Source organism: Lactuca sativa, chromosome 2 (assembly GCF_002870075.4).
Source record: "Lactuca sativa cultivar Salinas chromosome 2, Lsat_Salinas_v11, whole genome shotgun sequence".
NCBI classification, from domain to species: domain Eukaryota; kingdom Viridiplantae; phylum Streptophyta; class Magnoliopsida; order Asterales; family Asteraceae; genus Lactuca; species Lactuca sativa.
The window spans coordinates 181,809,560-181,871,863 of NC_056624.2; the positions used below are offsets into that span (position 1 = coordinate 181,809,560).

The following is a 62,304-nucleotide window of genomic DNA, read 5'->3' on the forward strand; positions in this document are numbered from 1 at the left end:
TGGTTCTAGAAAGAAAATGATAACATTAATAAATAGGATTTTTATTAAATATTCGTGTTTGTAGAGACATTGAAAGAGATGATTATCAAAAATACAACAATACATTCTGGAAAAAAAAATCATTACAACAGATCTGGTTCTAGAAAGAAAATGATAACACTAATAAATAGGATTTTTATTATATATTCGTGTTTGTAGAGACATTGAAAGAGATGATTATCATATGTTTATAAATTTCAAATGATAACTCTTTTGATATTAAACATGGAAACCCAATAGTTACCTTCAATGCATATCATTATTTTTCATTTTTTTAGTAATATCAAACAGAAGCCAATCACTATCTTCGGAGAATATCATCTTAGTTTATATACACACAAAATCATGCCTAACTATACATATCAACAAATCTAACTATATGTAATCAAATATTAAGGTCAAATGAAACAATAACTAGAAGCAACATGATTTTTTTTTGTAGATTTATTCGTCTATATTTATAAAAGAATTCCTTTTATTGATGAAACTATCAAAATAGATACATTTAGCTTTAAGAAAATTTACTTTTTGTTTAGTATTGTCATCGAAAAATCATGACATAAGAGTTAGGACTTCAAAAAAGATTATATGTATAAAATATATGGTTTATTGAATTAATTGTAGACAAGAATTGATTAAGTTATATATATATATATATATATATATATATATATATATATATATATATATATATATATATATATATATATATATATATATATATCAACAAAAATATCCTCGAATTATAGAGATACTACGTTTTTTCAATGATATAAATTTTTAAAATGATTAAACTTATCATATGATAAAAGTCTAACCATTAAGACAAATTCATACAAAAAGATTGAGATTCAAACCTTGCTCAATAACAAAGTAAACTAAGAAAAAGTAAACTACTTTCAAATGGATTGTAATGATTCTATCATTATCATACACATACATACCAAGGGTCTTTATTGTCATTTTAATGATTTTTTGGGATGACTTTGTAAAAAGTTTTACCAACTACACTGGACTGATACAATGGCCTTATGTGGTAGATCTTTTTTTTGTAATTTATTATTGTGGTTGCTTTCAATCGATTTAAAATTTTCAATTGCCCTTAAAATAATGCCTCTCTCAACATATTACTTTTTTATTGTTTTCAACAGTTTTATCAAACATACTTGCTAAATTATACACTTTTTTATTTTATTTTTTAAGATGTTAACATTCATTGTATGGTTAGAGCTCGATTGTGTGTAGCATGATTAGGGTTTTTTTTAACAACCCTACAGAATTTCATATTTTACAAGAGAGTACAGCATGTATAGAAAGCAATATAGGGTTTTCTTTTCATAATCACCCTACAGAATTTCATATTTTACAAATAAGATTTTGAACTTTTACATGATCAAGTTTATTATCTTATTGAAGCATTTTAAAACAAGACATTTTTTATTTGGTTGTTTATGTAAAAATATATACTGCTTCTAATGTTTCACTAAGTTAACTTCCAATCATGCAAATTTTGTTTGCGACTTATTAATCATTCGGACTTAAAAAAAAATGAAGTTATTGAATAACAACAAAGCAAGTATCCCATATTTATTCATTTAGCCCTTACTCATTTTTACCCAATTTATGTACATTTTACCATTTATCTATTTTCATCTGTACAACATGTAACGATGTTGATTTGCCACCCTTCATGCTATAAACTTATGAAACATCATGATGCGGAATAAATAAACGAATAAAAAATAACTGTTGTTCTTTGATGTGAAAGAATGAATTGTTAATTATTCACGGGGTTTATTTTTTAATCTTGTAAATAATTTAGCATTCAATTTATAATATAAAAAATGAGATTGTATTTTCCCATAAAAAACTCATCTATTATTAATTCACAGTATATATATGAATACATCAGAGGAGGCCAATGGGCCGAACAAATATATCAATGAAAAGCTATTATACACGCACATGACCAGTAGCAACTTTGTCCCGAACAAAATGAAGGTCAATCTCGATATGTTTGGTCCTTTGATGATTAACCGGATTATACGACATATAGATAGCACTCACGTTATCACAATATACTATCGTAGCTCGATGAGGAGAAGAGTGAAGCTCTAATAGAAGATTGCGAAGCCAACATGTCTCAGCTACAGCATTCGCGACACCGCGATATTCTGCTTCTGCACTAGACCGTGACGTCGTGTTCTGTCGTTTAGAGGACCAAGAGAGGAGATTGTGTCCAAGAAAAACACAGTAACCCGAAGTGGATCGTCTAGTAACCGGACAGCCCGCCCAGTCGGCATCAGAATACGCGATGAGATCGTTACCAGGAGAAGAAAATAGTTGAAGCCCGTGACCGGTAGTACCGCGTATGTAACGCAGGATGTGTTTCTGTAACACCCAAAGTTTTGAAGGCCAAGAAAGGAAAGAAAACCCTAAGTTTAGGGGTCGACTCGGTGAGTCCAAGGAGGGACTCGGCGAGTCCGAGCGGGATCCGAGTCGAGGAGTAAGTGACCGACTCGGCGAGTCGGCCAAGGTGACTCGACGAGTCTGGTCTGTGCGAGGAAAACCCTAAATCCGGGGCTTGGAGCCTATTTAATCGCCTCATTCTTCTTCCTAGGGCTCCTTTACTGTCTCCCACACCCAGAACGCCGCACCCTAAGCCTCCATTGTGCTCATTCAAGCTTTTAGCCATTTTTGAGTGATTTAGAAGAAGAAGAAGAAGTGGGAATCTTTGAAGCATCAAGGAGTGGCCTTGGATCCGAAGTTTGGGGAACATTTCAGAGCATTTGAAGGTATTAATTCGTTTCCCTCCTTTAGATCTTCTTTGGTTATGAGTTTTGGGGCTTTTAAGCCACGTCCAAGATCAATTTCGAGCTTGAGGTCCAGATCTGAGGTTGCTACCTCAGATCCATGCTTGTTTTGGTTTAGAATCCCGTAAAGTATCAGCCATTTGGTGGATTTTGGAGCCTCTTGGTCTTAAACCCTAGTTCATGGTGTATTTTGCTTAGATCTCCATCTTTGCACGTAAAGTTTGCAACTTTACGTGGGGAATAGGATTGGGAAGGGTAAGTCTACAGTCTGGAGTCCATGCATGACTCGAAAGTCCTCTGCATGTAAGTAGATCTTAATGGACTCGACGAGTCCTTCGAGTGGACTCGGCGAGTAGCTTGAAGATGAGGAGGAACTCGACGAGTGGGATGAACAGCTCGTCGAGTCGGTTGAAGATGGGCATGAACTCGGCGAGTCGGATGAACAACTCGGCGAGTTGGATGAAGATTGCCTTGGACTCGGCGAGTCTGCTCTTAGACTCGCGTCAGGTCGTGTAGTCCCAAACCCTTTGAGTTAAGACTCGAGTCAGCGAGTCGAGCAAGGACTCAGTGAGTTGGACAGGACAGGATTCGGGAATCAGTAGACTCGGCGAGTCAGGAGCTGACTCGGCGAGTCAGGAGCTGACTCGGCGAGTAGGGTTGACCTGGAAGGTTGACTTTGGCCAGGACTTTGACTTTGGCAAGAGTTGACTTGGTTGACCTTTGAAGGTCAGTTAGTCTAAGTGTTATGTTGATATTGGTAGCTCGGGGAGCTAGTGGAGCAGCAGTTCGGAGTCAGTGGTCAGGTAGCGGTCAAAGGGATTAGCAGCAGCAGTTCAGCAGTATAAAGTGAGTTTCCCTTTGTGTGAATGGGTCTACGGCCACAATGTCGGCCCATGTAGTTATGAGTAGAAGACCCGGGGGTCAGCCCTAGGCATAGTATGCTAGTATGATATTCGGACGAGGTCCAATGATAGAGGGCGGGTGCCCAAGAAATGGTTTATGTGATAGTTTATACTTGTTGTCTGTGTGATACTTGTATGTGCCTGGTAGGGAGGTGAGTGTGGGCGAGGTCCCGTATCTCACCAATAGCAGAGTGTGGATGGTGTTCCACATCTCAGTAGCAGCAGTCCAGGGGCGAGGCCCAAGTTAGGAAAGGAGTGAGGGTGGGCTGGGCCCGTATCTCACTATCAGCAGGAGTATGGACGAGGTTCCATGACTCATCAGTAGCAGGACACGGGCGGGGCCCAGAGACAGGCGAGGCCTTAGAACAAGAGCTGTTAGTATATGTTTACTTTATGTGATGTTATGTGATATATGTATGTGCTATTATATGTTAGTGGGCGGGGCCCTGTGTCAGGCGAGGCCTAAGTGAAACAGATCTGTATCCGAGCGGGGCTCGAAGCCAGGCGGGGCCTGGAGCGGTGGGGCCGTTGTAGCGGGCGAGGCCTGAAGTAGGGGGTGAGGCCCCGGATAGCGAGCGTGGCCCAGTATGTGCAGTATGTGGTTATACATGGTATGTGGTGAGGTGGGGAACTCACTAAGCTTCGTGCTTACGGTTTTCAGTTTTGTTTTCAGGTACTTCCGGTAGCGGAGGGAGGAGCTCGGGGTGATCGCATGGCACACACCATAGATTAGTCAGCTTGGGAATGTTTACTCTGATAATGAACATGTGTTTTGAAAACTTATACTCGAATTATGTTTTGGAATGATGTCTTTGCTTAAAGTAATGTTTTATTAAAAGAAATTTTTGGTCTTGAATTTTGGGACGTTACACGTTGGTATCAGAGCCTTGGTTTGAGGGATTCGGACATGCTCTCGAGCGTGTCTGAACTCAAACTGAGGGATTGGTATAGAAGTTTTCAAAATGAAAAGACAGTTTTGTAAAAAGAGAGTTTTGGGAAAGAAAACAGTTTTAGAAAGGCAAAAATAATTCAGAAAGAAAAGAAATTTGAAAAGAGAAAAAGGGTGTGGTGCATGCAATCGACCAAGCTCAAGTAAGTACCCCAAAATACCCATACAAGTTTATGTTATGATTATCAGTTGAAAGAACAGTATGCTAGATTAGGACTAAGGGTCTAGGAATGATGCCTTATGTGCCTATTATATGTGTTTGAGCTGCATGATAGTGCTGATTAGACAGTAGTAGGATAGCCTGTTTAGGTTATGCCTGAGTTTATGAGTTGTGTTGCATGTTAGTTCAGATTCTTGTCGTTTGGATGTGATTGCTTGAGTATGTTGTGGTTAGATTTTCCCCTTGTTCGAATGCTGCTTGCTTTGTGCATCGTGGGATTTTGAGTGATGGGAGTTAGCCATTAGGTGGATACGTCACATCACATGTGATCAGGGTTAAATAATCTCAGAGTGTTGGATTTGGTCCTATTGCGTAGCTCTTGTTTGAGTCCAACCGTTGTAGGGACGAGTCTTTTACTTGAAGGATTATCTGAGCCTCGTCACATGTGATGGTATCCAGGTGATGGCTAATTGGCATCACAAGGAGACCTTCGGCAGTTGAGGACTGTTTGAGTTGAGTCAGAGGTTTCCCTAGGGTAAGCCTAGGATGAGATAGTGCTGGGAGCAGTAGTAGTGGATAAGGGACCTGGTGGAGTCGAAGCAATTCCTGAGGAAAGTACGGATAGATGTGGAAGGTAGTATGAGCCCGTACTACTGAAAGCAGAGGATCCGTACTTGATTCAGGAAGGGCCAAGACAAGACCGGGAACCTAGTAGGGGGTGTGTTTGGTCTCGCAGCAGTGATGCGTTTTTTTGATAGTGGTTGTGTTATATGTTTCAGCATGGTAACGTTGTGAGAGAGACCAGCGGGCGGATCAGGCGCCGGGGAGGGATCAGGCTCGGGTTCAGGGGCCGAGCAGCTCGAGGAGCGGATGAGAGAGTTGATATCAGCTGAGGTTACGCGCAGTATTCTAGCTCAGACTCCTGTGATCTTTGGCACGGTCAAGGAGGGTATACTGGAGATTTTGGATGAGAGGCTGGGAGCCTTCCGTACCGAGATGATGGCTTTGTTGAGGGCACGTACCTTGACATTTCGAGAGTTCAGAGCCCGCGGGGCACCAGATTATCATGGGGCTAGGGACCCCATTGCTAGTAGAAGATGGTTGGCTGATGTTGCCAACGCTTTTCGTTTGAGCAAGTGTCCCGAGGGGGACAAGGTCAGACTCGCTTTCTGTCTTCTGAAGGCCAGAGCGAGGGATTGGTGGGAGGATATTGGTCATGCTTTGGGGGATGATGCCGCGTAGGACGCGATGACTTGGAGTGATTTCTCGGCCATGTTCCGGGCGGAGTTTTCGCCAATTATTGAGGTGCAGCAGTTGGCACGAGAGTTTCAGGATTTGACGCAGACTACTGAGACTGTGGCGGAGATCACCGCCAAGTTCAGGGAGAGGGCTCTTCTTGTACCGCAGTATGTCGCGGATGAGGAGATGAAGAAGGCTCGGTACCATGAGATGTTGAGGGATGACATCAGGGAGTTCGTGAGCAGGTCCAACTGTAAGACGCTGGAAGATATGATTTCTCGGGCTAGAGAAAGGGAAATTGATTTGGAGCAAATCCGGAAGAGGAAGCCCGGATGAGGTTCAGGTAGCTGCGGGTTCGGGCAAAAGGCCCAAGGGATCGGATTCGAGATCGAGGGATCATCAGGACCGCAGTCGGTGCGGAAAGTGTGGCAGGGCGCACGGGGGCGCGTGCAGGAGTGGTAGCGGTGGTGAGTCTGGCTGTTTCAAGTGCGGTCGGACTGGTCATTTCAGCAGGGATTGTACTGTTACCGCCGCGCAGGGATCAGACTTGATATGTTTTCACTGCAACCAGCAGGGCCACAAGAAGGCCCAGTGTCCGAGTTTGTCTTCTGCAGGACGGGTGATGGCACCCGCCCCTGCAACTTTGAGGATCACGGATGGCCGTCAGGGCCGAGTAGAGGCACCTGCGGCAGGGAGCAGGGCTTTTCAAATGACGACCTTGGAGGCGCGAGCAACGCCGGACGTTGCAGGTATGCAATTTCCCATTTTCAGTTCTTTTAATTGTGCATGATTTTATTGTTATGGTTCTGCATCATTATCGGTAAAAGTATTTTATTTTGATTGGTTGATTGTGATCGAGTTATATGCCATCTGCATACCTTGGTGTCACAACTGAAAATTTTGTGTCATGTAATCTATACATTCAAGCTAATGTGAATCAAAAACTTCAATCAAATACATTATACAAGTGCTACAAATAGTCATCAAACAATTGGAAACTTTAGAAGTTCTTGTTTAAGTCCATTTTGGGCTAGAACTCCCTTATTGGATCCAAATGGACCAATAAGCTTCCAATTAGACTATCATGGGCTTAGAACCCTAATTGGGCTCTAATTGGACCCACATTTATTTATTTCAACATTTTGGGCCATGTTGGGCCTATAATGAAATGAATTAAAAGCCTTGATACATGAATAACCTAAACTAGTCCAATAAAAATATAAAAATCCTACTACATTCTTTTAAGCTTAAAACATACCCAAGATTAACTCTAATAGTGGGCTTAGGGGCAAAGGCCCAAATTTTTCCTTTCTCCCTTCACATTCTCGGCCCAAGGCCCAAATCCAAGGAGATAAGAGATGAAGTTGACTTTGGTTGCCACCTCATCTTTACCCATAGGATATCCATGCAATATAGTTCATGTTTCCATGCAACATCACTTCAAAATCACTTCTTTCTTCTCTCCTCTCTCATTCTCGGCCACAAGCACACACACACACCACAAATCTCTCACAAATCCTCTCTAGATCACTCAAGAACAACTCTCCCTCTCCACTCAAAAATCTCGAGTTCTAGGAAGCATTCAAGAGGAAATCTCCACAAAATTCTTCATCTAAGGTAAGATTATGCATAGATCTATGATTTAAATTCTTTTTGTTATCAAAATCCTTTCCTAAACTATGCAAAAATCATGATCTTGCATCCTAGAACCATCTCAAAACTCGAGATCTTCATCAAAGGGAGCTAAGGCCAAAAACACTTCATTTTCCTTCCATTTTCCTTGCAAAACCGAGCCCCCACACCCAAGGTGAGCTTCATACCCCCTATTTTCTGTTTTTATGAGTTTTGTGGGGGGGGGGAATACAAGTGAAAGTGTAGATCTATATGTGTTTATATGCCTTGTATGATTTCCATGCTTATATGTATGCTTTTATGTGTTTTAATGTTGGATCTAGCCATAAAACTCCTCAAAACCGAGATATAACTTATGTTATATGCTTTTAGCATGAAATGTATTTCTACATACAAAGTGTTTCAAGAAAAATAGCTAAGTGGTTTAGTAACAATTTTCTTTAAGCTAAAAACACAAATTTTGGGCCAAAAATGTGAAAAATACAAAATTAAGGGCCCAAATTGACAATTCACGAATTCTGATGGATGAAGTGTGTCAAAACAGTTTCAATAAATCAATTTCTGGAATTATACTCATTTAGAAGGTTAAAAACATAAATTTCAAGCTTAATGGGCTAAAAATGAAAATTTCGGCCCAATGAGGCCCATTATGCGAATTTTTCTGTTTTGGAGGGCCAAAACTGTGATTTTCTGTAAAACAGTGGACCATAAGTGATCCAAGTCCTTTTCAAAGGTTTAAAATGCTTTTTAAATTTAAAAAGGACCAAAGTTGCAAAAATTGTACAATTTGGGCCAAAATTGTCAAAATTGCGAAAAGAAGGGTATTAACCGAGAAAAACTGAAATTTCAGGGACTTAAGCTGTTTTCTATGAAAAATATGCTGGAAAATATTTATTTCAATAATTTTTGGTGTTAAAATGTCAAGAAAATTGATTTAAGGACCAAACCGGAAAGTAGTTTAAATAAAGGGTTGAAAAAGTAAATTTTACAAACAAGTAGGGGCTGAAAACAGAAAATTTCCAAGACTAATTCAATACATACAATTTGACCAAGTAATGGTACTACGACTACCGACAAAATACAATACATTACAACACCCAAAGTCGTTGTTAAACGAATTGGTTCGGTCTCGAACCAATAAAAATCTGAAACCACTAACACGACGATACTATGATACTACAATACTACGATTCATACAAATAACGATTCGGAATTCATTATACATGCGAATGTGCACAGACGTCTACGCACTATCTTTGGGCCCCACAAGTGTAAAATCTTGTTCGTTGAGCCTAGCTAGCCCGACGACCTGATCTTAAGGCCCAAAGACTTCATCTTACGAAGTGTTGGGTTTTACCAATCCGACACGACGTAACCGGACTTTCAATGGCTTGTAGACTACTGGTCCCCAAGGGTCCTTTAGTGTCGCTAGTAGAGTCTGCCTTTTTGCGAGGCGGGTCTGGGACCCCTCGTACCCTTTTATCCCCAACCGGCTAATGGAGTCGTCGAGGCCTTCGTGTCCTCCTTCTCTTCGGATGTGGGACTACACGTAGTCAGGACGGTTGGATAACGTGATTAGTACGGACGACGCCTTCGGGATCGTTAGTATTGCTATAGACTAGTCGTTTGTGTAACGCGTGTTTGTAGCGGATAATCATGCTCAAAAATAATCCAATGTCGTCTGGAATGATAACTTCATGCGTTGCAATGGTTTCAAAGTAATTTCCTGGAATTCAAAGAATTAGGAAAACATCGGGTTTTCCTAGGGTTTTCAATACATACAATTTCAGAATACATACGATTTCATTAAACAATTTTTACAAGTATAGAAAACAAACAAGCATACCTATAGATCTTCACACCTTTTTTACTATACTATTTTCAGAAAATATCGGATTTTCTGGCGGTTTTCAAACGACACGAAACATTGTTTTTTTTAGGCAACTTATGAACTCACCAACATTTCATATGTTGACGTTTTTCAAAATACTTGTATTCTCAGGGAACCAGTGAATCAAAGGAAATCATATTCAGTGATGGCTTGCAGTTTATTTATGTACGAATTGAACAATTTATTTTGGGAATGTAATGTTTAAACATTGTACTTCATGTAAAATCTACTGGTTGTACAATATTAATGCATGGTGACGAATGCTGTTATGTTTCATATATATTCAATGTTATGGTATTCAATTGAGTCACGACAGCCCCCGGATGTTTCCGCCGTCTGGTTCGGGGGTGTGACACTTGGATATTTGTATGGTAGTTAGGGGATATGCTCTATTGAAGAATGTTTCGAAGGATGCAGTAACTGTAGCATGCTTGGGAGAGATTTGGTACGTCTCGCTAAGTTCGGAGTGGTACAGCGATTGTGATGGGTTGGCTAAATCCCTAGCTATGGCGGGCTTGGGTTCCTCAGTAGATGGGTTATGGAATGGTAGCAAAGATCGGGATCTCTTTTGAGTATTGAGCAACAAGTGGTAAGCAGGATCGAAGTGGGGGAGAATCCTTCGGGTGTGCCCAGAGAGGAGCACGCAGACCTAGAATGAGTACGTGACCTCCGAGAAGGAGGAGAAGTAGTTCAGCGTTTGATGGATTGAGGATTTCAGGGTTGGGAGTTTGAGAAACTCCCCATCAACTAGTGCGTGTGATGGTAATGGTTAGTTATGGTTGAGAATTCAGGTTGAGGATCGCCCGTAGGACTCGAGGGAGTCGGAATGAGGATCTTGAGAGCTAATGGCACATGGGTGCCTTCGTTCTAGCAGTCAGCATTGGATGGTGATGTAAGGCTACGGGTAAGCCGTAGCATTCCTTAGTAGTTTTGTTAGCAGAGTTGGGGCGAGGCCCTTATCTCCTAGTGATCAGATAGGGATCAGGAATGGGTAGTGGACGAGAATGATATGGAGTTGCCTGTATAGCCCTAAAGAGGTGAGACCTTGGGAGAGGCCGCTCCAGGATATAGTTGGGTGAGACCCGTGGGCGAGGCCCGTATGAGATTAGCAGTGTAGATGAGACCTAGGAGCAGGGTTGCTCAGTAGTGTGGTTGGGTGAGACCCGTGGGCGAGGCCCGAGCGAGAGTGATTAGACTAGTGGGAATAGAAGGATAGATGCGGGTGGGACCCGTGGGCGAGGCCCATGAGTTTTAGCAGCACAGGTGGGACCTGGTAGAGACCTTAGTGTCAAGTTAGGGGATCGAGAATCCTAGGTTTGTAGTGCCTGAATGACAGAGTAGATTGAGCAGTTATAGGTGATCGAAGTTCTTTGGAAGTCGTTGGGAGCGACTAGTGGTGGTGTTGGGACTAGCTACCGATGGGAGCCGGTAATTCCAGTCATTGGTAGGTTGGTGGGGACCAGGGTGGTCCCAGTTCATCAGGAAGTCAGACGAGGAATAGCAGAATTGCCAGTCAGTGGCAGTGCGAGTATGCAGCGTATGGTGGAATTCAGTTAGCTGATCATGTGGTGCTCGACACCAAATTGTAGTAGAAAGAAATGCCCAGTGGATACTGGCGATAATGACTCGTACTGGAAGTAGCGGGAGTAATAGGATCGGTGAAGACAGGGTCTTCGCAGTGGCAGAGGGAATAGTTGGTTATGGAGCATTGCCTTGGGAAGGCAAGGAAATCGCACAAGGAAGGAAGTGGAGAACCCCTATGGGTTCAGTGCAGTACTCAGTGAGTACCAGAAGGATTGTCGTCTGAGTAAGTTCTGGTTCTAAGTTGTTCAGGGTCAGGTTAATTTGACCCTAGGTTTAACCGTGAGGTTTATGTTAGTCAGAATGACCAGGTGGAAGACCAGTGCAGGTAGGCGGCTGGTGTTGGGATAATTGGTGGGTATTGGAGGCGGATCGCAGGTGGTGGGCTATGACAAACTTCGAGGACGAAGTTTAATTTAAGTGGGGGAGAGTTGTAACACCCAAAGTTTTGAAGGCCAAGAAAGGAAAGAAAACCCTAAGTTTAGGGGTCGACTCGACGAGTCCAAGGAGGGACTCGGCGAGTCCGAGCGGGATCCGATTCGAGGAGTAAGTGACCGACTCGGCGAGTCGGCCAAGGTGACTCGGCGAGTCTGGTTTGTGCGAGGAAAACCCTAAATCCGGGGCTTGGAGCCTATTTAATCGCCTCATTCTTCTTCCTAGGGCTCCTTTACTGTCTCCCACACCCATAACGCCGCACCCTAAGCCTCCATTGTGCTCATTCAAGCTTTTAGCCATTTTTGAGTGATTTAGAAGAAGAAGAAGAAGTGGGAATCTTTGAAGCTTCAAGGAGTGGCCTTGGATCCGAAGTTTGGGGAACATTTCAGAGCATTTGAAGGTATTAATTCGTTTCCCTCCTTTAGATCTTCTTTGGTTATGAGTTTTGGGGCTTTTAAGCCACGTCCAAGATCAATTTCGAGCTTGAGGTCCAGATCTGAGGTTGCTACCTCAGATCCATGCTTGTTTTGGTTTAGAATCCCGTAAAGTAACAGCCATTGGGTGGATTTTGGAGCCTCTTGGTCTTAAACCCTAGTTCATGGTGTATTTTGCTTAGATCTCCATCTTTGCACGTAAAGTTTGCAACTTTACGTGGAGAATAGGATTGGGAAGGGTAAGTCTACAGTCTGGAGTCCATGCATGACTCGAAAGTCCTCTGCATGTAAGTAGATCTTAATGGACTCGACAAGTCCTTCGAGTGGACTCGGCGAGTAGCTTGAAGATGAGGAGGAACTCGACGAGTGGGATGAATAGCTCGTCGAGTCGGTTGAAGATGGGCATGAACTCGGCGAGTTGGATGAAGATTGCCTTGGACTCGGCAAGTCTGCTCTTAGACTCGGCGAGTCAGGTCGTGTAGTCCCAAACCCTTCGAGTTAAGACTCGAGTCAGCGAGTCGAGCAAGGACTCAGTGAGTTGGACAGGACAGGATTCGGGAATCAGTAGACTCGGCGAGTAGGGTTGACCTGGAAGGTTGACTTTGGCCAGGACTTTGACTTTGGCAAGAGTTGACTTGGTTGACCTTTGAAGGTCAGTTAGTCTAAGTGTTATGTTGATATTGGTAGCTCGGGGAGCTAGTGGAGCAGCAGTTCGGAGTCAGTGGTCAGGTAGCGGTCAAAGGGATTAGCAGCAACAGTTCAGCAGTATCAAGTGAGTTTCCCTTTGTGTGAATGGGTCTACGGCCACAATGCCGACCCATGTAGTTATGAGTAGAAGACCCGGGGGTCAGCCCTAGGCATAGTATGCTAGTATGATATTCGGACGAGGTCCAATGATAGAGGGCGGGTGCCCAAGAAATGGTTTATGTGATAGTTTATACTTGTTGTCTGTGTGATACTTATATGTGCCTGGTAGGGAGGTGAGTGTGGGCGAGGTCCCGTATCTCACCAATAGCAGAGTGTGGATGGTGTTCCACATCTCAGTAGCAGCAGTCCAGGGGCGAGGCCCAAGTTAGGAAAGGAGTGAGGGTGGGATGGGCCCGTATCTCACTATCAGCAGGAATGTGGACGAGGTTCCATGAATCATCAGTAGCAGGACACGGGCGGGGCCCAGAGATAGACGAGGCCTTAGAACAAGAGTTGTTAGTATATGTTTACCTTATGTGATGTTATGTGATATGTGTATGTGCTATTATATGTTAGTGGGCGGGGCCCTGTGTCAGGCGAGGCCTAAGTGAAACAGATATGTATCCGAGCGGGGCTCGAAGCCAGGCGGGGCCTGGAGCGGTGGGGCCGTTGTAGCGGGCGAGGCCTGAAGTAGGGGGTGAGGCCCCGGATAGCAGGCATGGCCCAGTATGTGCAGTATGTGGTTATACATGGTATGTGGTAAGGTGGGGAACTCACTAAGCTTCGTGCTTACGGTTTTCAGTTTTGTTTTCAGGTACTTCCGGTAGCGGAGGGAGGAGCTCGGGGTGATCGCATGGCACACACCATAGATTAGTCAGCCTGGGAATGTTTACTCTGATAATGAACATGTGTTTTGAAAACTTATACTCAGATTATGTTTTGGAATGATGTCTTTGCTTAAAGTAATGTTTTATTAAAAGAAATTTTTGGTCTTGAATTTTGGGACGTTACAGTTTCAGAACTGTAAAGTGAGGTTCTCGCGGGTCATGCATATAAAGACATATCTGTTGTACTGCATATGTGATATCTGGTCTCGTAAATGTGAGATACTGAAGAGCACCAGCAATACTGCGATACAAAGTAGGATCATCAACTGGAGGACCCGAACCATCAAGCTTAGATGACATATCAGCTGGAGTGCGAGCTGATTTACAGTTAAGCATCTTAGCCTGATCAAGGATCTCATTGGCATATTTATGTTGAGACAAAAATAGACCAGTGGTGGAGCGAGTAGCAGAAATACCCAGAAAATAATGTAAGTCACCGAGATCAGACATAGAAAACTCAACACTAAAAAGAGAAATGATGTGATTCAGGAGCTGAGAAGAGGATCCAGTGAGAACTATGTCATCCACATAGAGGAGGATATACGCCATATGAGATCCCTGTCTGTAAATGAATAGTGAAGAATCACACCTGCTATGCACAAAACCAATATGTGTGAGAAACATCGCAAAACGCTGAAACCAAGCTCGCGGTGCTTGTTTAAGACCATATAACGATCTTTTCAACAAGCAAACATGATCCGATCTAGAAGGGTCCCGAAACCCTGGAGGTTGTTGCATGTATACAGTTTCCTGAAGGTGACCGTGAAGAAAAGCATTCTTCACATCAAGTTGGCGAATGGGCCAATGGTGCATGACAACAATGCTTAAAATCGTACGGATGGTAACAGGTTTAACGACCGGACTGAACGTCTCATCACAATCAATACCAGGTCTCTGGCTACTTCCATTTGCAACAAGACGAGCTTTATATCTAGACAATGAACCATCTGCATTTAATTTCTTCTTAAACAGCCAAATACAATTAGTAACATTAGCATCGGGTGGTCGTGGAACTAGAACCCAAGTATTATTTGAGATAAGAGCAGTATATTCTTCTTTCATCGCATTAAGCCAGTTAGGATCATTAAAAGCCTGTAAATAATTTTTAGGAACAGGAGATGTAGAATCTATGTGTAAATTTAGTTTACGGATTGGTTTAGAGATACCCAATTTAGATCGGGTAAGCATGGGATGTTGAGATCGAGTAGGTGTGACACTCGGAGGGGACTCAGACATAGGAGACGAGGTGGCCGATTGAGAAGGATTGTGGAGCGGAGAGAATCCTGACACTGATGAATCAGCAACAGATGGACCAAGCACAGTTGGGCTTGGCGTACTGGTAGAGGAATCAGACTCACTAGGCTGATCGATAGTTGGTTGATCAATGACTCCACTAGGAGATGCTGGAGGAGTTGAGGGAGGTGTATCACCATGAGAGAATGATGGAAACAAGACATGATAAGGAAGATACGAGGTGTTGTTTTCATTGTCGAGAAACGAGTATGAAGGTGCGATATTAGGCGTCATGGAGCCAAAAGGAAATACTGTTTCATCGAATACCACATGGCGAGAGATAATGATTTCATTTGTGTCAAGGTTAAGGTGCCGGTAACCCTTGTGATTAGTCGGGTAACCAAGAAAAATGCACGGAGTGGAGGGTGGTGCTAATTTATGAGGTGTAACAATATGTGGAAAACATAGACACCCGAACACCCGTAGGTGATCATGACTTGGTTGAGTTTTGTAAAGTTTATGAAAGGGGGTGTCATGGTGAAGAGTGGTTGAAGGAAGAATGTTTATAAGATGTGATGACATGTGTAGAGCTTCGACCCAAAATGTGGGAGGAAGTCGAGCATGAAAAAGAAGACCACGTATACCATTGTTAAGAGTGCGAATCATACGCTCAGATTTTCCGTTCTGTTGGGATGTATAAGGACATGAAAAACGCATTAGAATGCCATTTTGATCGAACAATTGATGAAATTTTTTGTTGTTGTATTCACCCCCGTTATCACATTGAAGTGATTTAATATCTGTTTGAAACTGATTTTTAACAAACTCACGGAAAATCACAAATTTATCAAACACATCAGATTTGTTACGCAATGGATAAACCCAAACATAGTGAGAAAAATCATCTAGAAACAAGACATAATATTTAGGACCACTTGTGCTCTCAATAGGAGAGGTCCAAACATCAGAATGTACCAATTCAAAAGGAAAAGACGAAACAGAACTCGAAGAATTAAAAGGCAATCTAATGTGTTTGCCCTTTTGACATGCATGACATAGACTAGAGTCTTTATTAGATGAACTTGAAATAAAACCATTATTAACCAAATTTTGAAAAATGTGATGTCCCGGATGTCCAAGACGTTGATGCCAAAGAGAGGGAGCAATGGAGACACAAGCTTGAGGAGTCAGGATTGTAACAGGATAGAGATCCCCAGTGCTATCACATCGCATGAGAATTTGTTTGGTGCGGAAATCCTTCACAGAAAATCCAAACGGGTCAAACTCAATGGTACACATATTTTCACGAACAAAACGACGGACAGAAATAAGATTTTTAATAATAGATGGAGTAATCAAAACATTTTTAAGTGTAAGAGTGCGATACGGATTTTGATGCGGAAGAGTGGTGTGTCCCATTTTAATTACAGGCATAGATGATCCGTCCCCTACTATAACAGATGAAGGAAAATTACTATTTTTATCAGAAACGGACTTGAGTATACCTGCACTTGAGTGAAGGTGCGATGTGGCCCCGGTATCCATGTACCAATCACTTTGCCCCGGGTCATTTAGAGTCATCGTATTAAACATTTGAGGCAATGTATTAGGCTCGTTATGTGGCTGGTGAACCTGATGTGTCGAGTAGAAGGCCTGCTGAACAGGGGTTGTAGGTGGGCTAAAAAACTGATGCTGGTGGGCTGATGTGTGTTGGGTCAGAGGCTGTTTGGGACCAGTGCTGGACTGAAACGGAGTGCTGGACTGAAATGGAGCAACCAATGGACTAGGTAGAAGACCCGGCTGAGAAGACCCGTGAGTGGGCTGGTGTACTTGAAACCACCCATAAGCCCATGCACTTCCATTGCGATTTTGATTCTGTTGACCACCTGCATTAGAAAAGTTATTAGAGCCACCATTAAATTTACTACCATTATTATGGTAGTTGTTGTAGTTGTTTCGACCACCATTGCGACCACCGCCCCGGCCACCTCGATAATTACGACCCCCTCGTCCACCACGGAAGCCACCACGGTAATTAGAAGTGTGGTTTGAGGTCTCAGTGTTTAGGGCAATTTGAGACGAAGCATGATCCATATGAGTGAGAGAGGCCTCTTTCTTTTCTTCCTGTATCATCTCCTGTTCTTCAAGAACCAAGATAGAACGAGCATCCCAAAAAGACAACGGTGGATCTCGATGTCTTATGTTTATTACCACATGTCGATACTTTGAAGTGAGCCCGTTCAACATATAGGCAACTAGATTAATTTCTGGAACTTTGGAACCCATGTGTTCAAGACGATCAGCAAGTGACTTGATCTTGTTACAATATTCAGTGATTGTCGAGTTTCCGATTGAGACGTTACGAAGCTCCCTGTCAATTTGGATGATCTTTGAAGCCTTGTTGTCATGAAAAACTTTCTCAAGGCTTTCCCAAATCTCAAGGGCTGTTGCTTGTTTCTTAAAAATCATGTTCAACAGAGAGATGGAGAGAGTACCATAGAGCCAAGATTTGATGATTGAATCCATACGAAGCCATGCATCCTTAGCCGATGTTGACTCTAGTGTTTCCTTTTCTGATGATGCTTTGACTGGTTCAACAGGGCGGAGATGATCGTCTACCCCATATCCTATGCAATGAATCTCAAAAAGCTCTCTTCATATGTCATAGTTCATCTGCTCCAGGTCAAGAACAAGGGGTACAACATGTTTAATGTTAATGGTAGATGTAGGTTTATCAGACGAGTTGTTTCCTGACATATTGAGAACACGTATAGCAGAGACAGACTAGAATGAGAATATTAGAATAGAAGATAGAATTGATAAGATGAGAAAATGAGAAGAGGTCGAACGACAGAAGAACGGCCGTCAAGTAGGGTTTACAAGGAAATTGTTATCGCTCTGATACCATGAGATTGTTTGTATTTTCCCATAAAAAACCCATCTATTATTAATTCACAGTATATATATGAATACATTAGAGGAAGCCAATGGGCCGAACAAATATATCAATGAAAAGCTATTATACAAAACACAACAATAATAATAATAATAATAATAACCCGCTAACAAAAAACACATGTCTAAAAACAAATTCCAAAATAACGCATCTTTTTAGACAACCGTAATGGTCAGCCTTCTTTATTGTAGCTCTAAGCTAGTCCGAACACATACATTAAGAAATTAAAGTTTAGTCTTACATAGGTTGAACTCCAAACAATGATTTTGGTTATGTGTTTTACTCATTAGATATGAGTTTTCTACACATGATTCAGATTCTAATGTACTATTAGAATGGAGTTAAATAACTTACTGATAGTGATTTAAAGAATTGAGTTAAATAACTTACTGATAGTGATTTAAAGAATTGAGTATATCAAGAAGAAGACCTTGGAATTTCAAGCCTCTTTCTAAAGTAATATTTAGAGTTTGTCATAGTCATTCAATGCACATGAAGAGAGTGGAGTTCACTTGGTCTCTTAAGTAGGGACAACGACATGTGGTTGATTAAGTAGTCATTTATGTTTGGTTTCTTAAGTAGGGGCCAATGTTCATAGTTTTTTTTTTAAAGTATGGACTTATACGCTTGGTCACATGAGTAGTGACAATATCATATTGATGTTTGAGTAGGGCCATTCATAGTTAAGAGGAGTCTCATAAGAGTTACATTAGAATGTTAAGTCGAGCATTTACATTAAACATTCATGCATGAATTTAGGGTGTCAGATGTAGGGACATGAGGAAGGGAAAGACGTAAAAACCTTATATAATATAATATGTCCTTATATTTGGTATTTCGAAAATAATAGATGATTCATGCTTACGATGTTATTTTGAATGTGAAAAATAATCATTATGATTTTCTCATAGTCATAATATACAGTTTTATATCCTTATTTTAATTGCACACATTTCATTCTATAAGGTAAAGCAAATTACTTGATCTCTATATATCATTTTATAACAATAAAATTATTTCAATATATAACAATTTTTTTTAACAATAGACCACCATAAAGTTGAAGCTAGTGAGATTCAAACTTCACATCCATTTCATTGTGGAATGTTTAAATTTCAAATGATCATCAATAGACCACCTTGATATCGTAATCGTAATCGTAATATATAATATTTAAGTATAATACTATCTCAATACATCATGGAACTTTAAGGGCCACTTCTTATTTCATGTAACTTTTATAAAGCCTTATTATATCCTCCTATAGTAATATACTTCCGAAACATAATTTTTTGTTTATATTATAAAATTTTACCTAATGTTTTTGTAATGGATAACTCGTAAGATTCTCTTTTAGGCTTTTAACTAGGAAAAAAAGTACAAAACACCATGCCATTTTTGCAATTTACTAAAAAGTAAATATCTAATTATCTATAGCTAAAATCTAAAATCTAAAATGCATGCGATGGCGATGTCCGGTAACAATAGGAAGAATGTGGTGGAATCCAAAACCATTTCACGATTACGGGCGGGACATTCCATTTGAACATTCAGAGTCATACTCAGATCGCTCATTGTCAACAACTCCGATCAATTTCCCGACCAGTGGAGCAACTACACGCTGTAATATCTTTCAATAACTTTTTCCATTCGATCTAAAACCTTGTGAATTGCCGGCGAAACCCACCAACATCTTCAGATCTACTTGCTTTCCATAACTTTCTTAATTTCTCAACCGATCATAGCGTTTTTGTTCCACTACCCGACTTGATCATTGAAATTCTATATATTGAGGCGTCCAATTCAGTGTCAAATTAGTCAAATTGGTATTTTAAAACCCTAGTTTTTTGGGTTTCTCGCAAAAATGCAGAGCTCGTCGACGAGCTCTGTCGCCCAGCCAGAAGCCATATTAGATTGGCTTCAGAAGGAAATGGGATATAGACCTCTAGGCCCTTACATGGCTTCGAGTAAGGCATCAATGCCATCATCTGACGCAATTCGTAGGGTTTGTCGTGGGAATATGATCCCTGTTTTTAATTTTCTATTAAAGAGGGTTAAATCGGTGAAGACGGTTAATGATATCCGGCGTAACATCCTCGTCCATGGTAGAGAAGACAACGCTAGTGGCCATGACAGTACAGAATCTAGCAAAAATGGCGAGGTTGGGAAAGGGACTAGAGGAGCTAGGAGGAAAGAGAAACCAAAGGGAAGGATTGAAAGCACGAATGCAGGGGACATCAATAACAGAGAGACAGCTCTACAGGAAAGAGATTCAGCTGAAAAGGAAGTGGAGAGGTTGAGGCGTATTGTGAGACGCCAAAGGAAGGAGTTAAAGGCACGAATGTTAGAGGTTTCACGTGAAGAGGCAGACCGCAAAAGAATGCTTGATGAACGATCAAATTACAGGTTTGTTGTACTGAAAACTAATCCCATTCTTAATGTGGAGTATAATACATGTTCTCGTTCATAGTGTAGGCATAAACAGGTGACATTGGAAGCTTATAATCAACAGTGTGATGAAGCAATTAGAATATTCTCCCAGTATCATAAGCGTCTTTCTTCCTATGTTAATCAAGCAAAGGATTCTCAGAGACTGGAGGCTGATTCTTCCAAACAAGAAGACACATTTCTAAATGAAACGAACAAGGAAAGGAATATAAGCAAGGCATGTGAATGGCTTGCAGTGCATATAACAGAAAAGATCCATAATTCCTTTCCTGCATACGAAGGAATTGGTATTCATTCAAACCCACAACAAGAAGCTGCAAAGTTAGGGATTGATGTTGATGGAGACATACCTGATGAAATCCAAGATGTGATTCATAACTGTCTCAAAAGTCCTCCTCAGTTGCTTCTATCTTTAATCACTTACACTCAAAAGTTGAAATCTTTAATTGCTAAAGAAACAGAGAAGATTGACATTAAAGCCGATGCAGAAACATTAAGGTACAAGTATGAGAACAACAGGGTAATGGATGCTTCCCCTGATGCCAGCTCACCATTACAGTTGCAACTTTATGGTAATGGTAATATTGCTTCAAAAGGAACTCAAAATCAACTTCTTGAAAGACAGGTATCTTTCTCTCTCCTTTATACCCTTCACAACATATGCCATTTATCTTTATTTATGGAAGCGAATGCATCTTCATGTTTACAGAAAGCACATGTTCAACAATTTGTGGCTACTGAAGATCAACTCAATAAAGCTGCAGAGGCTAAAAGTGCATTCCAGAAACTTCAAAAGCGTCTGTATGGAAGTGATGATGAAGACTCTTTTTCACAGAACATGAGTAGTCTCAGACAGTTGGAGGTAATACAAGTTAAACAAACCTTTCAAATGCCTCTTAATTAACTGTTTTCTGTTTGTACAGCTGGAGGTGTGGGCCATGGAAAGAGAAGCTGCTGGATTAAAGGCGAGCTTGGCCACTTTGATGTCTGAAGTTCAGCGTTTGAACATGTTGTGTGAAGATAGAAAGGAAGCTGAAGATTCTTTAAAGAAAAAGTGGAAGAAAATTGAAGAATTTGATAGTAGAAGATCAGAGCTTAAGTTCATCTGTAACACTCTTATGAAAGCAAACATGGATGCTGCTGCATTCTGGAGTCAACAACCTTTGATTGCAAGAGAGCATGCATCAAATACCATCATTCCAGAATGTGGAGTTGTTATCAACATAACAAACAACACAAAAGATCTTATTGATAAAGAAGCTTCAGCCTTTTTTCGCATACCTGATAATACTCTTTACATGCTTCCATCAACTCCACAAGCACTGTTGGAATCCATGATTCCAAACGGGCCCACTGGACCCGAAGCAGTTGCTATTGCAGAAAAGAATGCCACTCTACTTACAGCAAGAGCTGGTGCAGGAGATCCTTCTGCAATTCCTTCCATTTCCCGTGTTTCTGCAGCCTTTCAGTATCCTGCAGGTATGTTCAATACTCTTTTTGCCTATATAGGCAAATGTACCTTAGTTTTTTTTTTTTTTAGATTTTGTAAATAATAATAATAATAATAATAATAAGTACGTTGCTATTTCCTGTAATTTAGGTGTGGAAGGTTCAGAAGCTAGCCTAGCATCCGTGTTGGAATCAATGGAATTTTGTTTAAAGTTGCGTGGGTCCGAGGCTTGTTTATTGGAGGACTTATCAAATGCTATAAATATGGTCCATACAAAAAAGGAACTTGTTGAAAGTGGTCACACATTATTAAATCATGCTTATCATACTCAAAAAGAATATAAAGGGTAATATATTAATTATTTTGTGTCTATATATATTTATAGTTCTTTTTTTTGTACACCCTTTACATTGTTTATATCTTTCAGGACAACGAATTACTGTTTAGATTTGGCTTCTGAACAAATGGATATAGTTTCAGAAAAGTGGATGCCTGAGTTAAAAAATGGAGTTTCAAATGCTCAGAAATCACTGGAGGATTGCAAATATGTTAGTGGTTTGGTAAGCATCGATTTTTCCATTCTTTTTAATAAAATCTTTAATTTTTTTTTTATATAAAGCTGAATGAGATGTAATTTTGATGCAGCTTGATGAATGGTGGGAACAACCAGCATCAACAGTTGTTGATTGGGTAACTGTAGATGGACAAAACGTTGCAGCTTGGCATAATCACGTGAAGCAACTTCTTACATTTTATGACAGCGAACTTCTGTAGCCTTTTTGCTTCATTTTTTTCTTTTTTTAATATATAATAATAAAATTATATTTGTAAGTTTTGGGTTTTGAAATGTACCATAACATTCATGTGAACCAACAACTGGCCTCATGGCTCAATACACGTTGGCAACCAATAGACAACCAAGAAATATACATGCATACAAACACAAACATTTGTATTATTATCTAAGAGAGTTAAATCAGTAAGAACTATATTTTGACCAAACCATATTCGATCGACAAAATGTTAAGAGTTTCCTCTATAAAAAATTTGTGGTAATTCTATTCTATGCAAAGAGTAATGATTGTTTCGAGAATGTTGTCTTGGGTTTGTTTGAACATAGTGTTGACCCTATGTTTGACTTTGAAAGTTGTATCCGAGGCTAACCCCACTACACTTGTTGGTATTGTTTATTGCGACACTTGCTTCAATCGAGATTTTTCCCATTCGAGTCACTTCATTTCGGGTAAGTTTTGTGTAATTGTTTTACGATTTTTTTTTCTTACTTAATGAGCTTACCGAGTTGAGCCAAAAAAAATGCTTAATACATCAAGACTAACTCTTTACCTATTTCTCATATTTTTCTTTCTTAACTTTTCACATTAAAATTGACAGACGATTGAGAAATTTGTTTTTTTGTAATGTAAAGGTAAATTGGTAAATCGGCCTAATAGATAGATTAGTTTAGAAAAGAAACAGAACTATTTATAAATCATTTTATCCATACATACAGACATTATTACTTGTTTAGCCACTTTATACACACAAGACTCGTAACTTGATGAGGAAAAAAAAAAAAAAAAAACAGCCCATTACTAATGGTTAATGGTGATTTGGATTCTGTGTTTAGGTGCATCGGTGGTGGTGGAATGTGGTGGGAACGGGGTTGGGGCAAGCGGAATGGAATCGCAATTCCGAGAGGAAGTGAAAACGAATTGGAAAGGCGAGTTTACAGTTAAACTGCCTTATGCGGTTACGGATAAAATCAGGGAGTGTTCAGTTAAGTTGATTAGAAGTAATCAACCGGATTGTCCGGTGGTTGCCACATCAACTGAATCGTCAATTACACTCAAGGCAAAAACCCCGGGAAATCGTATTTTTTCAGCTGGGATTTTTACATTCCGGCCAAGGAAACAACCGAGGGAATGTCAAACGGAAACAAGAAACAAGAATTCCGACGATGGAATTAGAACTGGAACCCCATTCCCATCGCCTATTGGAGCGGAAACAACAATGGACTATAATGATTTAGCAGACACAAATGCTTTCGGGCTACCATTGCCTTACCAGTTTCAACAACCTTCACCGGTTCCAGTGTTTCCATTCCAGCCACCTTCAGCGATTCCAATGTTCCCATTCCAGCCACCACCGGATTCCATGTTCGTTCCTGATCCCCAACCACCACCAGATACAATGTTCACACCGGATTTTCAGCCACCGCCTGATTCCATGTTCGATCCAGTGCCATTACAGCCACCACCGGATTCCATGTATGACCAATTCCAGCCGTCACCATCTACATTCACTCAGTTCTTCACACCGCCACCACCTCCACCACCATCATTCTTCCCTTCACTGCCGTTTCCACCAATCCAACAGCAACCAAATCTCATTCAATCTCCGCCCCCACCATCATTGCCGCCACCAGCATTGCTTCCACCATTCCCTCCATTCCCATTTCAGCCAAGTCAAGGGTTGCCTGGAACGCCACCAGGAATGTCTTCTGTTCATCTAGAGAAAACATCATCTCCTTGAGTGAGATATTTATGAGTATCATTGTACAATTTAAGACAATGTGATACTAATGTATGGTGAGACTGAATGAAGTAACATGTTCTGTTTATAACAAAGAGAAGCATAAAACTTAACACTTGGCAAGAGCCCAAATGTATAGACAACATGGGTAAGGAAATAAAACAATACACAAAAAGTAAAAAATCTAAATTTAAAAGAATCGTCATTACTGAAACAGCAAACATACCTCCAAAATCATGTTAGTGGGAACGATCCTGCTATGTTAATCTTCCTAATTTACATCTGCATCATTTCAGTATGCTTTCCATTTTCTAACAACTCCATCAGAATTTTCTCTTTTCTTCTTTTCTTGTCATCCCTCAACTCATCATCTGTAGTAAACCAAGACATGGCTTCCAAATTTCCTGAGCATGTCTTGCTGATTTGAAACTTTAATTGCACTGAACGACTTCTTTCTACAACAATATCTTTCCTACTTTCCTCATTATCAGCATCTCTGCTGTTAAACCCATGAATCACAGGAGCAAATGACCCCAATTCAGACAAATGTTTTGCCCATAAACTATGATTTCTGGCCACTTCTTCTTCCACAAGTCTAGCAGGAAGAGAAACCAAAGAAACCTCCTTCTCTCCACATTCTAGTGGAAATGCAAGAAAAGGATTATTCAGCAATGGCAGCCCCATGACCTTCTGATCTTGGTCAACTCTATCATGTCTTGTTTCAGTTTGTTCAGTACTATCTGAAGCCAAGGTAGTATACGTATTGGGATCAGGGAAACAGGGTAACCAAGGGGGGATATGATCCACTGGGGGTGTCTTTCCAGCATGAAAGAAACTTGGTATTGGAAGCCGTTCTTTAATTACAGGAAAAGGGGGAATAGAATACGCGAATCCTACTTCTTCAGAGACACCAATATACTGAGAAATCTCTTTTATAATCCCGGATTCTGAAAAACAATGATCAATGTCGGAAGCACCTGTAAATCCCTGTGAAAGCCCCAAATCTTCTAGCCCATGAACTATATCAAACATGTTGCTTTCCGTTCTACCTGCCAAATTGGCATAGAAATTGGACGTCTTGCCAATGTCCTGAATATATTTGCAGGTTATATCAGATAATGTATCAAGTGCGGACTGTTGAAACCCGCGAAACCCTACACTCTCACATATTTGGGCCACTGCAATTCGTGCGAGTGACTCTGTAAATTCGTCTTTCTTCGTCCTCTTCTTCAATGTAGAATTATTAATTCTTGAACTCTCTCCACCTCCTCCATCGCTCATGTTATCAACTTCATATCACTTCGTTTCCAACCAATTCAAGAAGAAAAGAAAAATTAAACCCAATTGCTTGAACCAACTAACAAAAATGACAAATCCTAATCCCTAAATCGCTCATATAATCACTACATCCATTCCACACAAAAACCTTGAACTTATTGTCATGAAAAATCCGGTACACCGTACATTATCAGGTACAAATGAACATAACAATTAACGAGCATGCGATGTAACCAATTTTTGAACTTACTAGTTGTACGTGTACGTTAGGGTTTCCGCGATTCAGTGAGTAATAAGCAGCAAAATGAGATTCCAATCACATGACAATTGAAATGGATAAGAGAGGCAATTGATTAAAACGAAATCAGATCATATGAGTCGAATAAACACTCGAGTAAAACACCGGATCGGGAAAATGACGATCCGAGTTTTACACTGGAAGACAGTGGACTACTGGTCTCTGGATTTTATCGTAAGAACATTGGGATTTGGGAGAGTGAAGTGAATGATTGTTTAAGCCATCGTTTAACAACTACAATATATATTTAAAAATATAATTTCCAATCAACTGCTTCCGTAGCATAGTGGTAGTGCGTTCGCTTCGTAAGCGAAAGGTCGCGAGTTCGATCCTCGCCGGGAGCTTTTTATATCACATGAACACGTCTTTTGCATAAGCCAAATTAAAGCTTCATGTGCTCTTTTTAGTATCATTATTATCTATAGAAACTTGTGTACCAAATACTAGAAATTATACCTTATTAAAGTGCAAATTTACTTAAATAGTATTAAGTGAATAGTTTCTTTTGTCACATCATCACGTCTTTTGCATAAGCCAAATTAAAGCTTCATGTGTTCTTTTTAGTATCATTATTATATATAGAAACTTATGTACCAAATACTAGAAATTATACCTTATTAAAGTGCAAATTTACTTAAATAGTATTAAGTGAATAGTTTCTTTTGTAAAAAGCAAAATACTTTTTTAATATATTGATGTAGTCGGTTTAAACATATATGGTCCCGAACAAAAAAAAAAAAAAAAAAAAAAAAAAAGTCTAACATCCATGAAAATTGCAAACTTTACTAGGTTTTATGTCCCATTTATGCATTAAGTCCTTTATTAAACTCATTTCGAGTCTTAGGGTTCCTTTAACATGCATGGACGTAAAGTTGAAAACTTTACGTGATTTCTCAACCTTAGGGGACCATATCTGCATATTAGGACTTTGTTTGAGATTTTAAGGGCTTAATGGGTTAAGCATCACTCCAGTAAGTATAGGGTTTGGGTTAGACTCAACTTGGATGGTTCCTAAGGGTAAAGTTGGAAACTTTACCCTTCTAGACATCATTTTGAAGGAGATCTGAGATTTGAAGCTCGTAAATTCGATGGAAACAGCTTAATGCATTAAGCTGTTGGATTCCTAGTTAACTCGACGAGTTCATTACGTGAACTCAGCGAGTCAATGCGAGTTTTCCCGATTTGTGCATCTAATGGAGAAACTCGACGAGTTAAAGAACAACTTGGCGAGTTATGTAACGCCCGTGTTTCTAAGATAGGCATTAATGATGATGTAATAGTATAAGTCAATTTTTGTAACTCATTTTGAAGAAATGAAAAAGGAATTATGTGTTTTATGCTTAATTATTAGGAATTAATTAATTAAAAATAAAAAATAAGCGTCAAAAATAAATATTAAATAAAGCTGATATCTATTAAGAAAGTTGTAGTGGTCGCGAAAAAGATTCCGGAAATATAAAGAATACTGAAATCCGAGTTATAACGAAGAAGTTATGACCGGTCGAAGTTCCACAACAAAACCGGCACGGCGCCGAATGACGTAAAAAGTAAGTTTTTGATAAACTACTTTTTAGCATTATTGATCTAAATGAAAGTCTTAGTATTCGTTAAACCGAGAGTATGCATAAAAAGAACGTCCAAATCTGACTTCGTATGAGGAAGTTATGATTTTTCTAAATTTCAGCTTAGCAGTAGACAACTAAAAGCTCAAATTTTAGATCGAGTGATTTTTAGCCGACACAACCTAAACTAGAATCGAAGGTCTCGTCAATAGGAGTACAATGGTAAAAAGACAGACGAAAACGGACGTCAGATGAAGAAGTTATGAACGTTTAACGGATTTCCTGTCCCGGTCTGTTAAAAATAATAATATAAAAATTAAAGTCAAAATTGGCCGACAAAGTCTAAATGAAAGTTGTAGAGCGTAATTTTACCTACGCGTGCATATAAAGAACGTCAAAAAAGGAGCCCGTATGCGAAAGTTATGGATTTTAGAATTTTTGGCACAAAAATCGAGAAAATATGCCAAATCCGAGAAATTTCGCATGGTGGGACTACGGCCACGTCACCCTTGCTCATAACGCGCCACGTGTCTGGAATTGCTGAGTCACCGAAGCCAGTTGGCGAGGCGTGTCGCATGCCCTTGCATCCGAAGCGCAGTCCAGTAGGAGTCCGACGCGTGCCCTTTCTTGACGTATCCGAGCTTCGCACGTACCGCCACGAACCCAACCCTCGGATCTAGACCTCGGTCCAATCAGAAGCCCGCACCTGGACCCTCGCATGTGTGAGCCATGTGCCTTCTCTTCGGATCTGCTGCCGCGTAGACTCCTCTCAGCCGTCCGATCAGAAGCCTCGCCCCTATAAATAGAAGAGTGCGAGAACTCCCAGGTATATTTTGGAAAAGTGACATTTTACACCCCTAAACCCATATTTCTTTCATTCCAACTTCCCCCAAAGCCCCGGTATTATACCAAACACCTGAAACACGCCCCGAAGTGCCCGAATACCCGAAATTTTTTATCTTTTTGGTTTTGAAGCCCAATCCTCGCAGAGCCCGGTTTCTCAATAAAACTCTCGGTTTTATTAGAAACGATCGTTTTAGGATATGAAGTGCTTCCCGATTATCATTAAATGATGTGAGTGTATACTTACTTTCATCTTACATATAGATATGAAATATTTTATATAAAATACGTGCTACGTGAATATATATTGTTTGTTTATTTGAGGTGGATGTTGAAAGAATGATTTATACAGATTTTAAAATAATTTAAACTGTATATGTATTTTTTTTATCTACAAAATGTTGGGTAAAACATGGGTAGATGAAATAGTTGGTATGTGATGAAAGATGAGTTGGATAAATGAGATGATTAGTGATATAGATCACGAGATGAGGATGAATGGTGAAATATGAGAGAATCATTTACCCAAACGTTGGCCCCCGTCATTCAACAGAGTATGGATGACAACCATGGACTATTCTAGATGATCTGTGGAACACTAGCGAGCTCGCAACTTGTAAGTGTGTGAACTATATGTTCATCAGTTGTACTCTAAAAACCCATTGACATGTATTGCAGGGAGATTCATGTGAATAATATTGTCAATAAATAAGAGCTATGGACTTAGCACATGTTGTATAAACATTGGCAGCTATGGAATTAGTGCATGTTGTATAATCCTTGGCGACGATGTGACTTTGTGCCTATTCCTTAGGATGGATCCTTAGGAATGAGTGATAGTTGATTCTTAGGGTAAATCCTTAAGAAATAAATAAGATAATGGGGTTGGGGTAATTTGGTTGATTGTTTGATGTTTAAGCATAATAAGTTTATTTATTGTGGGTTGAAAACTCTATATGCTCACCACCAAGTCTGACCCACTCAGCTTTTTATATTACAGGTAGTGGACCCCGAGTATAGTCGGATGATGATGAGTGATTTTTGGATTATAGGTCAGTAGTTGTAAATAACTGTTGTAAGGCTTATACTGTCATGTTTATGCTTTTGATCTGTATCGGAACATGACATCTCAAGGTTTTGATATAAAATGAAAATATATATTTCTTAAAGAAAGGTTTTGATAAAATTTTATGATGTTTTGTTTTGGGAACAAATTCCGCAACATCTTTGAAAAGGATTATTCTGATTTTATTTTAAAAAGCATAAATTAAATCGGTCTTTTCGGACCAAGAAAGGATGTCACAAGTTAGGTCAACTCGGACCATTGACTTTGACCTTTGACTTTAGTCTTTGACCAAGTTTGACTTTTAAGGGGTTTTAGGGCATTTTGAGTTGTATTAAAGGAATTGTTTCTGTTTAGGGATTGATTAGAGCTTATATTCAGAGTCGGGACCTAGTCAGCTATCGTTCATTATTTGAGGTAAGTCTTCTCACCACACTAATGGGTCGAAGGCACCAAGGTCGGCTCATTATTGATTATGAATGATATGTATGGGAATATGTAATTGTTTATTATTGGATTTATATGCGTACTTATGTGTAGACCAGGGGAGGAGCCCATGGCTCAGGGATACAAGACCATGGGGGTAGCCCATGGCATTCCAATGAAGACCATGGAGGGAGTCCATGGCAAACTTATGTGTATATATATGTGTGCATGGTATTATGTGATTATATGATTCATGTGTTTTGGGAAACACACTAATCTTGTGCTTACAATTTTATTGAATGTTTCAGGTACTACTATTGATAACGGCAAGGGCCTGGCTTGATGGGGCGACGTGCATTCTCTAGTGTTTTCACATTTAGTTTTCGTACTCTGAATTTTAAAATAATATGGCTATGTAATGGGATTTTTGTACTCCTTATGGTTGATGTTTATGAAATTAAAAGTTAAAAATTTTCTAAAAATTTGGGTTTTTACAAAATGCATGTGGGAATTGCCTGATATTTAAGATGCCTTATTGTCAGTCATGTTTGTTTCTTGAATTCTGTTTGTTTTGTGCTACATGAGGTCTATATTGATGTTAGTTAACTATTAAGCGAATACGCTAGGTTGCATGCCATAAAGTTTAAATAGTCGTAGAATGAGGGCAACTTAAAAATGACTTTGCTATTATTTAATCAAATATACCAATTTAGTTAAGACCTTAGACACTTTAATCCAATAAAAACCCCATTAAAATTATATTTATATCAATTAAACTCGAAAGAAGCATTCCTGAAAAACGATATATATATATATATATATATATATATATATATATATATATATATATAAAATCTAGAAAGAGATAGAGAGATAGATAGACACACACAGAGAGAGAGAGAGAGAGAGTGTGTGTGTGTGTGTGTGTGCGCGCGTGTATGTATGTGTGTGTGTGTGATATAACTCACCTTGCTAGTTACTGAGGACCAACTATTCTTGGCTCTATTGTTCCATTGATGCATTCTTGATCCATCTTCTTTCTTAAGGCTAATTATACACATATACAAGTTTTTTAGTACTTGTTTTAGCCTATTAAGAGCTTAATGACTCTCTTGGTCAAAATGACCACTTAATGGATCATAATTCTATCTTTTCAATTTCTCTCTTAATCTACTCTAACCAATGAGTTAAGCATCCCATACTACTTAATAATCTACATCTAATGCATCAATTCATAATCTCACTAAACCCTAACTCTCTTTTGATTGATTCCACCATAGAAGTCACTTTATAAGCTTGATTAAAGCATCTGAACACTCTCATCTACATCATAATCAAGCTACACGTTGATTAATTCGATCAATTTAACCCAACTAAACATTTCACAAAAAAGTGGAGAAATCATGCCTTAATGTGGAGAGGATGAAAATCCTAACAATCCACCATCTCTAGCTTGTATTGGCACCACTTGGGCATTGAAATCGCCCTTTCCAGCTCTCCAATCGATTTCCCTTTTGAAATGATCGAAATGGGCTCTAACAGCTCTGAAACCCATCTTTAATCCTCAACACCGCGCCATGGTGGGATGTTCCTCCGTGTCATGGTGACCATTTAACCTCGATCAATGGCAGCCAACTTACGTCACAACGTTGTGTTGATCTATGTGTGGACCATTTAGGGAAAACTTTTCCTCCAACTTCTAACACATTCGTTTCTAACCTGTTTTTCTATGATCCTTATATCCACGCGAAGGTGTGAACATACTCTACAACTTTGTTAAGTCACTTCTCACTGACTTAATACGTGTCATAATCTATTAAGTCACAAACTTGGCCCAAAAGCATAAAATTAACCATTTTACCTTTTTGGCCAAAATGCATTTCTTCTCTTGAACTTACCCATCTTGGTGAATTAAAATTATCTTGGCCATTTTCATGAAGTCACAACTTCATATTCTCACTAATTTCTTATAAATAACAATTTTTGCCATTTTGGTCAATATTTCGACTAAAAGTCAAATTTCTCTAAATTTCGGGTTCTTACAAAATGAAATGAACGCTCATCAATAATCGTATACAAGATTGTTAAACTTGTGATCTTGATCATATTTGGATCACTTTTGGGTAGGATTGAAGTAGGATCTCAAAATCATAGTGTAAGATCGTAGTATCGATTTTATGATCGTAACCATTATTAAATTTTATTTTACTATTATATCTTGGACTAATTAAGTGAATCGAATATGAACACTAGAAAACATCTCTTGAGTTTTTTTTTATTGTTAAATGACCTATTAAAAATGCATTTTCATGTTTTAAATTGTTTATTATTATCACAATGGTTTCATGATGGATGAAAATAAATCTTTTATGTTTTAAATAGATCTTTTTGTTCCCTTCCATCTCCAAGCTTCAGTCCTATGGCTATAAACGAACAAGGGCTTGCTCATGTTTGTTTGTTTAATTTAGCCGAACAAATAAACAAACATGAACGGATAAACGAACGAGTTTTCTTGTTCATGTTCGTTTATTTAACAAATTACCTTGTTCATGTTCGTTCGTTTATGTTCGCGAACATGCTAAACGAACATATATGAACAAAGGTAAACAAACACTATTGAACATATATGAGCATAAACGAACATATAATATAACAATGTAATAAAAAAACAATTGAACATATATGAACATAAATAAACTTAAGCTATTGAACATAAATGATCAATGTTCACGAACATAAATGAACGAATGAGACCACTGTTCATGTTTGTTTGTTTAACTAAACGAACGAGAATTTGTGTTCATGTTCATTCATTTATTAAACAAACGAACATAAACGAATTTCCTGACAAAAAAATTGATTCATTTACAGCCCTATTTGGTCACGTATCTAATTGGTCCCCCTGAACTATATATTTTTTTCTTAAAAATATGGTTAGAAATTATGCATCCATAAGTTATGAGTCCCTTCACAAAGATGGAACATGAGCAGTTGCCCATTATTTGGGTCGGACTTGAATATATATATATATATATATATATATATATATATATATATATATATATATATATATATATATATATATATATCAGGTTCAAATGAGAATAATTATATAATTGAGAATGCGAGAAAAAATCTGGGCCACATATTTCTTTTGCCACAAAACCATCCCACGTACCGGCGTGACGGAGGAACTTAATATTCATACGTGAATATAAATCACCACCACCGCAACTAATGCAACCACCACTGAGCCACATGTTTATTTTTGCTGCAAAATCTCCAGCAACTAACGCAACCACTACTACTACTACCAACCACCCATCAAACACAGCCCACTACCACCACTCACTACCACAACCATCGACCACTACCACTAACCACCACCCACCACCTACCTCTGCCATCGACCACTAATCATCACCCCACCATCACCACCCCCCCCACCACCTCCATTAACACCTGTCACCACCACCCCACCTACCACCTACCACCATTACCACTACCTATCACTTTCACCCCCACCATTAACCACCGCCTACCAACATCATCACCATCCATCACCTACCAAAAACACGATCATCACCACGACCCACCACCTGCCACCACCACCGATCAACACCAACCCACCCACCATCCACTACTTGCCACCATCACCTGTCATCACCCACCCATCAAGACCACCACCACTAACCAACTCGCCATCCACCATAACCACCACCCCACCATAACCACCACCCCACCACAACCCACCACCCACAAACCACCACAAAGCAACTATTACCCAATACCCCCATAAGCCATCGCTCACCACCACCATCACCATCCCCCACCCACAATCACCATTCGTCACCACCACACACTACCCCCACCACCTTTCCCTACCTCCACCACCACTACTACCCATCACCCACCACCGCCCATCTACACCACCACCACCATTATCTACAACCACCAATATCATATGTGATTAAATGCATGTAATCACATAAATCATGTGTGATTAAATACATATAATCACATATGATTTATATAAACAATATTTGTTTTCATGTTTTCTATTTAATAATTTTTATTGTGTATTTAATAATATATGATTATATGTATTTAATAACATATGATTAATATGAATAAATTTGTTTTTATATTTTTTATTCAATAGTTGTTCTCTTGTATATAATCACATATGATTAATATAGACAATATTATTTTTGTCCATATAAATCACATGTGATTAGATATATATAATCACATGTGATTAGATGTATTTAGTAACATATGATTAAAGTTAACAAGTAACAATTACTAAATCGAGAACTTGATAATGAATCACATAAATCATATGTGATTATATGTATTTAATCACTTAAACCATATGTGATTAAATACATATAATCACATGTGATTATATGTATCTACTCACATATTATTTATATAAATAATATTCGTTTTCAAATTTTTGATTCAATAATATTCTCATGTATTTAATCACATGTGATTATATGTATCTAATAATATATTATTAATATGGACAAAGAACAACTTTTGAATCAAGAAGGAAAAACGAAATCTTACACATATAAATAATATGTGGTTTGATACATATAATCACATGTGATTAAGTAAATGAGAATAAATAATCGAAAACGCAAAACAAATATTGTTCATATAAATCATATATGATTAGATACATATAATCATATGTGATTAAATACAAGAATAACTATTGAATCGAGAATGCAAAAATTTCACTTCTTCACATAAATCATATGTGATAGATACATATAATCACATGTGATTATGTGTATTTAATAACATTTGACTTATATAGACATGATTTGTTTTTGTGTTTTCTACTTAATAATTGTTTTTCATTTATTTAATCACATGTAATTATATGTATTTAATCACATATACAATAGTAAACGATCCATGATCTACGGGGAATATTTATAAATAGAGGATTAATTTGTTTATTCTTAAAATAACTATATATAAAATTTCATTGGTCTAGATTCAGTCATACGTTCACACTATTGTGTAAACGTATGACTGAATCTAGACCAATGAAATTTTATATATAGTTATTTTAATAATAAACAAATTAATCCTCTATTTATAAATATTCCCCCTAGATCATGGATCGTTTACTATTGTATATCTGTTATCATCTTCTAAACCCTATCGTTATCTTAAATTGTTGGTTCATCATCACCATCACTAGAAAATCCCACAACAGTTTTGCTCCACCGGCCCGAGCACTGGGCGACTTGGACGTCCTCTTCTTTCTCCCCAACAAAAACCATCTGAACCTTTCCCTTCCCTACACCGGTGGTCACTGCTTCTTCTTCCTAACACACCGACTTTCGTCGACAAATTCTTCCATTTCCGCATTTTCTACTTCAACAACTTCCACTTACAGTTGTTTTGTGCCATCTTCCTTTGTTTTTCCCATGCCTAACCAGACCTTATAAGGTTAGGCTTTTTCTTCAGAAGATGAAGGTTCTGTTACTAACATGTTTACTTCCATTGTAGGTAATGTCTGTCGTCGATCAAAACAAAGGTACATTCAAGAATATTCCTCCCCAAATACCACCATAGTTAATTTCTCAAGACATCAATTTTTCTCTTTATTTCAGAAAATATAGAAAATCATGAGCAAAAGGGTGGCGAGGAAACCAAAATCATTTGAAATCATGGACTCCATGGATCCCCCGCTTCATTCCCCAATATCAGAACATGTGGTCTACTCCTAGATTGTATCAATTTTTGGGCGGGTTTTTTGGGTAAGAAATTAATTGAATAAGGAACCCAAGAGGTACAAACTGTTCCCCTCTAACCCTCACCACATACAGAACTCTTGTTTTCTCTCTTCCCATTTGATTAATTTTATTGTTATTGATCGATGAAAACAAAAATTAGATTTTTCTAAATAGTTAACTAAGGATCAATTGATCTTCAATAGAGAATAAGGTGGTAGGAAGACACAATATCAGACGAGAAGTTTAACATACCATTTAGTGTTATACACTTTGAATATGAAGATCTTTATCTTGGTTCAACAAACAAAAAAAAATCCATAATCGATACAAGGTATCACCTATTTTAATAATTAAGCTCCTGATTTTATGATATCTTAGTTTTTACTTTTGATTCTTGATTTTTATTGTATATTTTAGTTATTTATAATCTTGGTTTTGTATGCTTTTCATTCTTGAATTTGTATGCCAGTTTTGATATTGGAGATGAACTTTCTATTAAAGTTTTTGGTTAAATTATCACTGAAGGTATGCACTAACTTGCCATTTAACCACAAAATCAGGCGTATACTTATTGGGTTGTCCTTCTGGAGCTCCTTACTAGTAGAGTTCAGGTTGATATGAAGAGATCTCCTTGAGAAGATGTTCTTGTATCATAGGTCAGCTCCTTTCCTTGTTTCATATATGCAATTTGTCAACACGGGACGTTGATATGTAAGATTGGTATGAGTTATGAGTTGTATTGATTTGTGAAAACAGGATCTACCTTGTTTGACTGATAAGGATGAAGTTATTGAGATTACAGATCTAGTTTTAGAAGGTTAATATTTGATGAAGGAAATCATCCAGGTGATGACAATAGTAGCAATATGTGTTTAATTTGAGGTAGATTATCAGCCATTAATCGCAGATGTAGTTTTGTCTCTAGTCCTTCTGGTGAAGCAACATCAAAGGTTGCAATCTTCAAAGGTAAGTAGTGTTACCCAATCTCCTAGGCTTTAACAACCTTAAACCATCAAATATATAATTATTGTACAAAATGGTCTAACTTTTCTCTTTCTTGTTTATAGGAGGAAAACGGAAGTTTTAATTGAATGATTTGTTGGTTTAGCTTCAAACATTAAGATGTAAAGACAGAGGCATGGGAAACCCATCAAAAAGCAAAGACAAATTCCTCAAGAATGATGATGGATTCTTTAAGAATGATGACCGATTCTTAAAGAATAATATATATATATATATATATATATATATATATATATATATATATATATATATATATATATATATATATATATATATTATTGTTTTTTATATTATCTAAGAATGACAAAATATTCTGAAAGAATGTACAAATAATGTAATACGTCATATAAATTTTTTCGTTTATTCCTTAATAATGATGACAGATTCCTAAAAAATATATTATTGAAGGTTGTATACATTCTTTAAAATATTGTATATATTTTTCTTTTTATGTTATAAAAATGATTGTTTTATATTTTTGGGATTGTTCTCATTTTTATTATATATATATATATATATATATATATATATATATATATATATATATATATATGTGTGTGTGTGTGTGTGTGTGTGTATGTGTGTGTGTGTTAGAATCAAATGTGAATCATAAATATTATGTGAATATGTGACCAAATTTTGATCATTAGATTAAAATGAATGAATGATTGTGATCTTAAAGTACGTGCAATTAACACGGACTACCATGTACCATATAATTTTTTCACACATGTAAAAAAGACTCTTAAGTAAGTGGTGAGACTCTCTCATATACATCACACAACACAAGACTATTTTCCTTTTGTGTGGAGGAACCAAGCTCATTTTATATCATTACTAACTTGATCATTGGCGGTTGTTAATGGGACACGAGTCTTGGAGCGGTTCTAACCGTCTCATTGATGAGTCTTAAAGATGTCAAATCAGGATCAACTAACGATGATGAAACATAAGATTTGAGAACCTCTTCCGATCAACCCAATGATGATTTCTGGTAACATCAATATTTTATATTGCATCTACATGGCTATGTCATATCAATATTTTTAATTAATTTAACTATTTAAGTATTATTAAAACTTTTTATAAAATATAAACATATATTTATTTAGAAAGAATTTTGAAAGGAAATTTATTTGTATCCATTTACCGTTATGCCGTATTGATTCACACTTTTTTAAAATGGCGACGCACATACTCGGAAACTACACTTGAATTCTGCATATGTGCTTATGAAATTTGAATCCTCACACGAACATTGCACCATGCTATTGATTGACATGGTAATTTAAAACGGACACAAGGGATATTCGTATAAGTTGAAGATACAACTAGTACAAACCCAAACAGTGATCGGATTATCGTATACCCAAAATAAAAGTCGACCTCATTTTATTAGCATCAAAAAGTGCTAAAATGAGCCAAGGAACATATAAGATTTTATCCTCTAAAACATTTTTAGAAGATAAAAATTTGCATGTATATAATAAATACCTTAGCTTCTTATTCATTACAAAGAGGATCTGATTTGTTAAATTGGCGCAGTTGGGCTTTCGAGATCTCGAAAACAGATGAGCACTGGGCAAGTCCTTGAATTTTCTCATCCAATCGTGTCTCGTCAACAACAAATTGGGAAGCATGAGAAGCAATTGAACCATTGGTTGCCACCAGCTTTAGGGGTTGTGGCGGGAGCTGCAGGCGGTGGTGTAGTTTCTGCCTCCGCTGCTCCTTTTGGCGTTGGCGGCGTTGATGATGGTGACTGAGGTTTTCCAGCATCTTCCTTCACCGGACTCCCCCCTGCAAGTCTGAGAGTAGCAAACACCATAAGCCCGATTCTACAAATCATGAATCATCAGTATCACCCATGGATTATTAAAAAAACTTACAAAGGGAATGCAAATGAACCAGTGCTTTGGGAACTTGAATCCGAATTACGAGTCCCCTCGGTCGGAACCCTAGAATTTGGACTGGACTCCCAATCCGGTGAGCTTTCCTTTCCCCTTACGAAATCGGTTGGTGATGCATTTAGGGTTTCAAGGAGTTCTTCCTTCTCTTCGGCACTCTTCCTTTCGTCTTCTACTGTTGTTTCCACCATCGGGCTTGTCAAACTGCCATGTGGCGTAAAACATGAATACTCGAATCCATCGTCCAGCCAGTGAAGTTTTCCAGACTGGCTTATAAAAAAATCACTATCCATGGAGAAGCTATTGCTCCCCATGTGGATACTGAATAACGATTCATTCGAAGCTGCACTCCATTCCGAATCATCACTCTGTTTTGGAGAAAATATAGATGAGGGGATCCTGTTTCGATCATAGTCATCGGATTGCGCCATCACTTGGATCGGAGGGGATTGTATTGGAGATGCATTTGATGTATCGAAATCAGAGAATCGTGGTGAAGCCATTGATGATAACTTCACTGTTAGTCTCCCAGATGAACTCGTTTTTGCTGATTCCGTATTATTTGATCTTAGCGAGATAGATTCGTTTTCTTCAAATTCTGGGAATTTCACATCATTTTCACCACCATTTACTTCCATTGGATGTGAAGACGATGAGGAAGAGGAAGAAGAGAAAGAAGAGGAAGACGCACGGCCAACCATCTTGTCATCATCTTTGACGCTGTAAGTAACATCAAACTCCGAATCTAGATGTTCACTGCTACCACTCCCGTTCTTGTGTTTCATTTTGTTTTGTTCAACAGATAAACTAATGTCTAATGCTGTAAAACGAAAACCAATTCGTGTGCGTAGCTATCAATCAGTCCATGAATTTAGAAACGAAGAAGCCAACAATTATAACCATTCCTATTGTAATCCAAAATTCAATGCTTTTTCTCAAATTAAGTTACTACTAGTTAATCAACACATTTACGGATATGTGAGAAATAGATTCAATGAATTTTATGATATAATGATATGATCATATATGCATGGCTTCAAAATTGACGATGAGAAGGAAAACTCTGGTTTCATGGCAACGATTTACAGTTCTTGCGATTGCAATTTGAACAAAGACGTAACAATCAAATCACGAGATGAAAATTTTGAAACGTCAATGGATTCATGTATCGTTATGAAACGAATGATGATTTGAGAAAAAATTTCGAAAAATTGTGAGTAACTGAACTTACTTGAACATGAACATTCCCCTTATAGTTGGAACCCTACGGGTTAAGATCGCCGGCAGCACCAATGTTGCCCTAAATTTTAACGATGAAACCTCGGGGCACGAGATAGAAGATAAAGGGGAAAAAGTTTTGTATAGAGGGAAGAACAGGGTTTGATGATCGAATAACAGAAGGCTGAGCGCCCATTTAGGAAACGTTCATCTGTATGTGTCTCTTTTCTTTTCCTATTCGACCGGTATTTCTGTTTGTCAGAAGGTTTAGGGATGATTTTAGGAATAAAACAAAAGATAAAGGGGTGAAAATGTAAGTTAGAGAATTCTTCTATAACATGACGTTCACCGTTCAAAAGCGTTCATATATCTTTCACTTATCTACACTCTTAGACGCCATAGCCATGGAAGCAACTTTGCAGAAACAGCTTTTTCCGAACCATCTGCTAATTTCACCAAGAACACCGTCATTTGTCCATCAGAAATCGAGTTTTTCAACTCAATTTTTGAGTTACTCCGGTTTCCCCAAATTTCCGATTGTGGAACGTCGTCATAGGAACGCAAACGCAACGAAGGCAAGGTTTTTGTTTTTGCTCTTTAATATTTTTCTTTCTTTTACCATTTGTTGATTATGCTGGTTGTAGTATTTAAATAGATTAATGCAAGGAGAAGGAGATCAAACATGGAAACGGATACGTATGTATTAATGGAGCCAGGGAAGGCTGAAGAATTTGTAGATGAGGAAGAACTGAGAGCCAGATTGAAGAATTGGCTAGAAAATTGGCCAGGCACATCGCTTCCTCCTGATCTTGCAAGATTTGAATCCATTGATGATGCTGTTTCGTTCCTTGTAAAGTCAGTGTGTGAACTCGAAATTGATGGAGATGTTGGCTCGATTCAGTGGTATGAAGTTAGTTTGGAATGAAATCATTCAAGTAATTTGCAATTACAATTTACAAAACAATTAAATGCCATAGTTTTGCCTCCATTCAGTTCAGTCCAATCGAGTATAAATCAATATATAAGCTTTATACCATTTAAAAACAGTTTCACAAGGTTCAATCAAACACAATGAGATTCAAATAATTTCTAACCAAAACCATATTTGAGCAAATCCATCAAGTTTTAAGAGCACCGAGATCTTGGAACTTGGACGCTTGAATCTGCAGGTGTCACGAGATCTTACATCAATTAACATAGCACAAAAGATAATCAGCATGTGTGCATCATGAGGTTGTACCTTGTGTTGTTGATTTTTAGTAAACGATGGTGGTAAGAGACCCGATGATTTGTTAGACTTTGTTCTAGCAAGAAGTCCTTTAGAAACAGGGGACATGATCTGATCAGTTGGGCTTTTATACCTACAAAAAACCACCAAAAGATTTAATTTTTGAAATAAAAAAGGAGAAAGAAAGAATCGCTTACATTTCTGGATATTTGAATGCTTTTGGAACTGTAAGACGATCAGGGGTGGCGAGTTTAGCAGAACCGCCGGCCGGAGATGGAGAATTCATCTGAAGTGGTTGAATTGGGGATGGTGTTGATGGAGACTTTTGATCCATGGCTAGCGACTTATGAATTATGATCGAGTGTTTGAGTTTAGATAGGAGAGGGGGGAAGGTCTCTTTTTAAGGGTTGAAATGAAATTAAAATGCTAGGGTTTGGTTTTATTCAGGGTTTTGTCAGTGTGGAAGACGGTAAAGTGGAAGGATAAGTAGACCGTTGGAGGAACAAGGTAGTGCTTAACGGTCCAATTCAGTGGGCCAATACCCAATGGTGGCTGCGACTTATTTTATGGTTGACTACAAAACTATGCATTTAATATTTGTATTTTTACTTTTTAGTATTCTCATATATAAATTCTTCGTTAAAACATCATAAACATTATATATATATATATATATATATATATATATATATATATATATATATATATATATATATATATATATATATATATATAGAGAGAGAGAGAGAGAGAGAGAGAGAGAGAGAGAGAGATATGAAAGATCATTTGAGAACTCACACCTCGTTCCCGAGTTCAACTTAACGAGAGAAAGGAAAGAAAATGAGTGGAAATGAGAAGAAAATAAAAGAAATTGGTGTTCCTGAGTTTTATTAAATGAGGGAAGTGGAAGAAAGTGGATGGAAATGGGAGGATCATTTTCCTTCCGATTTGGGAGGATTTGGAAAGAAAGAACAAAACGATTCATTTTCCTTATGCTTCTCTCAAACTCGGGAACACAAAAGAAAATTTCGTTTTCCTTTCCTTTCTCTTCTTTTCTCTCATAACTTTCTTTTCTCTTCTCTTCTTTTCTTTTGTTAAACTCGGGAACGAAACGCCAAAGTTTCCCGAGAACCCGAGAACTAAAGGTGGAGCGTTAGATCAAAGATTTTAATGGCTTAGATTAAAAATGGCATAATTGTAATTATAAATGAGTTTAGTGGCATTTTAGGTTTTTATCAATGAATCTTAGGAGTAAATTCGGTATTGTTTCAGAATTACATAAAATATAATTATCAATTAATCTAAAATCCTAAATTACTCTCTCTCTCTCTCTCTCTCTCTCTCTCTCTCTTCTGCATATCGACCACCTCCCTCCATCTACCGCCTCCCACCTCCCTGCATTGACCATCGTTACCTTTGTCGTCGATAAAGGAAGAAACTTGTTAATCTCTATATCATCGATGGTGATGATTCATTTAATAACTCCATCGCAACGCAACTGATCTATTGGTTCACTTCATGAGAAGAGAACAGATCTCGCGGCTGATTCACATCTTCATCTCATCTCCGATGATCGATTAGCATCTCTGACGACAAGTTCGTCTGTTTCGTCCCATCTCTTTCGAGCGATTAACATCTGCGCCTCATTAAGTAAATCAAATCCTACCTTCGTTGTTCTATCAATTCATTAGATCTAGAAACGATCTTTCGATCGAATCCATTGATCACTTCGAACTGAAACGAGGTCAACGAACGACTTCTTCCTGCCGATGTTGCTTCACTGAATCGACGACCTGATTTCATCTTCACAAACGACGACCTAATTTCATATCCACGCTCCACCTGTGGTAATCTATACTTCTCATTTGTGTGACATCCCCAAAATCTCGGCCAGAAAAGACCGATTTTCATTTATGCTTTTAAAATAATTTCAGAGTAAATCCTTTTGATTTGAAAGAGTTGCAGAATTTGTTCCCAAAAACAAAATGTGATAAAACAATGTTTACCAAAGCATTTCATAAAAGAAATGTATTTTCATTATATAATCAAAACTCGGGATGTCATGTTCCGATACAGACCATAAAGCATAAACGATAACATTACAAGTCATTCAACAAATATATACATATACAGACTTGTAAACAAAACAACTTGATGGTTCATCCATCTTATGCCCTTGCGCCACTTCCTGTAATACAAATAAACTGAGTGGGTCAGGCTTAGGAGCCTGGTGAGCATATAGGGTTTTCAACCCACAATAAATAATTATATTTAATTTCCACCAACCAACAAGAACCCAATTACCCATTCCCGTCATTCTCACTTTACGTCCCTAAGACAACTAACATAAGGGACCTAGTCTAAGAATATTTCATCGGGGCGACAACACATGCTTCGGGGGTTCCTCAGCAATATAAGTCAAATAAGGCAACCATGAGGGGGATGGAATACAGCGAATGAACACCCAAGTTCATTAACACCTACAGGTTATGAGCCTGCTAGCGTTCCACTGGACTGTCTAGAAAAGTTTGTGGTCGTCATCTAAATTCCGCTAGATGACTGGATCAAAACAACATCGAGGCCTCTCATTTGTTTATTACACACCAACTATCTACTCGTGTTCTACCCAACATATTAGTAGATAAAATATACATTTTTATACATAGTTTCAAAACCTGTATAGCATGCTCAATCAATACATTTTCCACATAACAGATGAGGCACACACACATAACACGTATTTCATAGAGAAATAATCGGATCTATAAGATAGAAGAAAGTGAATATACATTCACACACATAACAACAAAATATACACATAACACGTGTTTCGTATAAAATACTTCATAATTATGCGTTAGAAGAAAGTAACTACACACTCACTTGATCAGAAGATGATCGGACAGCACTACAGCTTGCAGAAGTAGTAATCCTCAGCAGATCTGGAAGATCTCTACAAAAATCGAACTTCTCGCGGGCAGAGCTTCGGCTCGGGAATCACACTTCTCGGGATCTCGGGAGCGTAAAACTTCCTTCTTAACTTGGATATGAGATCCGGGGTGTCGGGATGGCTTTGGGGGTTTATGCGTAGAGCTTCGACACAAAAAGGAGAAGAAATGAGCAAAAATACCCGGAACCCTCGCATCCTATTTATAGGAGGCTGAGGCCTCGCAGTACACTGGGCGTACTGCCTTACGCGGGGCGTACGCGTCCGAATTCGTCACTGCATGCATCATCGGAAGAACTCGAGTGCGAGGCGCGTCATGCTTCGCGGTACGCTGGGCGTACTTCGGATCAGATCGGTGACTCCTTTGGATATACATCCGAATTAAAGATTAAATTTAAATACAAATTATTTAATAAACTTCGGAAATTCATATCTTCTTCATACGAACTCCGTTTTCGACGTTCTTTATATCCACGCGTAGGTGAGACTACGCTCTACAACTTTCGTTTAGACTTCGTCGGCTAATTTTGACTTTATTTTTTATTATTTATTTTTAGTAGGCCCGGAGAGGAAAACTTCGTTATAAATTCATAACTTCTTCATTTGACGTCCGTTCTCGCCTAACTTTTTATCGTTTTACTACAATTAATGAGATCTTCAATTCTCATTTAGATTGTTTCGGCTAAAAACCACTCGGTCTCAAATCGAGTATTTCGGGCTGCATACCGCTAAGTCGAAACTTCAGAAAATCATAACTTCCTCATACGGAGTCAGATTTGGGCGTTCTCTATATATTCGGAAACCTCGTTTCAACTACTATAACATTATCCAAAGATATCAAGTTTATTTTACACTTAAATTATGACGCTTATTTTTATTCTTAATTAATCAAACCACATAATTAAGCAATTAAGCACAAAACACATAATACTCAAATAATACACCTTTATTATTTGAAAACGGGTTACAAAGGTTAACCTAGACTATTACATCAATGATAATGCTTATCCTGGAAACACGGGCGTTACAATTTGTTATTTACTATTGCTACTTAATAATCTGGTTTCTAGTTGCTACTTCTCATTTTCGGTTTTTGATTTCTGGTTGCTACTTTCTTACTTCTGATTTCTAATTCCAATGGATCTTGTGGATAGTGGAAATGAGAGGTATGTAAATGCAAATCTGACAGAATATGGAAATCAGGGACTTAAGAGACCAAGAGTGAATTTAAAGCCACATTCACATTCTATTAAACAAATGGAAAGAAACACAGATAGAGAAAGGTTAGTAAATTGTCTCTTTCAAAGCCTCCAAGTGTGCAAGAATTTTGATTCACTAAGTTGTTAAGGTGTTGTTGCTTTTTTATTTAATGAAATTATATGTATACATGTGTAAATATATGCCATCAGCTTCCATATTGCATTAGCTCAATTGTGCAGCGAATCTGTTGATACATTTTTAATAATAATTAAGGGATTCATTTGTGCAAATGTGTAAACTAGAAATTTGTTGCATTTTCATCCTTTTCATAATTATGAATCAAGTGCAGTTTTGTATCAAACCTATTTATTTAATGAACTTATATGTATACATGAAAGGAGTACCTTGTTCTGAATTAGCTCAACAATTTTCATGACAAGAGAGGATTTGTTGGTCTAATAAGGTACCTGTTCCATATAAAAAAACAAAACATATAACAAGTTAATGCATATATGTGAATATGTGATGTATTTCCATTGTGTAAACTGGATACACCAAATCAGGCCTGTAAAGTAAGCTTTTCCCTAGTTTCAATATAAATTCACAAAATTACCTAGTTTTAGTCATGTGATTCACATATAAATCACATGTAATTCACATATGAGTTATATGTAATTCACATATGAATTACATGTAAATCACATATGAATCACATGTACATCACATGTAATTTACATGTGATTCACATGTAAATCACATACAATTCACATGTAATTCACATATGAATTACATGTGATTCATATGTAATTCACATATGAATTACATGTAATTCACATATGAATTACATGTGATTCACATGTAATTCACATATGAATTACATGTGATTCACATGTAATTCACATATGAATTACATGTGATTCACATGTAATTCACATATACATCATATGTAATTCATACGTGAATCGCCTGTGATTCATATATTAATCACATATGTATTTTTGTGAGTGTTTTTGCATCCATTAATTTTTTTTTTAATTTTCTTGTAGATTTGGAAAAAATTGTGGTTATTATTGAAGAGGTGAAGATGATAATTGAAGAAAAATATGGAAATATTGACACGAAGACATAAAAACGCTTTGAAATTTTGTACATTGTAACGCCTGTAGATCCGGGCTAGTCAACTTAGACATAATAAGGGTCGAAAACGACTTTTCGACAAAAGATTATTTAGAATAAATAATCTTAACCAAGTTGTAGAATATGTCTCAAGGGTTCCGTACATATAAAGAACGCTGAAACCCGAGTTATAACAAAGAAGTGACTTTTTAGCAAAACTGGCACGACACGGCACTGGGAGACGTAAATAGTGAATTTACGATGGATGACTTTTTAGCCTTAGTGATTTAAACAAAAGTTGTAGTATACGTTAATCCAAGAGTGTCCATAAAAAGAACGCCCAAATCTGACTTAGTATGAGGAAGTTATGATTTTTCGAAGTTGCAGCTTAGCAGTGTACAGACCGAAGTTCGAATATTAGATCGAGCAGTTTTTAGCCGACACAACCTAAACGAGAATTGAAGATCTCGTTAATAGTAGCGTAAAGATAAGAAGACAGACGAAAACGTACGTCAGATGAAGAAGTTATGAGATTTTAACGGACCAATCATGTCCCGACCTGTTAATAATATAACTTTTAAAAACAAATTCAAAATTAGCCGACGGAATCTAAACGAAAGTTGTAGAGTACGTTCCCGCCTACGCGTGGATATAAAAAACGTCAAAAACGGAGCTCGTATGCGAGAGTTATGATTTTTAGAATTCGGAGTGTGAATTTGCGAAGCTGTGACAAGATCGATGATGTGGCTGAATCCCAGCCATCTGATAAGCTCGCACCGGATGAAGACACGTCGCCCCTCCCAATTACGCCCATCGTCCGAAGCTCGGTATGCCCAACGTTCCGATCCTTTGCGCGGTTCCGGAGCATGCCACAATGACCCAACCCTTTCGCAACGCGTGGCTCGTACGAAGACTAGCTGGCGCCCTTATCCGAGTTACGCCCAACGTAGTCTGAAGGTTCAGGCCTATAAATAGAAGGTCGAGGCTGCCATTTTCTTCACTCCAAATCCACTTCTCTCTCTAAATTCTTTCTTTCTCTAGCCTATCTTAACCCCCTAAACCCTAGGAAACCCCCTAGCACCCGAAGGAAGCCCCGAGGCTCCTGGAGTCCCGAGAAAAAGGGTTTTTAGGTTTAGAAACGCTGCTCCGAGCAAAACCCGATTTTCTTTAAAACCCGCTGTAAGTGAGCTACGCCTATGAAATTTTTAATATAGCTTCTAAATAATTATAGTAATGTTATTAGGTCCTTAGAATATTTAATTGGACTATTATTATGGGTTATATAATGTTGTTATAATATCTTTTTAACCACTCGCGGTACGGGGGTTCCGGTTTGGAGGACCGCTTGGGTTGCTGGATTCAGAAGTGCTTATATGCCAAAATGATCCTCCAACAGTGTTCCATGTCTGGGCTCGTCTGTATATAGTGGGTGAAAAGTATTGTATCACGCTTATATAATAGTAATAATAGTTAAACTATTAATTAGTCGCGGTTAACGTCAGACTAAACCCTAGTGACATTGATACTAGCTTTTGTCAAGGGATAATTGTTTTGAGATAACGAAGCGCTGTTCGAGGGCAGAATCACCACCTTAACAAGTGAGTGCATAGTTACTTTCATCTTACACATAGATATGAAGCATTTTATATAAATTACGTGCTTTTGGAAAGCAGCTAGGGGCCGCAAGATGAGTCGGATTGGTTTCAGTGATCTGGGATTCGTTTGTGGGGTCGCTTGTTATTCAAGGCATATGGTAAGTCGATTGCATTGGATTAAATAATCTCAAAGTGGTTGATTTGACCCTATTACGCAGCACTCGTCTGAGTCTAACCTGTAAAGCCCATAAAATTTGAGCCAAATTAAAACATTTTAATCCATTCAAAAACCATTAAGTTCATACATCTCGTTTCCAAAATAGTTTAAACACCAGAGTATCCCCCAGAACCATATCACATAAATCATAAAACATGAGGAGCGGTACGATCACGCCTTCACCTTGCCACGATCTCCTGAAGTACCTGAAACAATACACAGAACTGTAAGCCCGAAAGCTTAGTGAGTTACCCCCAAAATACCAACCACACATAAACATACTCATAACATATCACAAATAGAACAGCCATGCACATTGGGTCTACTATGTGACTGGTCCGCCCGCACCGGGCCTTCAGTCCACCTGGTCCACCCTCCGAGTATAGCCATATACATCGAGTCTACAGTGTGATTGGTCCGCCCACACTGGGCCTTCAATCCACCTGGTCCACTCTCTGAGTCTATAGTATGACTGGTCCGCCCACACCGGGCCTTCAGTCGGCCTGGTCCACTCTCCGAGGCTCGGCACGTCTGTTCTGCCCTCTTGGGGACTTCAGCCTATCCGGACCACTCGCCGGGCCTTCAGAATATCCGGTCTGCCCTGGGTATGTTGGCCTACAGCACAAAGCAGGACCCACCTCAACCCAACCCCCGTCAAACAACCATGTGCACATAAACAATTAATCACATAACAAATCCTTAACCAGACAAACAGTCTAACATATCACATAGCATATCAACATCCTAAACAGGATTCTGACCTAACCAGTCACTAGCATAACATTACCCAATATACCGGGTACCAACCTTAAGCAGGTCACTAATATAGCATTACCCTAAATATCGGGTATCGACCTTAACCAGGTCACTAACATAATACCATCCTAAATACCAGGATGCAAATCTAGCAAAGCAATAACATAACAAACAATACCCGAATTTCCATCCGATAAAGGGCTGGCCTTGGTGTCGTAGACCCTGTCGATATAGTGAGGATAACTCACCTGCAATTGCCGACTGAAGAGATAATACCAAGCTGCTCCGACCACCGACATGAACTCCACCACAAACACTACCAAAGAACCAATTCCATAAATACCAAAATACCCTTAGAAATCAAACTGGTCAACTCTTGGTCAAAGTCAAAGTCCTCAGTCAAAGTCAACATTCCTGGTTGACTCTACTCGTCGAGTTAACCCGTCGAGTTCCTATACTCAGAAACTCCCATAACACGAATCAACTTGCCGAGTCGCCCCAAGATTCATCGAGTCCAACGATCTCTGAGTCCCATCTTGCCCAACTCACCGATTCGCCAACCAACTCACTTAATCCAAGGCTTTAACCAAAAGAGGTTGGGGTTCTGCGTCCTGACTCGCCGAGTCCAAGAACAAACTCGCCGAGTCCAAGGCAATCTTCAACAGACTCGCCGAGTTGTTCTTCCAACTCGTCGATTCCATGTACATGTTCATACAACTCGTCGAGTACACCCATGTGACTCGTCGAGTCTCTTCAGTTCCCAATCCAAACAGAGGCTTTTCGAGCCATGCAGGGGCTCAAATCCATAGATCCACTCTTCTACAGCCTAACCCTCACATAAAGTTGCAAACTTTATGTGAAACCAAGGAGATATAAGCCCAAAACACTCTAGGGCTAGGGTTAAGGGCTAAGGGGCTTCACCAACAACTCTTAAACAGAAACTTTATGACATTGTGGACCATCACAAGCCTAGATCTGAAGTAGCAACCTCAGATCTAAGCCTCGAACTCGAAATAGCTATTAATCATACCAAAAATGCCCCAAATCTCACATGATAATAGATCTAAATGCAAAAGAGCGCAAGCAACAAATTATTACCTCCAATATAAGCTCCAATTGAAGTAGATCCCAGATCTACACCCCTCCTTTGCAGCAAACCTCTTGATCTTCAAGCCCCTTTCCACCAAAATCACTTATCTAGGATCCAAATTGCTTCCAAGGGCTCTCACTCATGATTTAGGGTTTCTGGATCTCAAAAGGGTAGCAAAGAGGCTGAGGGTGGGTTATAATGTGCTTTATATAGGGCACAACCCCGAGATTAGGGTTCTTTCTCTTTAGCACCAACTCGTCGAGTCTAAGCCGCCGACTCGGCGAGTTGGCCACTTAAACCGCGACAGAATCCCGCTCCGACTCGGTGAGTAAACGGACCTACTCGTCGAGTCCCTTTTCCTAAATTTACACTTTTGGCCCTTCATTGAACATTAGAAATTTGGGGTGTTACATAACCGTTGCAGGGATGAATCTTCTACTCAAAGGATTATATGAGCCTCTTGTCAAGTATATGTGTTCTACAACTGTGTATGGTAATGATTCAATATGGGCGGTCTGCCAGGGAGTCCGACGAATTTGAGAATTCGATATTTCAGGTTTCAGGTAAGGTAGGGTTGATTGTCTGCATGGGATTATGGATTCGTCTTCTTCGGGTTTGGAGAGTTCTTCCATGGTTGGGTTCGGTAACTTTGGGAAGGCCGATGTATGATCGTAATTGAGGTTGTGTTGTTCATGCTGTTTGGCGTGCCTGGGAATGGTAAGGAATGATTTCGAGGACGAAATCTAATTTAAGTAGGGGATAATTTGTAACGCTTGATAGCCGGTTTGAAGTTGATTCCAAGTTGTTTGTGTTTTCTCCTTGGGACACGGTGTGTTGGAGCCTCAACACGCCGTGTCTAGATGTTTTTGGCCGCGGAGTTTAATGAACCAACACATTGTGTTGAGGTTCCTCAACACGATATGTTGGCAACTGGGAAGGAAACCCTAATTTTTAGGGTGTTGCACCTTATTTAAAGGCATTAAGTTCCCTTGATCGGTCTCCTTACCAGCCTCTTCTGTTACCTAAAAACCTAAATCGAGTATTGAGCTTTCTTGGTGGTGTTCTTGAACTTTTGAGTGGATTCTTGTGGATTTTGTGCTCATTTGAAGGATCTTTGGAGTTTGAAGGTGCCTAGCTTGGAAGGAAGGCCATAGATCCAGAATCTTGCCACTTGTTGAAGTCTCCTTGAGGTATCAAGTTGATACCTTGCTTTGTTGTTTATTAGATCTTCACTTATGGGGTTTTATTATGATTTTGGTATCCTTTTGGATCTATGGATGAGTGGGGTTGTTTTATAGGGCTTGTTCTTTAAGATTTGGGTTATCTTGGTATCCTTGAGCATAAAGGTGCAAACTTTATGTGAAGAATGGTGCCATGCATGCTTCAAGTCCTCTATTAAGTCCCTTTTTAGCTTCAGAGCTTCATTTAGTCATATGTGGACGTAAAGTTGGAAACTTTACGTGGTGACCCATCTCAAGGAGGTATGATTTATGTTTTAGGGCTATGTCTTTAAGGATTAAGTGCTTATTAGTTAAGTTGTTGAATCTCGAGCAAACACGGCGTGTTGGCTAGGGATTTCCCGATTATCTGGATAATTGGAAGAACAAGGCGTGTCCAAGAGGTAACATGGCGTGTTTGGTCAACATAGACTATTGACCTTGACTTTGACTTTTTCAGTTGACCATTGGATATTTTGGATTTGGGCCTTGTAGTGTCATTACGGGTTTGGGCTATCGTGTGGGCTTGTATTGCTTAGGGTTTTTTTGGCCAGCTAAGAATATGTGTTTTGGATTAGGAAAGGTTAATGGACTTTAGAGTAAGGCCCATATAAGGGTTTGGGCCCATTTTGGAAAATTGGGCCATTATTGGGCTTTGAATGATTGTTGGTTTGAAGGAATTCATGATTGTAAGTTTGGGCCTTATGTTAGATGCCATTTTATGATCTTTTTGGATAGTTTTCATTATAATTTTAACATCATATTTTGTACATTTGCATGCCATTTATTTAAATAATGTCCAGCTCATGTATTTCGTTAAAATTCTCGTACTGCTCATGTTTTTATGTCTATTTCGAATAGTTCGAGTGGAGCAGTGCTTTGGGAGCAATTGGATGTGCGTTTGGAGCTTAAATGGAGCTTGGGACTTATGGAGTATGTTGAGGAATGCTTGCAAGATGCTTTGGTCAAGAAACATTTGATCGAATTGATCACACGAAGAAGGAATCTGCAATCTAAAGTTAAAGGATGTTGCTGGCAGCTTTTGTAACGCCTGTGTTTCTGGGCATGTCATTAATGTTGATATAATAGTCTAGGTTAACCTTTGTAACCCGTTTTGAAATAATAGAAGTGTATTATTTGAGTATTATGTGTTTTGTGCTTAATTGCTTAATTATGTGGTTTGATTAATTAAGAATAAAAAATAAGCGTCAAAATTTAAGTGTAAAATAAACTCGTTATCTTTGGATAATGTTGTAGTAGTTGAAACAAGGGTTCCGAATATATATAGAACGCCCAAATTTGACTTCGTATGAGGAAGTTATGATTTATTGAAGTTTCGACTTAGCGGTATGCAGCCCGAAATACTCGATTTGAGATCAAGCGGTTTTTAGCCGAAACAATCTAAACGATAATCGAAGATCTCGTTGTTGGTATCAAAGCGATGAAAAGTTATGCGAGAACGGACGTCAAACGAAGAAGTTATGAATTTATAACGAAGTTTTTCTGTCCCGGCCTACTAAAAATAATTAATAGAATTAAAGTCAAAATTAGCCGACGGAGTCTAAACGAAAGTTGTAGAGCGTAGTCTCACCTACGCGTGGATTTAAAGAACATCGAAAACGGAGTTCGTATGAAGAAGATATGAATTTTTGAAGTTTATTAAATAATTAATATATAAATTTAATTATAAAATCCGGTATTATCCGAAGGGGAGTCATCAGACTCATCCGAAGTACGCCCAGCATACAGCGAAGCGTGACGTCCCTCGCACTCGAGTTATTCGAATGACGCATGCCATGCCGATTCGGACGCGTACGCCCCGCGTACTGCTGTACGCCCAGCGTACTGCGAGGCTCTAGCCTCCTATAAATAGGATGCGAGGCTGCTGAGTTCTTTTGCTCTTTTTCTCTCTTCTCTCTCCCGTTTTGCATCGTTTTGCGTTCCAGAAATACCCCGAAGCCCCGATAATATTCCCGAGACCCAAAGCAAGTCCCGAAGCCCGAAGATCCCGAGAAGTGAGATTCCCGAGCCGAAGCTCTGCCCGCGAGAAGTTCGATTTTTGTGGAGATCTTCCAGATCTGCTGAGGATTACTACTTCTACAAGCCGTAGTGCTGTCCGATCATCTTCTGATCAAGTGAGTGTGTAGTTACTTTCTTCTAACGCATAATTATGAAGTATTTTATACGAAATACATGTTATGTGTATAATTTTGTTGTTATGCGTGTGAATGTATATTCACTCTCTTCTATCTCATAGATCTGATTTATTTTCTATGAAATACGTGTTATGTGGGTGTGCCTCATCTGTTATGTGGAATATGTATTGAATGAAAATGCTATACAGGTTTTAAACTATGTATGAAAATATATATTTTTATCTACTAATATGTTGGGTAGAACATGGGTAGATAGTTGGTGTGTAATAAACAGATGAGAGGCCTCGATGTTGTTGTTGTTGTTGATCTAGTTATTCAGCGGAGTATGGATAACGACCACAGACTCTTTCTAGACAGTCTTGTGGAACACTAGCAGGTTCATAACCTGTAGGTGTTGTGAACGATGTGTTCACCGGTGTACTCTATCCCCCTCATGGTTGCCTTTAGGACATCTAATGTTGAGGAAACCCCTTAGCAGTAATGTCCGTCCCGATGAAAATCCTAGATTAGGTCCCTTGAGATAGATGTTGTTTTAGGGACGTAAAGTGAGGATAACGGGAATGGGTAATCGGGATAGTGATTGGTTGGTGAAATTAAATATAATTTTATTTATTGTGGGTTGAAAACCCTATATGCTCACCAGGCTCCCAAGCCTGACCCACTCAGTTTTATTTGTATTACAGGAAGTGGCGCAAGGGCGTAAGATGGATGAATCATCGAGTTGTTTTGTTTACAAGTCTGTATATGTATATATTTGTTGAATGACTTGTAGTGTTATCGTTTATGCTTTATGGTCTGTATCGGAACATGACATCCCGAGTTTTGATTATATAAATGAAAATGCATCTCTTGATGAAATGCTTTGATAAATATTATTTTATCATGTTTTGTTTTGGGAACAAATTCCGAAACTCTTTCAAATCAAAAGGATTTACTCTGAAATTATTTTAAACGCATAAATGAAAATCGGTCTTTTCTGGCCGTGATTTTGGCGATGTCACAGCTTTGCCCCCCTGTCAGTATTTTGGCCATATCTCGAGAACTGTATCTCTGATTGACGCGATTCAAAATGATCTTAAAAGTAGATGAAATTTTGGAAGGCATAGGCACAATATCTGATCGCATGTTGCCTGTATGCGATCGCATGGGGTCTTTTTGTAACGACCCAAAAATCAGAGGTAAATTTTCATTTTTATTATAGATAAAACATTGTTGCCATTTATTCAAAACATGTCAAATCCTCATTAAGTAAAACATTTATTAGAGTTTGTCCCAAAATCATTCATTGCGGAATCATAGGTGTGTGCACTGCGATCAATCCGAGCCCTTCATTTCCAAATCAATGATACCTGAAACCGAAACTGTAAACCGTAAGCACAAAGCTTAGTGAGTCCCCCAGAGCATAACCCTTACTCACAATCCACATAACACATATCGTATTAGTTGTAAAAGATGTCTCTACCGTTAGCCAGAAGGGCCATCTCTATCATCAGCCATAAAGGTTGTCTCTATCATCAGCCATAAAGGTTGTCTCTACCATCAACCACAAAGGCTATCTCTATCGTGTATCATGCATACATACATATCACATACCTATACATAGCAAGTATACCAATTATCATAAAATTAGCTAATTAAAGATACACACATATCATATACGTCATGCATACATAAAACATGTAAGAATTCCATGGGTTACCCCACATGGTCTTTACCTAGGACTGTCATGGACTACCCCACATGGTCTTACATCCAATGCCATGGGCTCCCCCGGATGAAACATCCCAAAAATACGACCCAAACTTTTTGTTTTTAGATAATAATAAAAGTCATAACACTGAAGGTCATATAATAAAAACCATACGTCGAGTATCTCAAAAGCCATAATAAAAGTGTCGTATCAAAAACTGTATCAAATCATGTCTAAATATCAGAACATAACTCCCAAGAATAAAGCTGAAGCTGTGGTGTGTGCGATGCCATCATCCCGAGCTCTTCCCTTTACTTGCGGAAGTACCTGAAAACAAAACTGAAATTGTAAACACAAAGCTTAGTGAGCTCCCCCAAACTACCACATAACAAACAAACATATAAACAACTACTGGGCCACCGCCCACTGCATCGGAACGAAGCCCAGAAACTGCATTGGACCGAAGTTCGGAACTAACCAGGACCCTGCCCTCTGCATCTGACCGAAGTTCGGAACTAACTGCCTCGGACCGAGTCCGAAACCAACTGCATCGGACCGAAGTCCGGAACTAACTGCATCAGGCCTAAGCCCGGAACTGACTGCATCAGACCGAAGTCCGGAACTACTGAACATAACATAGCATACACATATCAACTAGCATAACAACATAGACTGTATACTGAGTCGGGCCATACCCGAAACACATAACACGCAAAACCTGTCTGAACCACGAAGGCATCAAACATTCTAACTACTGCAAACGGACCGAAGTCTGGAAACTACTACTAATTAAACGGGTCGGCATTGTGGCCTTATACCCGTTCCTACTGGAAGGAAACTCACCTCGTAGCCTAGCTGCTGAAAGAACTACTCCAGAATCTGTCTGTTGCGGCTCCGGCTTCACCCCGGCTACAATTTCCATAAGTACCCTCAATCAAATACTGATAATAATACCGAGGGTAAAAGGACTATCTTACCCTTGGTCAAAGTCAACCTATCAGTCAAAGTCAACATTCAGTTAACCGGACTCATCGAGTTGGGTCACCAACTCGTCGAATCCTTACTCTCACTTTCTTGCCTCAGCCCGATACTACTCGTCGAGTTCGGCATAAACTCGACGAGTTCCTCTTCGAACTAACACTCAGTCAATCTGCATCCGACTCGCCGAGTTGTATGAACAACTCGTCGAGTTCTCCTTCAACATATGAACACTCTGATTGTGACTCGCCGAGTTGTATGAACAACTCGTCGAGTCTGTTCTTGAGGCATGAAGATTGCCTTGGACTTGCCGAGTCAGGGCATTGACTCGCCGAGTTCTTCCACGAATGAGTCTAACCTCTAGCTCATTGAGTCCATCTCTCACTCACTGGTTCCACTCGGCATAACTCGAAAAAGGGAAAACAGGGGACTCGCGACTCGACTCGCCGAGTCTGAAGAACGACTCGCCGAGTTGTATACATGCAATAACTATATACTCGATTCTGCTTGAAACCAGTTCATTCCATTCATGGATCTGGGTTCTTGGGGATTGTTTAACACGTAAAGTTTCCAACTTTACGTGTAAATAACATCAAATGAAGGTTTTGAGGCTCAAAGCACACTATAAGAGTAGATCTAGAGCTTTTATGCAAAATGGCTCCATAAAGGTACTAGATCTAAGCTTCTGGAACTCAAACCTAGTTAGATCTGAAGGCTATACACCTCAATGAGTCCTCTATGCTACTACCAAGCCAAGAAATGGTTCAAGAATAGCTTTAATGGCTTTCCAAAGGGGACTAAAGCATAGAAACAGAAAAGGGTCGAGTTATACCTCACTATATTCTGAAATACCACAAAGATCTTGGATCTCCTTCTTCTCCTCTTGATCTACCTTCCTTCTTCTCACAAGATCTTCAAAGAATCACACCAAAATACACAAAAAAAGCTAAGAGAGTTCTAGGGTTTCGAGAAGGATGCTCTGGGGTGATGGGGGCTGACTTGGGGTCCCAAAAAGTTGTTTTAATAGGGTGCAAACCCTTGAAATTAGGGTTTCATCCTGACTGGCGGACTCGCCGAGTAGCCAACTTAAACGTGCTCAGAATCCCGACTCTACTCGATGAGTCTGGCTACTGACTCGTCGAGTTCCTCTTGAAAACTTGAAAAAAATAAATATTCAAATAACATACCAGAATTTGGGGTCTTACACCAGATGGTCTTTACCTAGGAATGCCATGGGCTACCCTACATGGTTTTATATCTAATTTCATGGGCTCCCCCCGGGGTCTTCCATGCAAAAACACACAATCACATATCATAACAAATCACATAATGACCAACACATATAACATAATCACATAATGGGCCAGCCTTGGTGCCTTAGACCCATGGGTATGGTGAGAAGACTCATCTGTCACTGCTGAAGCCCCGTAGATAAAGCTCCCCTCGCTGGTTGACAGATTCCCGAACTGTCAACATCAAACAATACCCAATTAATAATTGGGTTCCAGCACTTAACCATAACTCTATACTTAGGGTAAAAGACTACTTTACCCTAACTCAGCTTTATTCAATTCAAGGCCCAATCCAAAACCTAAAAGCCAAACCATGGACCAAAGCCCAACATATGGCCCAATTTTTGAAATTGGGCCCAAGCCTATACATGGCCTTATTCTAAGGCTCAACATCATATAGTCATTAAGGCCTAAACTATGGCCCAATTTTCCCAATTGGGTCGAATCCTTCATATGGGCCTTACCCTAAAGCCTAACTAATTACTCTAGTCCATATGATTATTCTTGGATGGCTCATTAATAATCTAATCATCAAGGCCCACTAGAAAGGCCCTACAATAAACCCAGTGAAGTTAGGGTTTCATATAAAATGACAATTAGGGTTAAGTGAGAACACTTAACCCATTAAGGACTTAATCCATTAAATCCATCACTCTCCTAATTAAATCATATGGTGTAACACACCATTCCATTCCAATGGTCTAAATATGGGTCCCGATAGGTCCAAGCCCATAAATCTAATATTAGGGGTTTCTAAACCCTAATTAGGGTTTCCAACCCCATCTTAGCTCAATAGGCCCAATAGCTAGGTCCTTTGACCAATTAGGGCTCATTATGCCAATTATGATTTCACTAGGCCCATTAGGGTTTCACTAAGCCTATTAGGGCTTCTTTGGGCCCACTAGGGTTTTAAGCACCCTAAACGAATCAACACAACGAGGCAAGGCACACCGCCACCCGACACAACGACAGCCACCACCTTACGGTGGTGGTTAGGGTTCCTTTTTCATTATTCCAGTTTATGATTACATTTTACAAGGCCAAATCTCAAAAATAGACACACTAAAAAGGAAATAAACACACACACACACACACACAACCACCTTATGGTGACCGGCGGTGGCACGTGGCGGCAGCCACCACCTCATGATGGTGGTAGTGGATGTTCTCGTTATCCGGCCAAGTAAAACACGCAACTCAAAACTCAACAGGAATGCAAACACCCACACTATAATCTTGCAACTGGATCCAACCACCCTCCTGATGGCGACGGGAGATGGCCGGCAGCAGCTAATGGCGACATTTTGCGGTGACATCCACCACCGCGAGGTGGTGGCGGAGGTTCTTTTGTTTACCGGTCGAGCATTCACACACCCACACACTTAAACACGATCTGGAGGCTGGAACTTTCCCGACTCAGCCTCCATAGTGGCAAACGACGACCAAAGCCCTCTGTGACATCCCTAAAATCTCGGCCAGAAAAGACCGATTTTCATTTATGCTTTTAAAATAATTTCAGAGTAAATCCTTTTGATTTGAAAGAGTTGCGGAATTTGTTCTCAAAAACAAAACGTGATAAAAACAATGTTTACCAAAGCATTTCATAAAAGACATGTATTTTCATTATATAATCAAAACTCGGGATGTCATGTTCCGATACAGACCATAAAGCATAAACGATAACATTACAAGTCATTGAACAAATATATACATATACAGACTTGTAAACAAAACAACTCGATGATTCATCCATCTTACGCCCTTGCGCCACTTCCTATAATACAAATAAAACTGAGTGGGTCAGGCTTGGGAGCCTGGTGAGCATATAGGGTTTTCAATCCACAATAAATAAAATTATATTTAATTTCACCAACCTATCACTATCCCGATTACCCATTCCAGTTATTCTCACTTTACGTCCCTAAGACAACTAACATAAGGGACCTAGTCTAAGAATATTTCATCGGGGCGACAACACATGCTTCGGGGGTTCCTCAGCAATATAAGTCAAATAAGGCAACCATGAGGGGGATGGAATACAGCGAATGAACACCCAAGTTCATTAACACCTACAGGTTATGAGTCTGCTAGCGTTCCACTGGACTGTCTAGAAAAGTCTGTGGTCGTCATCTAAATTCCGCTAGATGACTGGATCAAAACAACATCGAGACCTGTCATCTGTTTATTACACACAAACTATCTACCCATGTTCTACCCAACATATTAGTAGATAAAATATACATTTTTATACATAGTTTTAAAACCTGTATAGCATGCTCAATTAATACATTTTCCACATAATAGATGAGGCACACACACATAACACGTATTTCATAGAGAAATAATCAGATCTATATGATAGAAGAAAGTGAATATACATCCACACACATGACAACAAAATATACACATAACACATATTTCGTATAAAATACTTCATAATTATGTGTTAGAAGAAAGTAACAACACACTCACCTGATCAGAAGATGATCGGACATCACTACGACTTGTAGAAGTAGTATTCTTCAGTGAAACTGGGATCACTTCACACACCGGGTTTCTCGCGGGCAGAGCTTCGGCTCGGAAACTCTTTTCTTCTCGGGATCTTCGGGCTTTGGGACTTGATTCGGGTCTCGGGGTTGATACCGGGGCTTCGGGGGTACTTCTTTGCATTTAAATCGAGGTAATATGGGAGAGAGATGAGAGAATGAGCAACCCTAAATGGCTGGCCCTTCAAATCTATTTATTGGGCAAAACTGGACCTTGCCACGTCGTGGCAACCTTTTTCCACGTCGTGGGCTTGGTCATCACTGCATGCGTCATCCCAAGTTGCATCTGGGGGACTCCCGAAGGTGTCAGGAGACTTGCCACGTCGTGGTCTCTGACACAACTTTGGGGATCGCGCCCCGAATTTCAGAAATTCATAACTTTCGCATACGAACTCCGTTTTCGACGTTCTTTATATCGACGCGAAGGTGAGATTATGCTCTACAACTCTCGTTTAGACTCCATTGGCTAATTTTGACTTGATTTTTAATATATTATAAGTATATTACTTATATATTATTTTTAGTAGGCCGGGATAGGAAAACTCTGTTCGTAATTCATAACTCCTTCATTTGAACTCTGTTTTCGTCTGTCTTTTTATCGTTGGACTACTATCAATGAGATCTTCAATTCTCATTTAGAAATTTTTGGCTAAATATCACTCGATCTCTATTTCGAGTATCCGGGCTGCATACCGCTAAGTCGAAACTTCGATAAATCATAACTTCCTCATACGAAGTCTGATTTGGGCGTTCTTTTCATGCACGCTCTCGGTTTAAGGAACTCTACAACATTCGCTTAGATCACTGAGGCTAAATATCGCACTAACGTAAATTTCACTTTTAAGGTCATTCAGCGTTGTCGGTTCTGTCGCGAAACTTCGACAGATCATAACTTCTTCGTTGTAACTCAGATTTCGGCATTCTTTATATATTCGGAAACCTCGTTTCAACTACTACAACATTATCCATAGATATCTGCTTTATCTAACATTTAATTTTGATGCTTATTTTTATTCTTAATTAAATTAAGACACATAATTAAGCACATAACACATAATACTCAAATAATACACTTTTATTATTTCAAAACGGGTTACAAAGGTTAACCTAGAGTATTATATCAACATTAATGACAAGCCCATAAACACAGGCGTTGCAGTTCTCTCCACCTTAGAATGATTCCGTCCCCGGAATCACACATCAACACACAAATGCGGATAGCGACCCATCATGTCACTCTCCGTCTCCCAGGTGAGATTCGGCCCATTCGTGTGTTTCCATCAGACAAGCACTAACTCGACCATCTTGCGTCACAACTTCTTTGTCTTTCGGTCAATGATTGCCTCTGGTCGGGAACTTCCCTCATGAACTTCCTCAAATAACACACATGAAAAGTGTTATGAATTCCATTCAGTTCTTCTGGTAGTTCGAGCTTGTAAGCTTGGTTTCCAATCCTCTAAAGAACTTTAAACGGTCCAATAAACCTTGGACTTATTTTTCCCCTTTTACCAAATCTTATAAGTCCCTTCCACGGCGAGACTTTAAGCAAAACCGAATCTCCAATTTCAAAAGTCATCGGTCTTCGCTTTTTGTTAGCATAGCTCTTTTGACGATCTTGAGCTGCTAACATTCTTTCTCTAATTACTTTCAACTTTTCAGCAGTTTGATGGACCATCTCGGGACCCATAAACTGCTTTCCCCCAGCCTCAAGCCAACAAGACGGCGTACGACACTTATGTCCGTACAAAGCTTGATAAGGTGCCATCTTTATGCTCGAGTGGAAACTATTATTGTAGGAAAATTCTACCAAAGGTAAATGTTCATCCCAACTACCTAGGAATTCCAGGGTACATGCTCTCAGCGTATCTTCAAGTGTTTGTATTGTTCTTTCACTCTGACCATCAGTCTGCGGATGGTAAGTTGTACTTAAACACAACTTGGTACCCATTTCCTCTTGTAGATTTTTCCAAAACCTTGAGGTGAAACGGCTATCACGATCCGATACAATCGTTAACGGAACACAGTGAAGCCTCACAATTTCCTTCACATAAGAATTCGCAAGCTTATCCATAGACCATTTCTCCCTGGCTGCTATGAAATGCGCACTCTTAGTGAATCGATCAACGACCACCCAAATCATGTCGTGACCACTTTTCGTTCCGGGTAGTTTAGTGACAAAATCCATAGCAATGTCTTCCCATTTACCCAAAGGCACAGGTAAAGGCTCTAAACTCCCATATGGTTTCTGATGTTTTGTCTTGACTCTCGCACAAGTCACGCACTCGGCCACATACTTTGCAACATCAAGCTTCATCGTCGGCCACCAGTAATAGGGTTTCAGGTCCCTATACATTTTAGTGCTACCCGGATGAATCGAGTACATGGTCTTGTGTGTGACATCCCCTAATTTCTTGGCCAGAAAAGACCGATTTAATTTATGCTTTTTAAAATCAAATCAGAGAAATCTTTATAAAAGATGTTGCGGAGTTGGTCCCCAAAACAAAATATGATAAAAGTTTGTCAAAACTTTTCTTTAAGAAATATATCATTTCCTTTTATATCAAAACCTCGGGATGTCATGTTCCAATACAGATCAAAAGCATAAACAAGACATTATAAGCCTTACGATAA

The 62,304-nt window shown here is 39.0% G+C and overlaps 6 protein-coding genes and 1 non-coding gene across 7 annotated transcripts; 4 read left to right on the plus strand and 3 right to left on the minus strand.

Annotated features, from left to right (window-relative positions):
- The first annotated feature begins 19,292 nt into the window (after nucleotides 1-19,292).
- Nucleotides 19,293-22,738, plus strand: LOC111920087 (AUGMIN subunit 5). Its single transcript, XM_023915669.3, has 7 exons — nucleotides 19,293-20,244; nucleotides 20,314-20,911; nucleotides 20,996-21,148; nucleotides 21,210-21,765; nucleotides 21,887-22,082; nucleotides 22,164-22,296; nucleotides 22,382-22,738. Exons 1-7 carry the CDS (start codon nucleotides 19,703-19,705, stop codon nucleotides 22,508-22,510), a joined length of 2,307 nt encoding a protein of 768 aa, XP_023771437.1. The 5' UTR covers nucleotides 19,293-19,702; the 3' UTR covers nucleotides 22,511-22,738.
- Nucleotides 22,739-23,196: 458 nt separating this feature from the next.
- On the minus strand, nucleotides 23,197-26,023 carry LOC111920088 (transcription initiation factor TFIID subunit 8). The gene is made up of 2 exons (XM_023915671.3): nucleotides 24,495-26,023; nucleotides 23,197-24,244 (listed from the first exon to the last, which is right to left on the minus strand). Exon 1 carries the CDS (start codon nucleotides 25,547-25,549, stop codon nucleotides 24,545-24,547), a length of 1,005 nt encoding a protein of 334 aa, XP_023771439.1. The 5' UTR covers nucleotides 25,550-26,023; the 3' UTR covers nucleotides 23,197-24,244; nucleotides 24,495-24,544.
- Nucleotides 23,339-24,268, plus strand: LOC111920100 (leucine-rich repeat extensin-like protein 5). The gene has a single exon (XM_023915684.1). The coding sequence runs from the start codon at nucleotides 23,339-23,341 to the stop codon at nucleotides 24,266-24,268; it is 930 nt and encodes a 309-aa protein (XP_023771452.1).
- A 93-nt stretch (nucleotides 26,024-26,116) lies between the features above and the next one.
- Nucleotides 26,117-26,188, plus strand: TRNAT-CGU (transfer RNA threonine (anticodon CGU)). Its single transcript has one exon. It is a non-coding gene; the product is annotated as a tRNA-Thr (tRNA).
- Nucleotides 26,189-37,889: 11,701 nt separating this feature from the next.
- On the minus strand, nucleotides 37,890-39,809 carry LOC111920083 (uncharacterized). Its single transcript, XM_023915666.3, has 3 exons — nucleotides 39,659-39,809; nucleotides 38,410-39,247; nucleotides 37,890-38,328 (listed from the first exon to the last, which is right to left on the minus strand). Exons 2-3 carry the CDS (start codon nucleotides 39,210-39,212, stop codon nucleotides 38,142-38,144), a joined length of 990 nt encoding a protein of 329 aa, XP_023771434.1. The 5' UTR covers nucleotides 39,213-39,247; nucleotides 39,659-39,809; the 3' UTR covers nucleotides 37,890-38,141.
- A 33-nt stretch (nucleotides 39,810-39,842) lies between these two features.
- On the plus strand, nucleotides 39,843-40,642 carry LOC111920085 (protein CHLORORESPIRATORY REDUCTION 7, chloroplastic). The gene is made up of 2 exons (XM_023915667.3): nucleotides 39,843-40,220; nucleotides 40,301-40,642. Exons 1-2 carry the CDS (start codon nucleotides 39,984-39,986, stop codon nucleotides 40,568-40,570), a joined length of 507 nt encoding a protein of 168 aa, XP_023771435.1. The 5' UTR covers nucleotides 39,843-39,983; the 3' UTR covers nucleotides 40,571-40,642.
- Nucleotides 40,643-40,653: 11 nt separating this feature from the next.
- LOC111920086 (uncharacterized) lies at nucleotides 40,654-41,344 on the minus strand. Its single transcript, XM_023915668.3, has 3 exons — nucleotides 41,071-41,344; nucleotides 40,886-41,006; nucleotides 40,654-40,808 (listed from the first exon to the last, which is right to left on the minus strand). The coding sequence occupies exons 1-3, from the start codon at nucleotides 41,205-41,207 to the stop codon at nucleotides 40,764-40,766; spliced, it is 303 nt and encodes a 100-aa protein (XP_023771436.1). The 5' UTR covers nucleotides 41,208-41,344; the 3' UTR covers nucleotides 40,654-40,763.
- Between the last annotated feature and the right edge of the window lie 20,960 nt (nucleotides 41,345-62,304).

Excerpts from the sequence above, each read along its gene's own strand:
- LOC111920087 (XM_023915669.3), top strand. The coding sequence starts at position 19,703 with ATGCAGAGCTCGTCGACGAGCTCTGTCGCCCAGCCAGAAGCCATATTA. Across the intron at positions 21,149-21,209 it reads GTAGTCTCAGACAGTTGGAG|CTGGAGGTGTGGGCCATGGA; the intron begins GTAATACAAGTT and ends CTGTTTGTACAG. Across the intron at positions 22,297-22,381 it reads GCAAATATGTTAGTGGTTTG|CTTGATGAATGGTGGGAACA; the intron begins GTAAGCATCGAT and ends ATTTTGATGCAG.
- LOC111920100 (XM_023915684.1), top strand. The coding sequence starts at position 23,339 with ATGGTGATTTGGATTCTGTGTTTAGGTGCATCGGTGGTGGTGGAATGT.
- LOC111920088 (XM_023915671.3), bottom strand. The coding sequence starts at position 25,549 with ATGAGCGATGGAGGAGGTGGAGAGAGTTCAAGAATTAATAATTCTACA.
- LOC111920083 (XM_023915666.3), bottom strand. The coding sequence starts at position 39,212 with ATGAAACACAAGAACGGGAGTGGTAGCAGTGAACATCTAGATTCGGAG. Across the intron at positions 38,329-38,409 it reads GGTTCATTTGCATTCCCTTT|ACTTGCAGGGGGGAGTCCGG; the intron begins GTAAGTTTTTTT and ends TGCTACTCTCAG.
- LOC111920085 (XM_023915667.3), top strand. The coding sequence starts at position 39,984 with ATGACGTTCACCGTTCAAAAGCGTTCATATATCTTTCACTTATCTACA. Across the intron at positions 40,221-40,300 it reads GGAACGCAAACGCAACGAAG|ATTAATGCAAGGAGAAGGAG; the intron begins GCAAGGTTTTTG and ends GTATTTAAATAG.
- LOC111920086 (XM_023915668.3), bottom strand. The coding sequence starts at position 41,207 with ATGGATCAAAAGTCTCCATCAACACCATCCCCAATTCAACCACTTCAG. Across the intron at positions 41,007-41,070 it reads GCATTCAAATATCCAGAAAT|GTATAAAAGCCCAACTGATC; the intron begins GTAAGCGATTCT and ends GGTTTTTTGTAG. Across the intron at positions 40,809-40,885 it reads CTAAAAATCAACAACACAAG|ATTCAAGCGTCCAAGTTCCA; the intron begins GTACAACCTCAT and ends TGACACCTGCAG.